This window comes from Raphanus sativus, chromosome 1, assembly GCF_000801105.2.
Source record: "Raphanus sativus cultivar WK10039 chromosome 1, ASM80110v3, whole genome shotgun sequence".
Lineage (NCBI taxonomy): Eukaryota > Viridiplantae > Streptophyta > Magnoliopsida > Brassicales > Brassicaceae > Raphanus > Raphanus sativus.
Window position 1 is genome coordinate 20662058 of NC_079511.1, and position 72089 is coordinate 20734146.

At 31.9% G+C, this 72089-nt stretch overlaps 4 protein-coding genes, 1 long non-coding RNA gene and 1 other non-coding gene across 6 annotated transcripts; 3 read left to right on the plus strand and 3 right to left on the minus strand.

Moving 5' to 3' along the window:
- Window positions 1-25487: 25487 nt before the first annotated feature.
- LOC130497551 (defensin-like protein 306) lies at window positions 25488-25870 on the minus strand. Its single transcript, XM_056990442.1, has 2 exons — window positions 25822-25870; window positions 25488-25735 (listed from the first exon to the last, which is right to left on the minus strand). Exons 1-2 carry the CDS (start codon window positions 25868-25870, stop codon window positions 25488-25490), a joined length of 297 nt encoding a protein of 98 aa, XP_056846422.1.
- LOC130497855 (small nucleolar RNA R20) lies at window positions 25782-25864 on the plus strand. The gene has a single exon (XR_008936876.1). It is a non-coding gene; the product is annotated as a small nucleolar RNA R20 (small nucleolar RNA).
- A 13073-nt stretch (window positions 25871-38943) lies between the features above and the next one.
- Window positions 38944-40534, minus strand: LOC108830367 (uncharacterized). Its single transcript, XM_018603996.2, has 6 exons — window positions 40359-40534; window positions 40138-40207; window positions 40012-40071; window positions 39793-39907; window positions 39507-39622; window positions 38944-39428 (listed from the first exon to the last, which is right to left on the minus strand). Exons 1-6 carry the CDS (start codon window positions 40433-40435, stop codon window positions 39180-39182), a joined length of 687 nt encoding a protein of 228 aa, XP_018459498.1. The 5' UTR covers window positions 40436-40534; the 3' UTR covers window positions 38944-39179.
- A 762-nt stretch (window positions 40535-41296) lies between these two features.
- On the plus strand, window positions 41297-42288 carry LOC108851833 (dof zinc finger protein DOF1.6). The gene has a single exon (XM_018625306.2). The coding sequence runs from the start codon at window positions 41368-41370 to the stop codon at window positions 42037-42039; it is 672 nt and encodes a 223-aa protein (XP_018480808.1). The 5' UTR covers window positions 41297-41367; the 3' UTR covers window positions 42040-42288.
- Window positions 42289-50955: 8667 nt separating this feature from the next.
- LOC108847743 (uncharacterized) lies at window positions 50956-52381 on the minus strand. The gene is made up of 2 exons (XR_008936929.1): window positions 52082-52381; window positions 50956-52004 (listed from the first exon to the last, which is right to left on the minus strand). It is a non-coding gene; the product is annotated as an uncharacterized LOC108847743 (long non-coding RNA).
- Window positions 52382-62665: 10284 nt separating this feature from the next.
- Window positions 62666-63971, plus strand: LOC108847753 (putative F-box protein At3g10240). The gene has a single exon (XM_018621084.2). The coding sequence runs from the start codon at window positions 62737-62739 to the stop codon at window positions 63865-63867; it is 1131 nt and encodes a 376-aa protein (XP_018476586.1). The 5' UTR covers window positions 62666-62736; the 3' UTR covers window positions 63868-63971.
- The last annotated feature ends 8118 nt before the right edge of the window (window positions 63972-72089 follow it).

Consider the following 72089-nt stretch of genomic DNA (forward strand, 5'->3'; position numbering starts at 1 on the left):
ATGGACACAAATGTATATCTGGACATTGCCATTTATTGTACACATGTACACAGCATGTATGTACATTGTCTACGTTGTGGTTATGGGGTGGGAATGAAGGCACTGAGCTAGTTTTGTGAAGTAGACAGATGTGTACACTTATAAAAGTACATGTACACGAACTATGAGAAAACTGTACACTGTGTGGTGTGAAAAATCTGGCTCATGGTCTGGTTTTGTGTGTAATAGATACATGTGTACAGTTTGGACAACAACAAATGTACGCATGTACGCTATGTAGCCAAACATGTTCATTGTACATTTTGGCTGCTGAGCCATTCTCGGGTCCAGTGTCCTCATCTTCGTCTAGCAGCCACAAATCTGGGATGTTGTTGGGGTCGTTTTTGAATATTTTTTCAAGCATCTCATCTCCGCTCGAAAGAGTCTCGTCTTGAAGTGAAACTCGATTGATTTTTTTTTTGCAGCAAAACGTCCCAGAAATATGATGTCTTTCTGATCTTTTGATTTTTTTGTTAGAATGAAGAAGATAACAAAAGTTGAACATGAGTGTGGGATAATGGAACCAATAAAATCTGGGCCGTCGGTTAGTGGGGTAGATGATGTAAGACATGATGTACTCGGATGGTTGAGAATTGGTAGATATAAGTTTTGTCAACAAATGCAGAAATGATCTGCACCGTTCAAAAAAAATAAAGATGAGGGGTGGAGAGAAGTTCCCGCTTATACACTTATAATTAGTTAGTAAAAAGTTAGCGTTTAGAATTAAATAGTGACCAGCTAGTTAAGCCTAAAAGGAAGCAGTTACAAAAAACTGCCTTGGTAGCAGTAAGTGCTCTATATTGTAATTAAAAACTTGAAACTGTCCCGTGGTGTAAATGTTTCGACCATAATTAGCATCATTAGCATCATGAGTTATTAACACTACAGGTCAGTTTCTATGTTTTTATTACACTTTAGAGCACATTGTGCTACCTAGACACTTTTGTGTGGTTGAAGACTCATTTATCCCTTAAAAAGCAAAATAAGATATGGATATTTCAGTAAAACAACATTATATCTGGTTAGGTTTGTTAGATGGTTTGAATTTTTCTCGTTTCTTTTGAATTTTGAATATTAAAAGTGATGGCCCACCATTTTCAGACATGTCCACCCATTACTTCCATTTTTCTCCATCATCTTCTTCCTCGTTCATTCTCTACGTTTTTTTTAAAAGTGAAATCTGATTTTTACATATTTTTTTTCAAGAAATTTTTTATGTAATCGTCTTTTCTGTTACTTGATCTATCTTTTAAGATCTGTGAAGGAGAGAGAACAGACGGCGGCGGAGGCGGTTATCTCACGATGGCGAGGACTCGTAGTAGCCGTGGCAAGGAGAGAGAAGAAGGTTAGTTTTCCGTCTCTGTTATTTAGCTTGAGGCCTCGCATCAGAGAAATTGGGTTAGTTTGTTTAATTTAAGGTTTCTTATGTGGCAGATGCGGCGGATTCAGGTGTCGAGAATGTGAAGGAATTGCTACTTGAGAGGCTATTTGCGACCGGCCGTTTCCCAAACAAGAGGACAAACATCTAATCGACGTCGGATTACTCGACGACATAATCCAAATGGACATTAAACTGCAGTGTACTTATCTGACTTGGACATCAAGAGTACACAAGGACTTGGACGTATAAACTACAGTGTACACAAGGACTGCAGATGTAGAACGGGAGTGTGAAGTGGAAACTATGTTGTCTTGGACACATGGATGCTTTATGTTGTCCACGTGAACGTAGGAGGAGGTTGAAGTGTACACTAGGTCGTTATGGAAATTGAAAATATAGTGTACAAATGGATTTCGACATTTTTTACCTCAAATTGCGTTAGAGGCATGTACATTGAATTAGAGTGTACACAGACTTCGACAATGAGTGTATATGCAGGGACTTCGAGATGGACTTCAACATCTGTATGCAAGTGTGTGGAAGGACTTATGGACGCCATAAGTTGTACACCTGGACTTGTGAGAAATGCGGAATGTACAGGGGTTAAAGATGTGAATGACAAAAACGAGTAGACATGGTTTGTTTAGTGAACACTTGCATATATGGACGTCATATATTGTCCATGCGAACATTAGAGGAACGTACACTAAGACTGCAGATGTAGAAGAGTTGTGTGAGGTGGACACTATGTGGTTTGGGACATGGTCTGTTTAGTGTACACTTGCGCATATGAACGCTATATTTTGTCCACGTGTACATTAGAGGAGTGTGAAGTGTACATTAGGTCGGTATGGACATTCAAATGGATTTGGAAATGGTGTATACAAATGTCCACACCTTATACATTAGGAGTGTGAAGTGTACATTAGGTCGCTATGTATGGGTCCATGTACATTGTGTACATTGTACATCGCCCTTAGTATACAAATGTCTACACCTTGTACATCCTCTAGTGTACACATGTACACTAAAATTGGGTAGACAATGAAAACTGTGTATGTGTCAATGTACATATTGTACACAGCCCTTAAGTGTATGCATGTAGGCCAAATGTATATTTACCTTTAGTGTACACATGTACAATACATGTACACAACACTTACATCGACAAATTATGTGATGCAGTAATTCTGGTTCATAGTCTTGCTTTGCGTGTAGTAGATAACAGTGGACACCTTACATGACAAGTGATGTACACATGTACTCTATGTATGTGTTTAGGTACATTGTATCCATTGTACATCACCCTTTAGTATTCAAATATCCACACCATGGACATCGTCATGTAGTGTACACATGTACATTAAATGGGTAGACAATGAACGCCTTGATGTCCATGGACACAAATGTATATCTGGACATTGCCACTAAGGTATACATGTAAATCACCGTTAAATGTACACATGTACAAATACGTGTACACAACAGGCACACCGAGACATTATGTGTTAACCTTGGTTTTGCTTGCGAGTAGTAGATTACAGTGGACACCTCACACAACAACTGACGTACACATGGACTCTATGTATGTGTCAATGTACACTGTGTACATTGTACATCACCCTTAGTATACAAATGTCCACACCTTGTACATCATTCTCTATTGTACACATGTACACTAAAATGGGTAGACAGTGGATGCCCTGATGTTCTTTGACACAAATGTAGATATGGACATTGCCACTAATGAATACATGTACATATGTACTCTATGTATGTGTCCATGTACATTGTGTACATTGTACATGGCCTTTTAGTATACAAATGTCCATACCATGTACATCGTCTTTTAGTGTACATGTGTACACTAAATTGACAGAAAATTAACGCTTTGATGTTCATGGACACAAATGTATACCTGGATATTGCTACTAATGTATACATGTAAATCAGCCTTGTGTACACATGTACACTACATGAGTAGACAATGAACGCCTTGATGTTCATGGAGAGAAATATATATATGGACATTGGTAACAATATATACATGTTAATCACCCTTTAGAGTACACATGTATTGATAAATGGATAGACAATGAAGGCTTTGATGTACATGGACATTTCTACTAATTGTACATGAACGTTTAAAAACATAAATTTTCATAACATTGTAGACTTCTAGCTATGGTTTGTGGACATGTTAGTTAGCAGACAATGTACACATGTGTAAATCGTTGTACACTATTTCTTTAGGTGTCGCGTGTATGCGGCTTCTCTCGATGTAGCCGTGGACGTTGACCCAGAGTGTACACGATCAAAAGATTCTCTTCAACTTGACTACTTTGTTGTTTGACTCCATTAGTCTCGAAAGTGGCAAAAAAGTTCACGATTTGGTGTGATGCTAGGTAATGAAAGACGAAAAAAACAGGCTCGTCGTTTTTCAGTATAAACTATGGTGTTGTGAGTCTGGTAGCAAAAAATTTGGTGTTAATTGACCAATAACTCCTTACAGGTGGTAATCTGATGGAGATGGAGGCAGCAATCTGATGAAGATGGACATAAGATGATTAAGGTTTGATTTTTTCTCAAATCCAAACAAGCGATGTAAAAGAAAATCCAAACAAGTAAAAATGTGAATATCGAAAGAAGAAAAAGAATCTTACAGCATAATATAATCTGGGTCGTTGGAATAAAAAATATAAAGTAAGTCCAAAGGGTGGAGAGAGAAACATATATCACTATTGTCAAAAATGTCAGATTTAAACTGGACCGTCGATTGGAAAGAAAGATGTGTGGTGTGTGTTTATTCCCGCTAAAATGCTGGTTTAGTTACACAGCTGTTTAGTTTCAATGTAACTAGATTATTTGGTAGAAAGGAAGCTGTTAGGATAAAGTGTGTTGGTAACATAAACTGCTCCATTCTGTAATAAATAACTAAAAACTGCCCTACAATGTAATAATTTTTGGCATGATACACATGATTTGATATTAATAATTATATGACGATTTTACTCCTCCTGCATGTCTATCCATAGACCATAGCTCTGTCAATTCCTCTGGAACCTATATGTACCTTTATGGCTCATTCTCCAAACACACAGATTATTCTCTAGCCTTCTCTCATCTTATCTTTTATGTCTATGTATTTTTTTCTTATTTTTTTCTGGTTCTCTCTCATCTTCTTCTCTAATCACCTTTCATTTTCTTTCCTATCTTTTTTTTGTTCTCATACTTTTCTTTCATCCACTCTCACTTATAAACAAATCAAATGCTATCCGAAGAAAAGAAAGAATCCCCTCAATGAAAAGCTACTACCGTGAAAGGTGCCTCATTTCAAAATCTGAGAAGTTGATATATGGAAGTTGCTACAGCCAAATATCAAGTCAGAAACCATAAAGGAGACATGTTTTTTTTTATATAGTTGCATTTTTTTTGCAAATATTTTACTTGTTACCCGATATTATTCATGTTTTAGTGGATCTTCACTTTTATGTCACCATTTGAGATAAATATTTTGTTAGATGTTACTTCAGTTTTGTGTCTCCATTTAAAATAATATGAGGTTTGATGTTGCTAAATAGGTGTCGCTAGTAAATATGGTTACATATATGATACATGATTTGTTAACTGATACATATTGTTTGATACATGATTTATTAGATGATATATTTTTTTGTTAACGATACATGGTTTGTTAACTGATACATATTGTTTGATTTATAATGTTTGTTCTCAGATCCTTCTTCATCAGTATTGATGTCAAGTCTAGGCAATGTTTGTTCTCATTATCAGACTCAAACTCAAAGTTTAAATTTTGTTTTCAGTCACAAAATCTGTTTTATTTGTTCTTTTACCTTTATCAGTTAAGTCCTTTGTTATTCATTAAGATTCTATAGTATAACCTCTTTAAATTAATAATCGATAGATTAATATCTCTATAAATTAATATAATTTCATAGTACCAAATTGAGTTTTTGGTTCAATTAATATCTCGATAAATTAATAATCTCTATAAATTAATAAAAAATATTGTTTTGGTGTAGTCCCAACATTATTAATTTATAGAGGTTTCACTGTATATGTTTTGTGTAGTATAAAATTTCCTTTAACTATAAATATGAAAATGATAAATATCCTGCAAATGTATCAATATGCATTACTGTATTAAGATACTACATGTTTTGATATATTGTTGTATCAAATCAGGTATCATAGGAGATCATATACTAAACAATATATTAGTTAACAAACAATCTATTTGAAAATGTATCAGTTAATAAATCATGTATCAGATAACAAATTGTGTATCAGATAACATGAACATTATCCATTAATTTTCTATTTTGTTGTTACGTTATTTATTAATAGTCCGATTATTCATGTATGTTAAGATTGTCATAAAATTATGTTTGCGATATAATAGTTTCAATTCTTGGTTGTAAGCTAAAGAAAACCGCTACCCCATACATTTACAGACAAATGATTTAGTACATGATTTGTGAGATAATATATTGATTGATAAATAGTTTATTATCTGCTAAATAATTTGTTATGTGGTACATGTATTGTTAGTTAAAGAGAGTTAAGAAGCTAAATATGTTCTTCTATCTCTAAATTTTAATGCACACTTAGAAGTTCACTAATCTACTATAAATATTTGCACATTATCTTTAAAGAGATTTTAATATCTCTGTGTGTGATCAGTGTTTAAAGAGATTTTAATATCTCTGTGTGTGATCTAAAAGTTTTATTATTTGTATCATTTATGTCTACTGTATAATTAAGTTATGTGAGTTTAGTTGTTTTGTGTGTTTATTATTGTGTTGTAATGAATTTTAAGTTTCTGTAAAAGAAAAATTATATAAGTTAAAAAATATATTTAATGATATTTATATTTTCTATTTTTGTTATTTGTAAGAATGTAATTAAAATATTTTTTTATTTTATAATATTTTAGTTAAACTAATTGAGAAATTTTAACAATTAAAAAATAGGATAGGGTGTTGAATTTTATTAAACAAAACTATTGTAAAGTACAAAAAATGAGTGGATGTTGAATTGTAAGGTGAAAAAAATAGACGATGATGTGGAGTGTAAAAAGTGGAAATTAGGGTATTAATCTTTTGAGACCAATGTTCATAGTCTAATAAGAAAAGAAAATCTAAGAATAGCCACGTAATGATTTGAAGTGGGAATGTGATAATTTGTTATAAAACCAGACGATATAAGTACTCCCTCTTCGTGTGTGATGATGCGACACATGCGACGTCCACAACATAGGTTTGAAGGTTTACGATTGTAGGTGTTATATTATATTTACCATGCTGTTCTGCTCTATTTATAATGTGTAGGGTATAATATATTGTACAACGTGTGATAACACAAGTTATGATTTGATAATTTTCCCAATTTTTTTAAATAGTCATTTAGTTTGTAATATGTTATAATTTGTCAATTCTTAATTCTGATCAATAAGTATAGACCGATCGATTTATGACAATGACAAAACCAAAACAATATAGAATCTATTCCTTTATTGCAAAGCCATATTTCATTATACGTTTTTCAAATAGGAAAAAAGATTTAAAAAACTGTACATGGAGAAAATAAGAAACTAACGCCATGGCAAAAACAAATTTGATAAAAAGGAAGCAGAGAAGATTGGAGTAGCATGCGGTGAAGGCAGTGCAGGTTCGTCAATCACACCAACAATTGTGGATCAGTGGAATATCATTGGAGAATGTAGATATCGACTGGAGGAAAATCTAAATTCTTTTGTCAATTAATGAAAGTTGTACAAAAGATGAATTTGGTAAAGAATTATGTTAGGAGGCATGAGAAAAATAAAAAGTTCTGCATATGATCAATTTTGTTTCTTTTTCTCATAAATATGTGATATATCATACCACTGTTGTGAATCGAGAGAGAAATAAGGAATTAGTTGTGTATTATTCATAACATAATGTGTCTTTTATATAGAGAATTACAAGATAGATAAACCGTCATAGATAAATGAAAATAGTACAAATCCTAAATCAATAAGGAAAAAAGTAAATCCGCCTAAGTAAAAAAAAAAAATTGTCTCTTTGGTTATTGCATTCACTAATTGGTTAATAACACTCCCCTTTGAATGTTATAACCATTAAGAGTTTGTAATACATTTTGGATGTTGCCTCATTAAAACCTTTGCAGGAAAATCCAATGGGACAAAACCATGGATAAGGAAAAAGAGTACAACACGTATTACTCCCCCTGATGTGTACCTCACCGAATTTCTTTCAGTCGATGCATCCTGATCTGATGCGTAAGCTTCTTGAATGTCGAGGTCGGAAGTGACTTGGTGAATAGGTCGGCTGAATTATCTTCTGACATGATGGTTGGTGCATCATGACAATCTAAATTATTAAATTATTAAATTGATCCAATGAAACCAATAATAAAAACTAAATTTATATGGTTGGACCATTAAAAAGACTTGGACTTTATTATCATACATGGTGTTTCTCCGATCTGGTTTCGAGGTTTCGTCAATCAAATTGCATGTAATCTGTTCGCGTTCCACCAATAAATTCACTTAATTTATCAGATATAAACGAAGATCTGAAAGCAAACAAAGTATGAGGGTGAGAGCCGTTGAAGGTAAAATGTCTAAACAACAATGAATCTGAAAGGAATAGAGCGGTTGAACGTAAAGTGTTGTCTTTTATTTCTTTTATTTTAATTTATATAAAACAAGTAATGACATTATTGTCGTAGAGAGGTTAAATGGTCATTTCAGAAAGAGTGTGAACCCTTTTAACAATTTTCCCTTAGAAGGGTATCAGTCTCACTTTAGTTTTTGAAAGGAGGACAATTCAACAAATGACCCAAATATAAATATAAAATTTAAGTTAAGAATAACAAAACTGAAAAAGTGTAAAAAAAACATATGGCAAATCTTAAAGTTAGTTTAAGAGAGATATTGAAATATTATAAAAAAGATAATAACAACTTTTCAAACTTTTTTTAAGAGAAGATCTTGAAATATATTGTCAACATCCCCTATATATTAATAGAGGAACATTTGAAAAGATGTAACCTCAAGTTTGTAAAAATTAAAATGTGTCTATCCTAGGTGTCAGTTAATTAGCATAGCAACTCAGTTAATCAGCTCCATATTTCAAATGAAAAATTGTTGGTCCAAAGGAAATTAAAGCAAATTCGCTAAGATTGATTAAATTTTATATGCATATCTCACCAACCTTATAGTTTTCATACCGAGCAAGATTTAATACGACCATTTAATAGCCCCTCTTCGATATTAATTTCAAGGTGGATTATTAAAAGAAACAACCGACGTTATGTAAGTTAAAGCAAAATGATTAAATGCACAAAAAATATTCTCGCACATTCTTTAAATAAAAGCTACGAAACTTCCTAAGATGAGTAACGTATATATGACAATTAATGGTCATGAATAATAAATATTTGATAACATTTTTTGTATCTTAGCTCTTTTTGTTTGATTTTATATATTAAATAATCACAAACAATCAAATTAACCATATAATAAAAAAATTAGATTTTTTTCTTATATGTTATATTTTGAATTTTTAAAACGACTATAAATTATTAGAAATTTTAAAATACCACTTTGAAAATTTTGTGATCAATGGTTAGTTTGTTTTGTTATAACAAGATACAAATGATCATAAAATTGTATTAATATTGATTTTTATTTAATACATATTCAAATTAAATAATATATATATATATATATATATATATATATATATATATATTCCCTTATATATTAATTAAGAAACATTACAACATTATTACGTAGCCACATGTCACCATGAGAATGAAATTCAGAATTCTTAGAAAAGTAGGTTGGTCTATTTTAATTTATATTATACTTTTTACTAAACTAACTATCAAATTCATAAATTGTGTACAAAATAATATTCTCACATTTTCCTTAAATAAAAGTTACAAGATTACCTAATATGATTAACGTATATATGAGAATTAATTATTATTAATAATAAATATTTGATAACATTTTTGTATTTTAGCTCTTTTTTGCTGGATTTTTATATTATTAAAAGATATTAAACCATCACATTAAACATATAATGAAAAATTTTAGATTTTTCTTATAGGCTATATTTTGAATTTTTTTTAAACGACTATAAATTATTAGAAATTTTAAAATACCACTTTGAAAATTGGGGAATTTTCAAAAATACCACTTTGAAGATACCATTATTCATCTTTACCACCACTAAAGACACATTTTCAAAAATAAATTATTTATTAAAAGGTTAAAGACTCTTATATCATTTTTTTTATATGTTTTTCAAACTTCTAACCTCAAACTCTAAATCTTAAACCCCTAATTCTAAACACTAAACCCTAAATCCTCACCTCTAAACCCTAAATTCAATACCCTAAAACCTCAACTATAAACCTTAAATCATCTAACTCTAAACTCTAAACTATATACCCTAAACCCTAAAACATCAAATCTAAACCCTAAATCCTAAACCTTCAAATCTAAATCCTTCATTAAAAGTGGTGGTAAAAGTGATTAGTGTAAACATGAAAAGTGGTACTATGAAAATGGTATTTTTGGATATTTTTCTTGAAAATTTTGTGATCAATGACTTAATTTGTTTTTTATAACAAGATGAAAATGATCATAAAATTCTATTAATATGGATTTTTATTTAATAAATATTCAATTAAATAATATATATATATATTCACCTAACTATTTAAAGTAAGAAAATGAGTTGCATCAATTTAGTCGTCCAGTTGAAACCCTTCGATTTTAGGAATAGAATGATAAAACCATTAAAATGGTTCTCTCTGATGCTAAAGTACAATATTAAAAAAATTGTAAAACCTGTTTTTTGTAATAAAAATTCAGTTGATGACCACATTACGGTTTTATTGGTATAAACAGGGTGATAAAAATTTTAACTTCTAATCGATCAGACTCATCATAAATTTAAATAGATTTCGGTCCACAATTACAATCACAAATGCTCAGCCCAATATATAGATGATTATATAAAAAACATGATTGTATGCATATTAAAAATATGAACACATATACATAATTAATTTGTCAATACTATATATTTTTAATTTTTATTATATAAGTTCATCATGCGCAAAGCGCATGTCTTATCCTAGTTAATATTTATTAAAAGAACATGTACTAAAATTTTTGGTAAGAAAAAAAATCTACTAATAAAGTATGATATAGTATTTATTACTTTAAAGGAAAAGATGTTCCACACAAAGAATTATAATACTACACAAAAGATGTGTTTGCAGATGGTAGTGGAAAAATCAATCAGACCCCTAATATGATTATTTTGTTATTATTTTAGGTTAAATTGTATTTTTCGTGGTTAGTATATATATGTATATATATTTGTAAATTTTTATTTTTTCTTATTATTTAAACATAAATAATTATTTTAGAAGTTTTTCTGTGTGTTTGAAGCCATTTTAATTGCAACATGGTTGTTCTTGAGGGCTGGGTTTTATACATTGTTTGCTGAGAAATGTTTATCTATAAAGCCAATATGAAACGAAGGATAACCTAACCTGTTTTCAAATCCTATGATTTTGTTCAAGAAAAATATTTTTAGTTTACATACTTTTGAGACACGATCATGTTCTTGATCAATACATAGTAGTCTTTAATGTGGTTATATGTTCATATATTTGAGATGATAAATTTGGAGTAATGGGTCTTTTTTTACTACAAGCAGGAGGTTTGTGGCAAGGAATCGAGTTTGAAAAGCCTCACGTGCATACAAGGACAAGACTTTGCATCAATGGGGTTATATTATATTTTGTTTCCACTTAGTAAAACTTGTTTAAGAGAAACTAGATACGAATCCGCGCTCTGTGCAGATATTATTTTATCAAATTTTTTATTTATACTTTGTGTTATATAATATATGTATATAATATTTATATATTTGTTGTGGTGTTAGTTTATAATGTATAGTGTTTCATATTATATGTTGTAATATGTGTTGTATACAATTCATATTATATGGTGTTATAGTTTGTGATGTGTAGTGATTCGTTTATACATTGTAATACGTGTTGTATGCTGGGAATTCGGGTACCGGATCGCGTTTGGATCGAGTATTTTGGATCTCAAATATTTTGGATATGTAAAAGTTAGTATTTATCGGTTATTTATAAAATCCGGATCGATTCGGTTCAATACTCGTTGTCCGATCCAGATAATTTTGGATATCCAAAGTAACCGTAGAAAATTGGTGTTCCGGTTCAGGTTTAGCCTTTTTATCTGAACAGATTCAAAATGGTTGTTTCTATCCGACTTATCTGAACACCCGAATCAATTATAAAAGAATAAACCTAATAATTTAATTATGCAACTAAATAAAAGCAGACTTAAATAATCTCAAAAGAAATTAAAACCAATTTTGAACAAACTAAAATCTACCTATATTTAATAAGTCGATGAAATAAGAACTAGATATTCCGAATAGTGTTCGGATCTCGGATAATACCTGATCCGACCCAGTACCCGAAACTCAATTTTTTGGATCGGTGCTGTTTCAGATCTTCAGATCCGGGAAATATGCCTAGACGTATCGTGTTGTACATGGTGTTAGTTTACAGAGTATAATACTTAATAAATTAGATAATAATTTTTTTTTTAACGCTGATTCATTATCATATTACAATTATGTTATGGGATTACATAGACGATTCGACAACTGACAATATTCCCTGCCTTATGAGATCTACGCCTAACTACATCACCTGAGCCGTCCTATGAAGATCTAGGTCTGACCAGATTAAGTTGCACCATGTTGTAGAAGCACCGTAGCCTAGTGGTTAAGGTTTAAAGGCTTCTACATCCAGTTCTAAGGTTTGAACCTCTCAGACTATGCAATTTCTTGCAGATAAATCCAGGTTTCAAGTCCCGAAGAGAGCGATTTATTACAAATTATGCCAGCTTACGGAAGAAAAGCTTACAAGAGATAATAATGTTTATATAGTTGATATATTAATTTCCTTAAGTTTAATTTTAGATTTTGTTTATATTTTAATATATTATATATAAAAAAAATTATTCTATTCACTTATAAATTTTTTTGTTTAAATGATTAAACACATTTGGCCCAGAAAATATTAATGTATAGTATTCTAATATTAAAAGTTTGGGCTAGTAATTTTGTTTATGGATTAGGCCCAACACATAATAATTTAGTAAAGAAACATCTAATCTAATTAATTTTCTATAATTAACGAAGCAGTTAAAAAGTTAGAAAATGAATGTAAAAAATAAAAAAGAAATATTGAAAATAATTAAGTTTTGTTTTGTAGTTCTGTAAGTAATAAATGATGTGAATTTATTTGGTAAAGATATTATATGAAGTGGTTAGAATCAATTAGATATATAATGAAAATCTTAAAAAATCACTTAAAATAGGTAAGTATTAATTTTTAATACTATTCATGTTTCCAAACAAATTTTATTAAGAATATTATTCAAGTTTCCAAACAATCTTAATGTGTACTTCAACTTTAATAATATAGATATTCTGTTGTATACAACACAATTTAATTAATCAACATAAATTAAGTAGCTTTCTAAAAAATCTGAAAGAGTCCTAAACTTAATGACAATTTTTATGGTGGATAAATTTAGGACTCTATTGTAATATAATAGATCTTGAAAATTTAGTTTTTTCTAAGGAAAACAAGACTTTAAAAGATACTTACCAACAATAAAGTTTGACCAACTAAAAATAGTATTTACCAACTTGTCAAACTTATTTTAAGAGAAAATCTTGAAACAAGACTAAAAAGATTTGATCAAGACATTTGTAAAGAAATTTACTAATAAGGTAAGATATTATTTAGTAGTTTAAATAAAAAGACCTTTCCTACAGTTTTCTTTTTATAAATACTACACAATAATGCTTTTGTATGCCACTCATAATCATTTAGATAAAAAATGAAACATCTCATACTTTTTATATTAATTATTGCATACTTTTGGCCACATGAAGCTTGCGTAAAAAATCGTGTTATACTTCATAACGAACTTGGTCCAGGCAGACTTCTCAAGTTCCATTGTTATTCCACCTACAATGATTTAGGTCTCAAGAGCTTAAACTTCAATGACACTCCATATGTCATCGAGTTCCATGACAGTTGGATTTTTTTAACAAAATGGGTTTGTTTGTTAATGCAAGGAGTTAACATGGAATATTTTTATAATATTCAAGTATACGAAGCAGGACATAGACTTATCCCTAAATGTGGCCAAATACGTGTATGGACGGCCAAACTTGATGGAATATACTTTTCAAGAAACCTTGATACACCACCCGTTTTAGCACTACTCTGGAATAAAGGATAATGTATTGATATTTTTCATGAAATATAAGCTATATCAAAATATTATAATAACATATGAGTTTATGTGATATATATGTTTGTCTGCTAAATCTCTGGTATTGTCTTATCCATTCCCGATGTTTTAGCAACCGTTATCTTATGGTTACATCCCCACATCGTCTATACATGAGTCTGATAGACCACCTTGTGTGTACTAGGTTCAGTGAAGAGCTGAATAATGATATGAGAAAGGTTATAATCAAAGGAATAACGGACCACTGGTTTGGTAAGCTTGACACTAATTCAAGTTTTTTTACTTCATTCTTTATTGATAAGATTGAAAGTATCGACCGCTGCCTGACCGGACCCTGGGGAATGACCCACGAAGTGGGGAACCCCAGAATTATCAAAAAAAAAAAAGATTGAAAGTATCATGCATTTGGAAACTTAGATTCCGATTAGTAACATTATATTCTTAGAATCATGGAAAATTAATTAAATTATGTAAAATTTTAAAATATGCTGAATGAAAAACATTCAAAATAGTTTTTACACTGATCGATAAACTTTGAAAAATAAACTATATAAAACAAAATTTAAAACCTGATACATTATTTACTCTATTCAAAAAATAATAAATATGAATAACTAAACTACCATTTAAAATAAATTAAAAATTAAATTAAAATTAAATATTATTTTATTGTAACTAATTATCTAATTTAATACATTAATAATAATATGAATTTTTTATAAATTAATATTATTTGATCAATAAATAATTATTATTTTCAATTAATTAATATTATTTATCCATAAATATTTATTATTTTAAATTAATTAATATTTTACCAAACAGTTTAAAATATAGTACCACCATTAGTGGACTGGCAAAATCGTTTGAGCCATTGTAGAAACTCCAAGTTGTCTACTGTTCAACCTTTGACAAGTTTGTTGACTCTCAGTGGCTGATATGTTTCATGTCAAGACTTTAACTTTGAAGTGATACACATATGTTGAAAGTTAATATTAGCGCACATGATCTATATCCCAAGCAAAAGTAATTACGAATAACTAAGCTAATTATTTTAATCAAATACAAACTTAATTTTATTTAAACATTATTTTTAGTATAATTATTTATGTAATTCTTCAATACATTAATATTTATAGATTAAAATAATTTATTTCATAAATGTGACCTTGATACACCACCCGTTTTACACATATATGTAATTTTAGGACTCCAGAGTTAGAACTCCCCCACTGGGGGTGCTCTTATCTTTCGATGTGGTCAGTTGCGTGTATGTCGGCTTTGAGATACTCAAAAAGTAGTAATACCCATATTCTATATATTATTTTCTAATTGGTTCAATTACATTTATATTTGAAATTCAAATATTTAACTTGATCATGTAAATTACTACTATTTTATTTATTGGATATTCATTTTGAGATGCTGATGAATGAGCATACTTTAAATGACCATTATACCTTTTCAATATCAGAAGTATAAAAGTATCAATCTAACAAATGTAGATTACATAAAATAAAATATAAACATAAAACTTAATTATGACTAACAAAACAGAAAAAAGTGTAATAAAACATATGGCAAATCTTAAAACTAGTTTAAGATAGATATTGAAATATTATAAAAAGATACATAACAACTTGTCAAACTTATTTAAATCTTGAAATATACGGTCAACATTGATATTATTAAAAGAACCTGTACTAATAAATTTTGGTCAAAATAAATTACTAATAAAGTATGATAGTATTTATTACTTTAAATGAAAAAGTGTTGCACTCAAACACAATTATAAATACTTACACAATTATACCTTTGTTAAAGCATCTCCAATGTAAAACTCCATTTTTTCTAGAATGAAGTAAAAGTGAATATGGAGTAAACATACTCCAATCCAACTCTTTTTCTTACTTCATAATGGAGTGATGAACAAACAAAAAGAAGATTACTCTATTTATGGAGTAAAATTTAAAATAGAATAGGGTTGGAGCATCTTCCACTTAACATTCACTTTTACTTTATTTTGAAGGAGAAAATGGAATAGATGGAGATGCCTTACACCAGTCGTAATCACTTAGATCAAAAGAACAAAAATGAAACACCTAATATTTTTATCTTGGTTACCATTACATACTTTAGGGGACAAGAAACTTGCGTTAAAAACCGAACTCGGTCTTGGTAAACTTCTCGAGTATCATTGTTATTCCAACAATGATGATTTAGGGATAAAAAACATGGTCTTCAACAACATGGAATTTGTTTTTAGGAAACGACCTAACAATAAGTTTGTTTATGACGTTCAAATGTACAAAGCAGGACCAATTGTTATCCCTCGATGTGGTCAGATACGTATATTGACAGCCAAATTTGATGGGATATACTTTGCAAGACAACTTGATATACCACCTGTTTTAGCACTACATTGGAGTAAAAAATAATGTATTTTCTGTCTTTTTTTCCTTTAACTATATGATATATCAAAATACCATAATAATGACATAAAAGTGTGATGTATATGTTTGCCTGCTAAACCAGTGATGAGATTCAAGAGCGTCTTACAGTTCTGGTCTTTGTCTCATCCATTCCTGATATTTTAGCAGAGGATCAATCATATGAGTATAGGCTAGTGACGAATTGATTTACTATCTACAATTTTCTTAAGAATATTTTACACATGTATATAGGACTCCTGAAATCTGTAAAAAAAATTATATAAATTCTTTATAAACTTATTATAGCCTCAAAATCTCAACACATAGTCTGTTCGGCCACCTTGTGTGTCACAACTTGGCGAGTCTGCACTGCTATGGTTTCCATCAGTTTCTAGTTGTTGTGGTGAGTTTTCTGGACTAAGATTTGACAATGCCAGGGTTATGGGAGGAACGTGGTGGTTCTTTGGGGCTTGGTTTTCTACGCAGTTTGCAGAAAAGTGTGTATCTATAATCAGCAGCGAGTCAAAGCCTAACCTTTCAACTATTCTGGACATGATCCTGATCTTGATCAATACATAGTTGTTGGCTACTCTGTTGTGATACGCTTCTTAAGCAGATGATAAAACCAGTATGAAGAGAGCTTGTTCCGATGCGAGGAAAATAGATTTGAGTTGAACATGATGTTGGAAGCTAGTTGAAAATCACTTCACGGCCCTGAATTTACTGTGTAATATTGATTGACTTTATGGTAGACATGGTTTTGACGTGATAGACATATTACATAAGAATCCATCCACTGAAATTCATGTAGTATCATTGACTCATTTGAAGCAGAAACAAGATAAACTGAAGAAATATTGATAAAGTTTGAGAGCAAAGTACAAGCTCTAGACAAGGTTGATGAATGAAACATGGAATTCGATCTCACTTAGCTTAGGTAATGGAAAAGAATGCAAAGAAAGCTTAACTCATATGTCCTTTTGCTGAAATAACAAGATCTTGGAATGGGATGTATTAGCTTGGAACGCAAAGTTCTGTGAGACGGTTTTTAGAAGCCTTGTGGTTCTAAAGAGAAGAATATAAGGTGTGTGAGTGTGAAACATGGTTTTCGTCTGGCTGGTTAAACAAAAATCTGACAAAATATCTAGGGTACATGTTTATGGTTTAAATTGAGTTGCAGGTTTTCTCTGAAATTCTGAAAGCAGTTAGGTTAGGGTGAAGCACTACTCCGAATACAGTAACTTCTAATGTGAATGATGGTAGCATCTATGTGTACCAGTAATATCAGATATGAAAGGTTTCACTAGAAGATTCACAGATTGTGATGAATTTTATAGAGAATCTCGGGAAAGAATCATACATGTGATTTATACTAAAATTTCAGAGGAGTCGGTTGAAGAAGTTGGAGATCTAGTCTCAATTATGAAAGATGCAAAGATGTTGAACTCAAAAAACATCTCTGATTGGTAGCATTCAGGAAGAGAAGTCAGGAGTTGACGAACTTATTTAAAACCCCATTAAAGAAGATGAAGTGAGAGATGGAGACAAATTGGTTTGGAAAGAAACATCGACTATGCTGAAATTCCGTTCTGATATTTTTCGAGAAGGAGAATAGAGCTGTGGTAAGAAAATCCAGTCTCAAGCTTAATCAGGCTCTGTTAGCAAACATTGAAAATGCGAAGAGGTGAAGAACTACCAGACAAAGGTTAATGGATCAGTTACGCCTGAACATGAACTAGCTCAGAGAAACATTTAGAAACGAAGGGACATTCTTTTTCAATAAACATGATCGTTCTGCAACAGAGAAACATAACTAACGACAGAGTTGATCTGGTTGAGCTTAATTATGCACTCAAGCAGGGAAATATAATTCTTGTTGAAGCGTTTCTTAAAGGAGAGTATATTGGATCTCTTTAGCCTTGTGTTCTGGACCAATATTATCTCATTGTACCTCCCAAGAACATAACCGTTAACGTTGTAAAACGTTTGATTGATTAGTGGATGCTTAGTAGGAGATGCTACTCCAAGACGTAGCGGTCGAAGTTGTGAACTTGTTATATCCGTGTGTGTTCATCTATTAGTTTGATTTGTTAACCAAATAATTCCAGAGATCAGGTCAGTCATCCGATCAATACATAGTTGTTGCTTCATGGAGCTATTCTTACGGATAATCATGAAAGGCACTGGCATGTAAAATAGTCATCATCAGAACACAAAATAATAAAACAATAAGAGCAGTCTCAACGGGTAGAAACCCAATACAAGCATTTCATTGGTCCAACCATCGAGGTCGGAAGCTATGCATGCTGCATTGTCCTCGTACATGATGGTTGGTGCATCCTTCCCTTCGGAAATCCCACTGTCAGCTCTGATATGTTGGGTCATGTCCCCTTATCAGATGATATAAGGTATTCTGAGACAGCTTGTACATGTCCCACGAAAACAGTCATATCTTGAGTTCAAAATGGAGACGAAAATAGACTCAAAGATCTTTCTCTGGACACCGAGTAATATTTTAATTCCATATGGAATGTGTCCATTCGATTCTGTCTTACGAATGGAATGTGTCCTGGATTCTTTTTCAAATATGATTGATATTGATCATTCTCTCCTGATTTTCTCAATCTCAAAAATACATTGGAAGATTAATAGATCTTTAACACTTAGGTATCTATCATTTGTGTGTTCTTTATTGCCTCTAAAAACCTTGACGTGGAAAAAATCTAATGGAATAAAAACCATGATAAGGAAAAAGAGTACAACCACTCACATCATCATATTCTTCCCCTGGAAGCATCATCTTTGGGAGATATATTTTCATCATACATATGATCCTTTTAAGAATTGATATAATCATATCCTTAGTGAATAAATTCGTTTGATTGTCAGATAATCTCTTAGACCATTGTACTTCTTGTCCATAGCATTACTTTCACACAAAATATCATATATTGGTCTATTTGGACTCAATGTCCAGATTTCTTTTATTGACAATCTTCTAAACCTTCACATTAAGCATACTTAACATATAAGTTATTCTCTTGCTTCTTGTAAAAGTTACAAGTTTGACTATCCTTCTTGTCATACAAAATCATTTTTCAATCATGAAAGAGATCAGTAAAATTCCAATATCATGGTACTTCATGACCAAGAATTATTTTCTTTATATACTCATGCGGTAAAGTTCTCGAGAACTAGCACTTACTGCTTCTAACAATTCAAATTCTTATGGAGTTTGCTGCTTCTTGTAGTGTATATCCTTTTGATCATTAACAAAATTGTCATTTACAGTGGCTTTCAATTCTTGCCAGACTAAAAAAACTTTGAAAGTTTATGCTTCCACCACATGATTATGTGTTTCTTATAATAACTTCAGGTTTTTCTGAGAACTATTGTGCAACTACTACTTTGCATCTCACAACGTTTCATCATCTAATTCATTCTTTCACATAAAGACTCATTTATGTGCCACTGGTTTACACCTTCAGGTGTATGGACTACTCGTCAAAATACTCTCTCTTTCCAAGAGTTCTGCATCTATTGTTTCTTTTCCTTTTCGGCCATTTATCATTTTGTGTACACTTTTCAATAGATGGTTTATGATCTTCATTCTCATCAACTGCTACATTGCATGCATAAGTATTCACGACTTGATATCGGTTCCATATTGTTTCAGACATGACAGCTATTTTGAGATTTCTTTATTCTCAGGTACCTGAATTTGTCATGTTTTCTATCTCTTCTTGAGATCCTTAATATTTTATTCCTCGATTCTGCCATTTTCATTCATGCTCCTTCTCTTTTTCGAGGATTGTTATATTTAGAACCGATAGGTCTATCACGCTTCAGGCGCTCTTTAGACTAATTAGCAGTTTGATATTGTCCTTCTAGGATATCTATTTTAACTGGAGCATTTACAGCTGGTACTTGTGATTTCATCACTTTCTTAGGGTCAATAAACGAGTCTAGCAACTCATATGTTAATCTTTGTAATAGAATTATCTCCATACATTCATTTTGGACTTATATTTGCGCTTTTTAGTCCGAGGATCAATGATAATCATTTCAACTCATTTTCATTTTCCAGCTGTTTATTTTCTCCCCCTAATGTTGGATATACTAACTTTGAGTCTTTACATAAATTTTATAAAATCTTCTAGATTTTATCGTCAGTGGAGGTCATATCCAACATATTCATAACCTCATTTGAGATCCCATCTTTTAGTTGTGTGGTGGAGCAACTACAACTTATCAAAAAAATTTAGATGGGATCTTTGGTTTCTGACCCAAAACCAATTTGATGGGAAGATTTCTTAATTACTCATTGGCATTATGCGAATCAATATTGCTACATCATATGTATGAATATTAGCTAAGGTTGTTCATCATGTATCCTCGCATGCATAAAATAATCATCAAAGGCTTGTGAATTCACCATTATTACTAGTTAGTCTCGCATACATCAGATTGCGGATCTATGACAAGGATACATACGAAATTCTTGTCGATGCATTATATATGGTAGATGATCAGTCCACCAGTGGGTGATCAAGACCACAAACATTTCCTTGCGTAAATAGCTTTCAAATCTATTTGACCGGTGAAAAATGTATTCTTATATTGCCTTGTAAGTAAGCAGCATATAGCAGATCATTCTTAAGAATCTTCTAGTTCTTCAACGAATGTTCATATGATTATCTTTCGCATCATTACTAAACCGGGGTGGCACAACCGGTTTGCCAAATATTACACTTTCAGTAAACATCTGGTTTACTATTACATTTATCTCCATTTTCTATGTAGTACAATATAAGAGTGCCTTGGGTAATACTCTTGATTGAAAGTATTCAACATTTCCTTTTACTTAATGTCTCAACATTATAGATGTAAAATCCCGTAGTTTTATTTTATAAATGACTCATTAAGTCTCTTTCCAGCATGAACATACTTCTGGATGTTCCACTTAATAGAGATGTGAGATTCTCTAATTCCCCCCACCCCTCGAGATGACAACACTACATTTTTGTCAATCTCGAATTGAATCTCAACTAAAATAAACAACATACCCCACTTAAGGTCATGTGTTATATCTTATATCCTTTTGATCTTTGAGACTTGGGAAAGTATAAGTTTTGTTCCCATATGTGTACATATATCTGCTCTTCTAGAGCTTCAAATTATTTAGATACCACAAGACATTGTACTCACATTAATTTTCTTTCATCTTTAGATGATTGACTCATATCATTTCTTTATTACCATCTTTATCCTTAACTTCAAATGAGAATATGAGTTTTAACAGAAACTCTTTGGTCTTGACCTTACATCAATAACTCATTGTTTTTCGAGTCTCAAGGAGACAAGATACAAGTACATACTTCTTTTATCTCTTTTGTCTGCTGGACAAAATTATTTGTTTGAATATGTATTCTCATTTTTGCATCATTAAATATTTTCCAAATTTTTTTACTTTGAACTTAACATCCAAATTAGTTGCATTATATTTACAGACTCCAGGTCTTGAGCTTTAGATTATCACATTAAGACGATCGTACGTCTCTTTGGATTGTTCTCCAAAACTTATGGATCTTTTATGGTCAAGCCTTAAATTTAAAACCCAACAGATGATGGTAATATAATAAATTTCAAGATATATAGAGATATATACTATTATAAATATTATAATATATCAAGAAATAAATAGTACTACTATAGTAATTATTATATGGACTAAATCTTTATTTTCATGCTATTTAACAAGGTTTTTATCCAATCAATTTACTAAACAAATTTTATATCATATGTAACAATTTTAATACGACCTAATCAAAAGTTGTTAAACTTTTATATAAAACATGAAAATAAAATACTTATCTTGACAAATAAAAGTGCAACGGAGATGCGAATATTAACTGCTCATATTCTGGTTGGTTATAATTTCACATGATCTCTTATTTTTAGAGAGAATAATCAATCCTTAAATGTTTAAAATGTTGCTCATAAAATATGGCCAGTGTGTTAGTAAACATCAATATATAATGCCAAAATAAAAACATATGATAACTAGATCATAGTTTAACAATAATTTTCTTATTTACTGAATTCCAAATCAACATCTAATAACATAAATAGAAACATGCAATATTCAATATTTATTAATTATTTAGGTCTTACGTAAAAATCCCATAAAAATATACTGAACTTAAATGCATTCAGAATAATTCAACTAAGAACTCCACTTCAAAATAATTAATTTATCAATCATAGTACACAGGTTTTATCAGATGATGCAATCATATTCAGTTTTCAGAGAAATCAGTTTCTAGCATTCGATTAAGACTAATTCAAAACAGGAACAGATTTTAAAACCTCAATATTCAAACAGAAAAAGATTTAATTCATACAATTAGGGTTTTTAATAATTATAGTTATATACATCGATTTTAATTAAGCTTTATGTGATCTGATTATATGTTAATAATTAATCTGATACTTTAGTTTAATTAGGGTTTTGATAAAAATAGATCATAACTTAGTTTTAAGTTTTCTCGATTTAGGTTTGAAGATTTATCATGTTTTGATAATTTTTGAATCATAAGTTTCAGGTTTTAATCATGTAAAGGCATGATTAGGGTTTTAAGGTTTTAGGGATTCAATTTAATCATTAGGGTTTCGATTATTACTTTAACCTCCTATCGGGTTGAATGGACCACCGATGAACAAGAGAAAGTCGCGAGCTAGTACTAGCTTAGATCGGGTCGCGAACAAGGATCAGGGTCGTCGATCGAACAAGGATCAAAGTTTCACGACGGGATGGAGGTTCACGATCAAGGGATTAAGGTTCTCGCCGTCAAGGGTTTCAACTGAGAGAGAGAGAGAGAGAGAGAGAGAGAGAGAGAGAGAGAGAGAGAGAGAGAGAGAGAGAGAGAGAGAGAGAGAGAGAGAGGGGGGTTTGTGGTCGGAACTTTTAGCTTAGAGTTTTAGAGAGTCGTACTGATAACGTGTTGTGAATCGAGAGAGAAATAAGGAACTGGTTGTGTATTATTCATAACATAATGTGCCCTTTATATAGGAAATTACAAGATAGATAAACCGTCATAGATAAATGGAAATATTACAAATCCTAAATCAACAAGGAAAAAGGTAAACCTCCTAAGTGAAAAAAGAAATTGCCTCTTTGGTTATTGTATTCACTAATTGGTTCATAACAACCATTTAAGTTTTGACCAAAAAAAAAACAACCATTTAAGTTACTATGGTAAATTAGTGAATTATAAATTCTTTAGGTCATACACTCAAATTCTCTAATAGTTTAACAAAAAACTTTTAATAAATACTAACAAGAGCATTTTTTGCATATGATCAGTTTTTTTTTAATTTAAGCACGGCACGGTTGAAATATCTGGGAGTTCTTTCACATTAAAAGACATAGACAAATCCATATTCTTGAGATTTGTAAGCGGCTGAATGTAAAACCACACAACAACAAAGCGAGAGAGAGAGAGAGAGAGAGAGAGAGAGAGTAACATCATATAACATGAAGAGAAAGTAATAGATTATAAACAAGTACAAGTGTACAATATTAATTGGGTTCCTTGCCAAAGATACTCTAGCTGGTTGTTCTGCATCTCAAGTTTAACAAGATACTAGATCATGACCCGCGCGTCTGCGCGGATTTATCTTTTGATTCACATATTTTATATACATGTTGTATATTATTTAAGATTTATAATATAAAAAAGTTAGAATGATCCGGAACCAAAAAAATCGACCCGGACAAAAAAATCAAATACATACTTAGATCCAAATGTTGAGAACTCGAAGAACTCATACCTAAAATGAACAGATTTATACCTGACTCAGTGAGCTAAATTTCAAACATAATATCTTTTGTTATTTTTAATTCATTTTTTTAGGTTGGTGAAATTTACTATTTATTCAGAAGATTTTTGGCTAACTTAATGGTATATATTCATAGGTTTCTTATTTCTGAACAGGAAAAAAAAAGATTTGGATCTTGATTAAATTTATCTTATATAACAAATTGCTGCTATAAATAATTTTTATATAAACTAATTTGTAACAGTAATATCATTTTTGTTATAAATTAGTATATCATGGTTTATAGGTTCAAAGTATAGAGTTAGTCGTCTTCATAGTATTGCTAATATTGATAGATGCAAGTTAATGAATACATATAATATATTGTATTATTAGTAATTTGTCGTATAGTATTATATGTTAGTAGATGTATTATTAATAATATATCTTATAGTATAATATGCTTGTGGATGTATCTACCTTATAGTAAAATATATGCAATATAAGGAAACATGCGTAGTGGATATAATAATAAGGTAAGAAGTGAAAAATTATGGTAATAGTTGATATTAATTATTTATAAAAATGTATGTCTAGTAATAAGTAGATTAATATAGCATTAATTACATAAGGTCCAACTTTAAAATCCACCTAGAAGAAGTTGTAATGTTTCTGTTTTAATAAGATAGATTCAATGATTAAAACTAGAAGGAAAACTAATATTACATGTTGTGGTTTCCAGTTCAAGTGACTGGTGGGACTAAACTAATATTACATGTTATGGTTTCGGGCCTAAGAAAGATTAGAACTTCGGCCCGAACTTTCCGGTAATTAAATTTAAAAAAAAAAACAGTAAGGGAAAACACTGGTATATCCATTCTAACATTCCCATCATTTCTGTATTTGTAAAAGCTGATGAAGAATGAACATTTTTAAAGCTCTCTTGCTGAAAATCACTTCACTGATTCCTGGTATATCAAATGAAATGCCGGACACAGTACTAGTACCGTAAACCAAATTGCAATAAACATAAATGATAAACCCAATAAAAACTTTTCCAAATGACCCATATATATCCGATAATAATCTGAATATGACATGAAAATCTGAATATACAAGATTGTGGTTTCAAGATTATGATTTCATGTGTACTCTTTTCTGTGTTGTTATGATTTAGTGGTATATTTTATTTTACTTTCTTTTTACAACATTTTCAGGTAGTATTTAAATTTAAATGTCACAGTTTAAAACTAATAGTTTATTATTTATATTAATAACAAAAATTTGAGATATATAATATATATCATCCAATTCTTGATAAAGGAGTAAAATAGAGGACAACATGTGATTTGCGGCAATAACAGAAGTTTAAGGTACTACTGGCTTGTTATTACATAGGAGGTTTGCGACAGTAACAATGGTCTAGAGCACAGAAATAAAACCCAACTTCTTCGCCTTTTGACTTGCATAAAGCAGCGCAAGCAGCAGGGTTACACCTTGTTTGAAGGGGTAAATCCACAATTTCATCTTTTACGCATTGACATGTGTTCTTCACACACTTGATATTGATTATACTTGGACACGTGATCTTTGTACAATCAGAATCGGTGTTGCAAGTTTTTGAAAGAATTTGAGTGCCTGTGAGAGGTGTTTTGATCATGCTTATGAAGAGGATGCTAGTAATGAATTTAGTAAACATAAGATGCAAGTAAAAGTAATCTTACATGATGAGAAAAGTAGAACACCGATGAATATCAAAGCTGTTTTCTCCATTTTTACTGAATATGAGCTTGTACTTTCTTCTGTTTGAGTTGTCAGTAGAACTATAGTGGAGAATTTGAAGATTATTTATAATTGTAACTTGTAAGAGAGAATTTGTTTTAAGCAAAATATTTTTGCAGGTTAATGTTTGCATTTCTTTCCGTGAATACATTTTTGCAACAATATATCATATCAAAACCTATAAAAACCATATATATTTTATACCTAAACATATAAGATATTACATATCTTATACCAAAATTGTAATTATATATTCTGCATTTTTGGAATAACATGATACGATATGACAAACAAATAATAACATGATATGATAAATTAAATCCTAAATAAGTGGTTTTAATTAGACTTTTAAGTACTATTAGTTAAACCCTCATTTTAGAATTTTGATGCAGTTTTACCAACATCCTCCAATTTATCTTTAGTTAAAAATAAAAACTATACAACATATATAGTTTCTATAGTGTCGTAATTAAATTAAAGACATTGTTAACGAAATTTGTAAATTCGTAATACAACATGCATTATGTATTATGGCTTCGAAGAACTGAAGACATGTTGTGGTTTCGGACCTGAAGGAGGGATTTGGCCAGAACTTTTGAGTACTTAAAAAAAAATAGTGAAGTAGTGCTTTCATTTTTTTATTTATAGATTAGGATTCTGACTTCTGTAAAATCGGGGGGAAATCAATATTATATTAAAGTGGTTACGTATCAATTTTTTTTTTTTAAATGAAAATATATGGTTATCTGAAAATAATATTATTAGAATTTTATTATAAATAGAATATATTAAAAACACTAAGTCATGCAACCCTTTAAAAGTATTTTGTTTATTCATCAGTATTATTTTTTAATATTATTTCAAATATGATTATATATTAAATTTTTATATATATAGCTGATATAGTTTCCCTTTTTAAAAAATATATATTTTAAACATTGCGTATAAATTTAAGATGAAAATAATATTATTCGAATTGAAGATGAAAATAAGATTATTAGAATGTTATTATAAATAAAAGATATTAAAACACTAATGCCAAAGTGATGCTATCCTTCATAATTTTTTATTCTTTTTTGTCAGCAACATTACAGACTCATATAGACTCTGTAGACCAAACTGGAGGATCAGCATCCATGTGAACGACATAAGACGATTGCTTCCTTGCATTGCGTGCTAGACTGTCCGCCTTTTTATTATCCGTTCTAGGTATATGGATCACCTCTGAAGTAGTGAAACTACTCCTCAAACTTCGTATGTCTTCTACATAATTAGCAAATGCTTAAATAATTATTAGGTTTAGTAATAAATATTAAATTTCTAATATTATATTAAATAATTATTTATGAAATGTTTAAAACAAAATTATAAGATAGAAATGATTTTTTGTTGAATATATATATATATATATATATATATAACTTATATAGTTAAGAAAGATTGAGGATAAAAATAGTAATGCCAAACTTATGCAATCCTTCAAAAGTATTAGGTTTACTAATCAATATTAAATTTTCAATATTATATTTAAAATGATTATATAGTAAACACTTAAAACAAAAAGGATAATATATAAATGTTTTTGCTAAGAAAAATATATAACTGATATAGTTAAAAAAGTTTGAGGATTACAAAAAAAAACTATTAGAAATTTATTATTAATAATATTATAAAAAGAATAATGCCAAAGTGATGCAATGCTTCAAAAGTATTACGTTTTATATTATATTATATAAGTAAAATATTGTAAGTAACCGAAGAAAGTGATATAACCTTTCAAATTGTTTTGGTAGTTTTGAAAGCAGTACTAGAAGATAACTTTTGTTGAAATATGCAATTTTCAAGAAAAAATAAAATAAAATAGAATTTAATAACATTTAAAATATTATAATGAAGGTATAAAATGATGATTTAATACATAATTTCCCATTTTTTCATAAAACTCTATGATTAATTTCTCAAACTCAGATATATTGAAATAAATATTTTCAAAGTTACTATAATAATAAAAACAATTAAAAGTGAAAAGGTTGTTACAAAAAATGATGATGAAAACGTTAAAATCTTAGTTATAGTTTCTAAGACAGTTATGTTCCATAAGTGAAAAATACAGATATATGAAAGACTCACCTTTTAAAATATTTTTAATTAATATTTTAAATAAATAATCAATTTGTTAGTTAAACATGATAACTTTTAACTAATGATAAAATATCCCAGATGTTAAAATATAGGTTTAGGGAAGCAAATGATGGTTATCTAGAAAACATAATATATATCTAATTTAAAAACCAAATATAAAGTATTTTCACAACCAAATAAGATTAAATATTTTACAAAAATATCAAATTCAAAAAATCAGAAATAATTATTCAAATTGAAATAAGATAAATAAAAGATAATTGAAAATATCTAAAATGGTTTGCAATTCTTAATTATTTTAGAATAAATTTAATAATAGAAAATGGTTCTCCTTATTATTTGTGTAAGGATGGAGTACCTGCCGGGGAGCCAGTCGTAGACGGCTGGTAGGTACGACTGAGTGGCTAGCCGGGATGCTTCTTCTGCGCATTACTCAAGATTCTTCCTCAATCAACGAGTAGCCATCAGGTGAGAAAGATTGATACCAAGTCGGAGCGTATCCCGTTCGAGGGTCCACCTATTCGGTGTCCAATACGAGAGTCAATTCTCGGGAAAGTTCAATAACTATATTTTAAAGTACAATTCAGACGATGCAAATGCAACGCTATACCTAGAGTTTGTATCTAAAGACAAACTACCATCCGATTTCAAATCGTGAGTACTCTGTTTCACCCGCATTCCGCCTTTGACTGAGCTTTCGGTTTCCTCTTTGCCCACGGAATGCCATTTAGATTATGCCATTTTTCCGGTCTTTCATGCCCGGGAAAATTAACAGTTGAACTTTTCTGTCATATCAGATATATTCAAAAACTCTCCTCTTTGTCCACGCTCATTCTTGCCTTATGTGAAGCTCCCCCTGTTCTGGTAAAAAGGGAATAGGAAGCAAATAGGACAGGCAAGAGTGGCATAGCTCGCCATAATTAACCATCCAGATAAACGAATATCACATAGAATAGCTAAGGTGCGAGTCTTCTATTCAATTTGGGTAGGTACTTTCCCACGGAAGAGCTCTGTTATCACCTAAAAAACTGCAATTAGCCTATCAGATAGAACTCTTCCTATTTCCCCATTTGAATGAGGGAAGTGAGCCCGTCTTGCATCCTAAGCTGTCACTATTTCTTCCTTGGAGAAAATCAAGTGATGGAAGTCCCGTGAATAAAGGCGCGTAGCGGGGTTGCTTCGTTTCCACCAGGAAAACTTTGAAGTGTGTTCCGCTGTTGTTGGAATAGAATACTGGCAGGGGTAGAAGCCATCTTCTTTATTTATTCAATTATCGCGTAGTAAAGACTATAAAAGTCATCAATCATGCCATTTGATCCTTTCTTCGGTATTTACAGTACAATACCTCTCTCGCAGCTAATTCAATAGCTTCTTTTTTTTTGCTAATGAACCCCAGAAGTCGAGCAAGAACTTGCATCTCATTCCATGAAGTGAGAAGCTCTCTTTATCTTCTCTGTCTTTATGCTTTAGTTTGTTTTAACACTGGTGGGAAAAGAAGGAAAAGACTGAGATTCATTTCCATATGGAGGTTACTAACATAATAACCCGCCTTATCCTTTCCTTTGAACATAATTATGGGGCGCGGATGCCCTTCCTGGCTAAAGAATGGCTGTATAATAGAAAATGAAAATCTGGGCTATCGCATTGAGTAATGACTACAAATTGACTGCGGAAAATACTACGGTTTTTCCTTTTCAGGTACTACTGATCTATCCGTCGAAATCGAAGCAGTTCTCGGGAGCTTGAAGCAAAGCAAGCAGCAAAGGAACGGCTGCTTTTCTTTCAATACTAGCTACTAGTGAACACTCTTCTTGTTCACCTTTCAGGTATAGTTAAAATCATGTAAGTTAGTTAGCTTAGCCTCTTTGTTCTCCTTACGAAGGGGATTAGAAAGCGCAGCAGCTTAAACAAAGCCGCACAGTCAAAGGTGAATTCCTCTCGTATATCAGAATAGGGTGACAATTCCATATTTGAAAAAGACCCCCACCAATATGAGTACCCTTTGACTATTGTTATCAGAACTTTACTTCCCGAGTAAAAGATTGAATTGCAAGGCACAACCTTTCCTCTTTACTCTGGCCTGCTTGCTTTCTTTACCCGGGGCCCTTTTCTCTTCTATTATATGGAACACATTTCAAGACTGACTGACCCACTAGAGGGAAGTATTCATCCTATTGACTGAAGGCTAAAGGACTCCTATTCTTTTTTCACAATCGCCAATCTGGTGTTAGGAATCAATTGCAGCGAGAAGCCTCTCTTGGCCAAGAAGCAAGAGTTCCGGTGCGGGAGTAATACAATCTGTCTATACTGGTGCTTTGTGTTGAATTAAGTAAAAAAAGATATGATGGTTGGCCAGGTTGACTCTCAAAAGTGAGAAATTGGATCAATAAAGCCCCGTACAAATAAAATTTCCATGAGTGGATCAGGTCCTTATAGGCGATCCCGTGAAGCAGGTCAACGGTGTCTAAGATCTTATCTGACTATTGAAAAAACTGATCTTCTAATCTTGATTGTGTTTTGCTTAACACAAGTACTCGAAGTTAGATCATCCAACTACGAGGGAAACTTTTTGCGGGCAAATGTTGTGAACAAAGGAATGAATCTTTGGAAAGAAGGCATAAAGGAGTGGATGTGTAGAGGAGGACCTGCGGAAGAATCTATTCACTTTTCCAAATATTAGCAATGAAAAGCTTATTCTGTGAGAGTGTATGAGTAACAAAAGGCCACTTTTAGTTTTTTACAATCAGTATATAATTATTAATTGATTTGTTGTTTCTTTGCAGGTTGCACCGGTTGTTCTTGTGAATTCGTTTTCTTTAAAAAAGGGAAATTAGGCTTTATGACGTTGAAATCAATTATAATTCACTAAATAGCCAATTGACTTACTTTTCGATGCATACATTCTATTTTATGTAATAATGCTGGTGTTTGACGTGCTACTCGTTCTAGGAATCCGATGCTGATAATGCTGCATCAGTCTTTACCTATTCAGGTCCCATATATTAATTCCTCCGAGTCTATTGGTGGAGGAATTCGGTAGACGACCCTCCTTCAGTCTTTTCCACATCCAAGACTTGGATTTCCTTAAATCCTACTCCACCTTGGTAGCTTGGCACAAGGCGGTGTGGTTCAGCCAAAAAATTCCAAAGCATTCTTTCATAGTTTGGCTTCTCCTAAAGGAGAGAATGCTGACTCGTGACAGATTAAGATCGTGGGATCTTGTGGTTCCTGAATAGTGTTGGAATAAGCTTGAAGATAATCAAGGATGATTGAGAGACTTGCGGAGGAAGCTAACAAGAAGCCTAATCTAGAGTTGTGGTTTAAGATAAAGATGAATATCTTTTAGGAGTTATCTATAATATTATGTCTTTATCTTTAAGATTAGGTTACTCTATTGTTAGCTATATATGTGTGTCTATCGAGTTATGATGAGATGCAGTGTGTGTTCCTAAAGCTTGAGGTTTTGAGTCAGTTTCCTCAAGAAGGATTAATAAGAGAGTTTGTCTTATAAGTCTGTTGCATACACGAAGTTTATATATTGCTGTGTTTCAACACGTGGTATCAGAGCGTGAATTGAAACAATGGGAGATCTTACGGTTGTTACTACAAAGCCGAAAGAACCAGGATCATCATCGATCAAATACCCTATTCTGAATGCTACTAACTACACGGTATGGGCAATCAAGATGAAGATCTTACTGAAGCTACACAAAGTCTGGGATATTATCGAAGTGGAAAAGGCTGATGATGAAAAGAACAACATGGCCATGGCGTTGCTTGTTCAGTCGATACCAGAAGCTTTGGTGTTGCAGGTCGGAGAGTTGGATACAGCAAAGAAGGTGTGGGATGCTGTTAAGACGCGACATATGGGGGCTGAGAGAGTCAAAGAGGCTCGACTTCAAACTCTTATGGCTGAGTTTGACCGTCTGAAGATGAAGGACAGTGAGACTATTGACGAGTTTAGTGGCAGGATTGCAGAGATTTCATCGAAGTCCTCCGCACTTGGAGAAGACATAGAGGAGTCAAAGCTCGTCAAGAAATTTTTGAAGAGCCTTCCACACAAGAAGTATATACATATTGTGGCAGCATTAGAGCAAGTCTTAGACCTTAAGACGACCGGTTTTGAAGATATAATTGGTCGTCTAAAGGTTTATGAGGAACGTATTAACGTAGAGGAAGAGGCTTCGGAGGAACAGAACAAGCTGATGTTTACTAACTCCGATCATCAATCTGGTCTAAATGATAACAGGAGCTCTAATGGTGGATACAATGCTGAAGGCAGAGGCCGTGGTCGTGGAGGACGTTTCTTTAACAGAGGAGGAAGAGGTCGCGGACGAAATACATACCGAGACTCTTACCACGATGCATCAAAGATCACTTGCTATCGATGTGATAAGTTGGGGCACTACGCCACTGATTGTCCTGACCGTTTGCTTAAACTACAAGAAGCACAAGAGACAAAGGAAGAAGATACACATATGGCAGACGAATTGATGCTTCATGAGCTAGTGTTTCTTAATGAAGAGAAGGTGAGGCCTAACGTCCTAGAGAGTAGCTTAGAACAGAGTAACTTGTGGTACTTGGATAATGGGGCCAGTAATCACATGACTGGAGATCGTTCCTATTTCACCACACTTGACGAAACCATAACAGGAAAAGTCAAATTTGGTGACGACTCCCGCATTGACATAAAAGGGAAGGGATCGATCAGTTTTATCTTCACAAATGGAGCGAAAAAGACAATGTCAAACGTCTATTACATCCCTGCTCTTAGAAGTAACATTATAAGCTTGGGACAAGCTACAGAGGCGGGGTGCGAGGTAAGAATGAAGGAGGATTTACTATATATACATGACCGAGATGGGAGACTACTGATAAGAAGCAGTAGAGGAAAGAACAGGCTCTATAAAGTGGCTCTTGAGGCTGAAAGTTCTTCATGTCTGCAAGTTATTACATCGAGCACTTCAAGTAGGTGGCATGCGAGGCTTGGTCACATCAACTTCGATAATATGAGGATGATGGTTGATAAGGAATTGATTTCAGGAGTTCCAAACTTTGTGATAGAGAAGAAAACATGTGTTTCGTGTTTGCTTGGCAAGCAAGCAAGGAAAACTTTTCCTCAAGCTACGAAGTTTCGAGCATCAAGAAGGCTTGAACTGTTACATGGTGATCTCTGTGGTCCCATTACACCTCCAACAATAGGAAGAAACAGATACGTATTTGTGATAATCGATGATCACACGAGGTACATGTGGACTATGCTTTTAAGAGAAAAGAGTGAGGCGTTTGGAAGGTTTAAACGATTCAAAGCATTGGTAGAACAAGAAGCAGGGGTCAGAATCAAAACTTTTCGGACAGATAGGGGAGGAGAATTTACTTCTCATGAGTTCAATGCTTTTTGTCAGGAGAACGGCATACAGAGGCATTTGACTGCACCTTATTCTCCACAGCAAAATGGTGTGGTGGAGAGACGTAACAGAACGATGTTGGAGATGACAAGGAGTTTGTTAAAGCACATGAACGTGCCTAATTACATGTGGGGTGAGGCTGTAAGACATGCGTGTTATCTCATTAACCGAGCAGCAACACGAAGTTTGTCAGAAGGAACTCCATACGAACTCTTCAAGGGAAACAAGCCTAATGTTGCACACCTACGTGTATTTGGATGCATCGGTTATGCAAGGGTTGAAGCTCCAGGACGTAAGAAGCTTGATGATAGATCAAAAGCTCTAGTTCACCTTGGGACTGAGCCAGGAACCAAAGCTTACCGTCTCTTTGATCCAGTGAGTAAGAAAATCGTTATCAGCCGAGACGTAATCTTTATGGAAGATGAGAGCTGGAGTTGGGATACCAAAGACAACGGCACTGATGTTGGTCAGATCAGTATAGGTCTTGGTGAGTTTGGAAACAGAGGACTCAAGGAAACAGAGTCTCTGGCTGAAACAGAGGAAGAGACGAGGGTAACAAAGGAGGAATCAAAAGCTGACACTACGAATGATGTGATTGAGATCACTGATGATGAAGAAGAATCTCAGGAACAACCACAACTAAGACGCTCTACCAGAGAAACAAAGACACCGGAGTACTTATCTGATTATATTCTGTTGGCAGAAACAGAGAGTGAGTTGCTTCTTAGCTCTATCAATGATGAACCGTGGGATTTCTCAGAAGCAAAAGGATTTAAAGTGTGGCTAACGGCCTGTGAAGATGAGATAAACTCGATAGAGAAGAATCAAACATGGATCTTGGTTGATTTACCTGCAGGTGTGAAACCCATTGGACTAAAATGGGTGTTTAAGATCAAAAGGAATCCAGATGGGAGTGTGAACAAGTACAAAGCTAGGCTCGTGGCAAAGGGATACGTACAGAGACATGGGATCGATTACGACGAAGTGTTTGCACCGGTTGCTAGGATTGAAACAATAAGACTTATCATTGCGTTGGCTGCGTCTTATGGCTGGGAGGTACATCATTTGGACGTAAAGACAGCCTTTCTCCATGGTGATCTTAAGGAGGAGGTGTATGTTTGTCAGCCTGAAGGTTTTGAGGTTAAGGGAAGTGAAGGAAAAGTGTATAAGCTGTCTAAGGCTCTTTATGGTTTGAAGCAGGCCCCTCGGGCTTGGAATGACAAGCTAAACTTTATCCTCAAGGAGTTACAGTTTACGAGATGTTCGAAAGAAGCTTCCCTGTACCAAAGAAAGAGGAGTGGTCATATTCTCATAGTTGCAGTATACGTAGATGATCTACTAGTGACAGGCTCGAGTTTGTCAATGATATTGGAGTTCAAGAAAGAAATGTCAGCAAGGTTCGAGATGAGTGACTTGGGAAGATTGACTTATTACTTGGGCATCGAGGTATTGCAGCATGACTACGGTATTACCTTGAGACAAGAGAGATACGCAAGGAAGATACTAACTGAGACAGGAATGGAAGGATGCAACTCTGCTCACGTTCCAATGGATGGGAGTCTAAAGCTATCAAAATCAGCAGAAGAGAAGACAGTTGATGAAAAGAAGTATAGGCGTAGTATCGGTTGCCTAAGGTACCTAATTCATACAAGACCAGACCTCTCTTACAGCATTGGAGTCTTGAGCAGATACATGATGGAGCCTAAGGAGTCTCACGATGCAGCATTGAAACATGTTTTGAGATACCTGAGCGGAACCTTGGCTTATGGTCTGACCTATAAGCGTGCAGAGAGGCCAGAGTTGCTTGGTTACAGTGATAGTTCTCTTACCGTGGACGTCGATGATGCAAGGAGTATTACAGGACATATATTTTATCTTGGAGAGAGCCCTATCACATGGTGCTCACAGAAGCAGGAGAGTGTAGCATTATCATCCTGTGAAGCTGAGTTTATGGCAGCCACAGAGGCAGCTAAGCAGGCGATATGGCTTCAAGAACTTTTGAGTGAAGTTACAGGCGACGAATGCAGGAAGGTGACCATCAGAGTAGACAATAAATCGGCTATATCATTGACTAAGAACCCAGTCTTCCACGGACGCAGCAAGCACATACATAGGAGGTTTCATTACATCCGTGAGTGTGTCGAGAAGGGACTGGTAGATGTTGAGCATGTCTCAGGAGATAGACAGAAGGCTGATATATTGACAAAGGGACTCGGACGAATGAAGTTTAAAGAAATGAGGGAGTTCATTGGTGTTCATGATTCAGCAGAGATTAACTTCAAGCTTAAGGAGGAGTATGTTGGAATAAGCTTGAAGATAATCAAGGATGATTGAGAGACTTGCGGAGGAAGCTAACAAGAAGCCTAATCTAGAGTTGTGGTTTAAGATAAAGATGAATATCTTTTAGGAGTTATCTATAATATTATGTCTTTATCTTTAAGATTAGGTTACTCTATTGTTAGCTATATATATGTGTCTATCGAGTTATGATGAGATGCAGTGTGTGTTCCTAAAGCTTGAGGTTTTGAGTCAGTTTCCTCAAGAAGGATTAATAAGAGAGTTTGTCTTATAAGTCTGTTGCATACACGAAGTTTATATATTGCTGTGTTTCAACAAATAGTGTCTTCTCTGTGGTCATCCGGCAGAGACGTCTCTACATATTTTTTTGAGTGTCATTTCTCTATCACTGTGTGGAAAGTTCTGTTATCTAAACTCAGACTCACCTTCCCTACCGGTTTGGAAGAGATGGTCCCTTGGCTCATTACATCTCCCATGTGTACGTAAGAAGATAAAAACTATCTTGAAGTTAGTGTCCAAGCTGCTGTTTATTTCATTTGGAGAGAAAGGAACTCTCGTTTACACTATGGCTTAATAAACCACCTGGTTTGATCGTTAAAGAGGTACAACTTCAGGTACGGGCAAAGCTTCTTGGTCTTGGCAAGGAGAGAACTCTCACTATTACTTCACAGCGACGATATGAAGAGTTATATTTGTCTACATGGCAGATTCCAAGCTTGAGAGGGTTTCATCACCTCTGCTTCACAAAAGTTTCATATTATATTATAAAGCGTTTCCGATATTGATGTCTTTGTAATTGTAGCATTTCCTTGTACGAGTTACAAGTGTTGTAAACTTTCACCCCGGGGGGGGGGGGGTAAGAAGAGTTTTTTATTTCTAATTCAAAAACATATATCTATAAAAAGGGTAAGAAGAGTTTTTTATTTCTTTAATGACTTTTTGGTCATTTTTGTTCTTGTGGATTATTTTTTCTTACTTTGAATACTGGATACAATTTCCAAATAAACTATCCTAACGTATTTCTCATTACTTAAGGAATGAGTATAAGTGTCTATTCACCTCTTTGATGAAACATTTTAGTTGTCTTGACTCTTTTATACTATATTTATGAGAAAACAAATTAGTGTTATATTCTTAGGGAATCACTCTTTCCAAGATTATAATTTCAGCTAGATAGTTTTGGTTTGTTTAGCTTGAATATGAAACCATCAATGCTAAAACATATTCTTTCCGTTTCAGAATAATGTATGTTCTAAAATTTTCACACATTAAAAAATACCTATAAATGTATTATTTTCCATGATAGACTATTTTCCATATTTTTTAACCATTCAAAATTCAAAAAAAATAATATCTTTGATGTTTACAGTTTATCATTATTATATATATTAAAAATATAAAATATATATCTTTCAGACATTTGAATATGCTGCAAGATCAGACATTTGAAAATATAAAATATATATCTTTCAGACATTTGAATATGCAGAAAGATCAGAGGTCTTTACATTGATGTTTGAATCAGATACGTTATAGGCGCTAAAGCTAGAGGTAGCCAGGGGCGGATGTACATAGGTGACTACGGGGGCACGTGCCCCCTACTACTTAAAACAATTAAATGTATATTAGTTAAATATAATTATGTAATTGGTCAGGAAACAAAGCTTTATATTTTCAACTTAAACAATCTATAACACATTATTATATGACATAAATCTGTTGTAGCCCAAAATAATATAAGTTCATTTTTTAAAAGCCCAATCAAATTAAAACTGAAGGAAATAATAATGAAAGTTTAAATTTACCTAATTAAACTTTACCCACGTTTTTCATTGTCTTCTTCCTAATCACAAAAATCTAAATGCCGCAGACAAAAGGATTATGCCTAACAAGTTTAAGAGAGAAACTAAAAGGTAAAAGTTTTACGGTAAAACTAAATGAAATTTTGATTTATGTACCAAATATTTTCTCATAGAAAATTTTAATGGAAAATATTTCAAGCTTAGAAAAAATTTTGCATTTACGTCTGATAAATGGATATCCAAAATATGGAATATCCTAAGATAATTTACTAAGGAACTTTTAGCAATGAAACCTTTTTTATTTAAATGAGTTGATTAGAATTTTGTGCCCCGATTAATAATTGTTCTACATCCGCCACTGGAGGTAGCATCCCCTCTCAGAGATGAGACATGAAGTAGTTGAGTTCATCTATAGTGACGCCTCAAAGCAAGCTATTATCAAAAAAGAAGAGTAAATTAGCTGAAAACCCTTAGAAAAAATAGATACCATAGGAGAGGGAGGGGAGGGAAAATGGTAGTGATGGGAAAAGAAAATTGGGGGGAATTTAGTGTGTGAAATGCAAATATGGTGAGTTTGGTGTGTAGGAAATGCAATTATCTAAAAAAGAAATCAAACGCTTGGCTAATTTTTATGGGAGGCTCATAAACATAAGATCATCCGTTCATGGAGCTCATAGACCAAGACAATTGGTTACTCTTTACCGAGCTTATATGCTCTCTAGTATGGATGGACATTTTAACCGATACATGAATCCGTATCCGAACTCGATTCGAAAAATCCAAACCAAAATTCGAATCGAAATAGCAAAATACCCAAACGAATATTGATCTAGGAGAAATTTAATATCTGAACCCCAACATGTAATATCCGAATCACAATAGATAACCAAAATTAATCGAACATATATATACTTACCCTCGTATTTCTATGTTACATCTTTTATTTTAATTAAAATATTTATATTGATGTATAAGATCATATATATATATATATATATATATATATATAAATGAAATGATGTGATACTCATTTAAAATGCACGTTGACCTTTTTGTTTTATATATTAACAAAAAATATCCAAACTTTAAAAATAATAGCCAAATTAATATCTATTTATTGTTGAAATGTTATATCTAAACATATTAATCATTCAATCTGTTAAAAATAAAATATCAATCAAGTGAAATCAATATTTTTAAATATAAGAAACTTAAAAAATATAAAAAAAATATAAAAAAAAATTCTTTTAAAATCTAAATATCCGAACCCAAAATATCTGGTCCGGATTGAAATACCTAACCTGATCCGAAATATCCAAATGGATTCTATACCTATTCCAAATACTCAAAAATTCAAAATACCCAATCTGAACCGGAACAAATATCCAAACACCCATCCCTACTATAGTATAGATTAGATGAATGCTCTTGACGTTTATAAGCTCTTGTTGATCCCTTACAAGAGAGACCTCAAGTGTAAGGATCTCTTGAATATGTGGTTCAATATTCTTCTACAATGTAAAGATCAAAAGTTTCAAGGAACCGAAAAACAAGGCAAGTACGTACGTCTCAAGAGTTACCCATAAACATAAAGCTCTCTTCTGCCAAAAGAGCAGTTCAAGTGAGTTTAGTCTCCCGATAGGAGTGGAATCACAAAGACGGTCTCTGACAAAGAATGAAGAGTTGACAGCTGATGAAAGCCATAACCAGAGAAGTCATCAGCTCAAACCCAACAACTTTGGGGAAATGCCATCCCATGACTCTCCTTAGATAGCTCGTGATTGAAGGCATTGTAGCGATGATCACTGCACACGTGTATATGATGGGGATCAGAGTCTTTGGCTTGTTCTTGCGTAGCCACATCAATGAACCTAGCGCAGCTAAAGATATCGTAAACACCTGAAATTTGAAACGAACATTTGAGGGTTAGTAAGAAACAGTTACATATACAGAAAGATATCTCTAGAAGTTACATACCAGATTTGCATTGGCTTCAAGCCCTTGCAAAACATAATCCCAGGTGAACTCAAGTCCTCGAGCACCAACCCAAAGAGGAGCCAACCTATGCAAAACAGAATCCGCAAATGCCCATCCTGACCCAAAAGAAGGCAGTTGATTAATACTCCGTGAAGTAACAAATCTAGAAATGGAAAGGAACGCTTTTTCTATGATCCACTTTACACCATATCATATCATCGATTTATAACATGTTTTTTTCAAAACGTCAAAGCCATATCTAACAATCTTTTCTTTTTCCACTTACCAAGGCCAACAGCTTGAAACTTATGGTTCTGAGAGATGTTCCTGTGTGTCAGCTGAGCCAGAGCAAAGTACAGACCAGCGACGTCAATGAAGCCAATCATTGCTTTCAGTGCTTCCTGAGATGGGAATCCATACTTAATTGTTACCATAACAAAACAAGCTAACCAATAACAGTAGCTGATAGCAGAAAATAAAGTCAACATTGTGGATTCAAAAGTACCTGGTAAGGATCAAATACTTCAGTTTCAGAGACTTGCAGAAAAGTTGCCAAGCAAACAAGCTGCCATGAAAATGAAGATTCAGATACCAAATCAAGATTTGCGCAAGATGTTAATGATTGACTAACCTTAACCAGTGCTGTAGCGAGGTAAACAACAGCAGCCTTCACGGAGGTTCCAAGAGTGTCATATTCAGATCTGCAGATTTAAGAAAACATAAAAAAATTATAATTCTCAACGACTAGTGGCGCATAAGCCGCCGGAGATTATAGATCGCGAAGTCGTTGATCTATTCAGAAGATCTACAATTTGAAATCACAGATCGAGAAGAGTGGGGTTTTTTACATACAATGGAGTGGCGGAGTAGTAGACGGCGTGGGGACCGAAGGTGAGAATCGCACAGTTGAAAAAGTGAAATAGCGTCATCTTCCACCAAAACAAGCTACAAGTCCGGCGACGACGTGCGGCTATGCGATTGAAGAAGAAGCTTTGGTTTACTTCCGAAATCTGAAACTCGATTGGATTTAACAAATATTGTTGCTAAATTAAAAATGGAATCTAAATGGGTTATTAAGTTATGGGCTGTATAACCACTAAGGCCCAATTAGATCTATCTATATCAAAATTTTAGCCTTAATATTGTTTTTTTTTTGTTGGCTCATGTTTGCTTTTTCCTTGGGCCCACGTTTGCTTAAATTAACTTCATTTAGAATATCATTTTTTCTTTGGTCAAAAGTTTCATTTATAAACTCTTTTTTTTTTTAAATACTTTTTACACCACTAAGGTTTTATTAGATATGTTTTATTTTATGTAATGTAACAAAAGCCTTAAACCGCTTATTAGTCTTTTGCAAAACACTTTCTTAAATACTGATGCTCAATAGTGTTTCTTTTTTCTGAACAAACTCAATAGTGAGCAAAACCAATCCAGGGAAAAAAATGTGACTACCAAGGCTTAAACCGCTTTACAACGTGTCCTCATTCCGATTAGATGTTCGTTCTACAAGGCAAGCTGTATCGTTTCCCACGTGTTAATCTAAAAAAAAACTTTCTTGAAATTTGATGCTCAAATAGTGTTTTGCAAAACCAATCCAGGGAAAAAATGTGACTAATTTTATTTGTATTTTCAGTATCCACTCTATCAATTCATTTAAAAGAAATTAGAAAAAAAACATTCTAAACGACACCGCCAACATTTCTTTAACTCAAATTCATTTATTTTATTTTTGAAACTAAACCGAAACTGCATAATAAAAATCTAGCCTATATAACCCACATCGCCACTCTCACAACATCTCCTTCACTTTCGCTTTTCTCTCACTCTCTCTCTGTCCTTTTCCTCATTATCTCCTTAACTCATGCCGTCTGAATCAAACCAAACCCGACCCGCCCGAGTTCAGGGCTCAACGGCGGCTTACCCACCTCCGAATCTGGCGGAGCCACTGCCTTGTCCTCGTTGCAACTCCATCATCACCAAGTTCTGTTACTACAACAACTACAACCTCTTACAGCCTCGCTACTTCTGCAAATCTTGCCGCCGTTACTGGACTCAAGGTGGTACACTCCGCGACGTCCCCGTCGGAGGTGGAACCCGCCGGAGCTCTTCCAAACGCAACCGCTCTTTCTCCTCCAACGCCACTACTGCATCCTCCTCTTCCTGCTCTTCTTCCATCATTACAACGGCCAACGGTTCAGAACCAATGAACCAAGGAACCGTCACAAACGAAGCAAAGGGTAGTAATGAGATCTCAGGCTACGGAAGCTTTGCGTCTCTGTTAAGTGGACAGAGCGACGGAGCAGGGTTTCTGGCGTTGGGAAACGGAAGTGGAACCGGTGGGTTAGATTATGGGTTCGGGTACGGATACGGGTTGGAGGAGATGAGTATTGGGTATCTTGGAGGAGGCTCTGGAGGAGAGATACCGGTGGTGGGTGGTAGTGACACGTGGCAGATTGGGGTGATGGAAGGTAAAAGTGGGGACAGTTTATGGCCTGGTCTCGAGATCTCCATGCAAAGCAACGGTGCTAAGTGAAAAAAACCGTTTATGACTCTTGTCTTCTTCTTCCTCTGTTTCTGTCTTTTGTTTGTTTCCTTTTGGAAATTTCTGTTTGTGTTTTTTATTATTTCCTAGTGTGATAGAGAGAGAGACCAAAGAAGCAAATTAAACAGGAATGAAAAAAAAATAGGAGGAAGGTTTAATGTCTTTTTTCTTCTTTGAGGTCTAACAATGGCGGTTTGTAAATCCTCTGTTGATGAACATATTGGAATGCATTTCAAGTAGTAAATGGACAACTAAAAGAAAAAAAAATTTCTTTCATGTTATAATTTGGTTTGTAATTCTTGAGAATTAAGAGAAAACAAAAACAAGTTGGATTCAATGTTTTCGAAACCGTGTGAGTTAACAGTAGAGGGCATATAGGTCCAAAGAGGAAAAAGTACAGAAAGTACTGTTGGTACATCTTTGAAATGAGATATTTGCGTTGAACATAGTTTTGTTTTATTATAGATAAACATCAATAACGCTATTGTTCGTTCGCAGTGAAAAAGATTTGGGATGTCAAATCACGTGAGTCTACAGAGTTATCAAGTATACGAGACAATGAATAAAAATGCTAACGTTAATACTTAATATGATCGATGTAGACACATGGAGTACATGTTTCACATTCAAAACAATATGTTAGTAAGGAAGCAAACCAGTTTAACTTTTGAAACTCTTTATATATTTGAGTTTGTCATTCTCATAGATCATGCTGTACAATTATCATTGCTTCAACGTTAGTGTTCTCACAAAACAACTCAACTAACTTAGGTGTGCTTAAACGTGAAAAGATTAGAGAATGAATTGAAAGTGTATGGATCATAGGTACTGTCGCATAGTATCCTACTGTAGTCAAAAGCCAGAAAACACGTTGTGCTGAACATAATAACAGCATTTGACCCAAGGACAGAGACAATGATGCTCATCAGCTCTTGTTTTTTTTTTGCTAAAATAATGCTCATGTTTGTTACCAGCAAACATAACCTTTGCCCACATGAATAATTCAACTAAGTTCGGACAAAGCGTAATCAGCTCCATTTGATTGTATATCATATGCTTTGGTAATTTGATTCGAGTTATTCACTTTTTTTGTCTTGGTATTTATTTTTATTTTTTCTTTTTGAAAGAGTGAATGCCTTGAACAATTCAACGCACATTTCAGTAACATATTGATTGGTGCTAAAGCTTAAATCAACTTATATATACTATTTTTTACTCGTTTTTTTTTCGTTTATTTGTTACTCATTCAACAAAAAAGGTTTTTTTTTTTTTCAACAAAAATGTTTATTTGTTACTCATTCAACAAAACGAACCTTGCGTTTATAAAGATTTACATAATTAAATAAGCATAACAATATAACAAAACTGTCAACAAATGCATGATGTGGGTTTGATGTGTAACGTCCAAACCTTGCTTGTAGTTTCACCTCTCCCCGACCGTTATTGGTGTTCACGTTTTTCTTTATATGGCAACAGTTAGCTTATGATCTAAAAATGTTAGGAAAGCTTCTTATTTTATATAGTATATGTTTTACTGTGATTCTTATGAGTAATTCTTGGGTTCACTCCATAAGATGAACCTCTAGGTTCACCAACCAATAGTGTTCGAGTATTTGATATTTGATATCTTTTAAAAAAGGAAACAAAATTTAATTTCCAAACTATAATACATTTTGAAAATAAAAAAATAAAAATACATAAAAATAGTAATAGTTACAAAAAATAAATAAATTAATATAGTTAAGCTGTCAACAAAATACTAAACCCTATACCCTAAATCCTAAACCCTAAATCCTAAAATCTTAGGTAAATCTTAAACTGTAAATTTTTAGGTATACCCTAAACCTTTTAATAAATCTTAAACCCTAAATCATAAGTATTAAAAATTAAATTTTAGTAACACTAAACCCTTGGAAAAATTCTGAACCTTTGGATAAATCATAAACTCAAACAATATATATTGGTCGGTGAACTTACAGGTTTATGATTTATCCAAGGGTTCGGGGTTTACCCAAGGGTTCGGGGTTCACCCAAAGGTTTAGGGTTTAGTGATTAGGATTTAGGGTTTAGTGTTATTATGATTTAGTTTTTAATATTTATGATTTAGGGTTTAAGATTTATCAAAAAGTTTAGGGTTTACTTAAATTTTTTGGGTTTAGGATTTAGGGTATAGGGTTTAGTATTTTAGTGAAAACTTAATAATATTAATTTATTTATTTTTTAGTAACTATTACTATTTTTATGTATTTATATTTTTATTTTAATCTAATTAGAAATTCAATTAAGTTTCCCTTTTTAAAAGATATCAAATATCAAATACTCAAACACTATTGGTTGGTGAACCTAGAGGTTCACCTTAGGGAGTGAACCCAAGAATAACTCGATTCTTATTATTTTTAATTAGGCCATTCATACCAAAACTGGTGTAGAATAAACCAGCCCAACCGCAAAGTAACCGCTAGAAGTACTATATATTGGTGACATAAATATTCAAAAATAAAAAGAGATCATTTTCTTTTCGAAAAATATCATTTAAATCATCAACTTTCAAATTTAGTTGAAATAAAACATCATTTTTCATAAACTGAAAAACATAGAACTTTTATTTACAAGTTATTTTAATCGTAAATTTTCATTGACCATATCATTTTAATCTTATTGTTAATCAATTATTGTTAGTCAACAATTATAATTTTTTCGTGACAAAAAAGTCAAAAATTATAATTAACTAACATTATGTCTAAACTGATTTTTAAAGTTGATGATTTTTTTTTGGAAAAATAGAAATCAACAGTTTTTCCGAAAATTGGAAGTTAACTTTAAAAATAAATTATTTAGTGGAAAATAATTGGATAAATTGTCAAATATGACTTAAAATTTGATTTTAAATATAAATGTATACCCCCAACTTGAATCAAATGTAAAACTAACCCAAAAACTAGTGAAATTACAAATAGTCACTTACGACCAAACAAAAAACAGAAATTATTTTTACGAATATAACCTCTAAAGAGTAAGTTACTACTGGAAATAGGGAACCAGAAACCGAAGGCATAGAAAGAGAAACGTAAAAGATAGTTGTTGGTCTTTGTTGGCTCACGGAGAGAAATAATCCAAACCATTGTGGAGTAAGTTATTGCAGTGACTGCTCCAATTAAGGAGAGTCCGGCAATCGAATTGAGGTTTAGAAGTTGAAGTCCCATCCAAACCATTGTGGAGTAAGTTATTGCAGTGACTGCTCCAATTAAGGAGAGCCCGGCAATCGAATTGAGGTTTAGAAGTTGAAGTCCCGTAGTAAATAAAAAATATATGTAAATTACGAACTAGAAAGTTTCTCTTTTATTTTCTTTGAAACTTTGATATGAATGAGAAAGTTTCCAAAAAATTTGAAAGATATATCTACAAGATATCTGTTTTCGTAATATAATTTGAAATTAAAATAATTTTAATATAGCTACTATTTTTGACATTTCATATTTTTATTTGCATTTTGAAATATTTTGTCGTTTATTGTTTTAATTCTTTAAAAGATTATCTCACAAATATTTCAAAATTATTTTTATAAATTTAAAATTTACACATAAAATTTTTAAAACATTAAAAAGATTAAAATATTTTAAAACTTGCACTATATACAAATAATTAAGGGGAAATTACCAAATATGACCCAAACTTAATTTTAAACACAAAGGTATACCCCAATTTAAATCAAATAAAAAACTAACCTAAAAGGCTAGTGAAATTAAAAATAGCTTATTATGAACAAACGAAAAAATCAGAAATCATTTTAACGAATATAACTCCATAAAGTTTTCTAAGGTTTTGTAAGCCTTCTGAGATTCCGTAAGTTTTCTGGAAGACTTCGAGGAAGTGTTCTTGTATAGTACTTCTTAAAAGTAACTTATAAATTTATGAAAAATATTTTGCTGAGGAAAAAATTAAAATCATGTAATTATAAACATTTGGAAATGATATAAAATAAGATATAATAAAATTGAATTGTTTTCAGAATAGATGAAATAATGTAGTGAGTCATAGTATTCTTTGGTTTCGAGTTTGGTAACATATGTTTGTAGTATTGTATGTTTTTTTAGGGTTAAATTTTGGAAACTTAGCATTTTTTTGAAAAATATGTGTTTAGTTCTATGTGTATCAAACACTTTTTAAGTTGAATTTAAGTTTAATGAAGGGTTTAGTTAGTTAGTTAAGTTTACGGTTTATATTCAGGGTCTGGACGACTTCCAGGAAATCTTCTTATGAATAGTATTAACGGGATAGAAGATTTCCCGTAAAGTCTTCTGAATCAAAATATTTGACCTAAATTGAAATTTTTGTCTTCATACACATTCTCTCTCTTCCTCTCAAATGGTTGCAACAAAAATGTAATATTTTTCACTCCAAAACTCTCTAACCTCTCTTTAATCTCTATGAACTTGAAAACACTAAACTTTATATTAATTTCTCATTTTTGTCTCATGTCTTTCTCAATAATTTATGTTGTTTTGTAGGTTTTTAATCACATGGTTCTCATATTCCACTCTTTTAATAGTATATCTATAAATTTTAGATATGTATTTTGTGTGTTCTACAAAGGTAGATCTATCTAATCTTTCACTCATTTTTTTTCTGTTTTAAGCCATTTTGAACGTTTTTCAGATTTTGGAAGTATTCTGACGGAGTCTTCTCCCATGTCTCATCTTTCATAACAGAACATGGCGATTTTGTAAGGTTTTATGTCTAATTTGTCTTTATTTGGTAACCTCTTGTTGCATAAAGTTCTTACTTTTTTCTCAAACTAAAACTCTCCAATCCCTCTCTAATCTCTTTGAACTTGAAAACACCAAATTTTATATGAGTTTTTTCATTTTTTGTCTCATGTCTTTCTCTTCAAACTATTTTTTTTCTTTTTGCAGGTTTTTAATCAGATGGTTCTCATCTTCCACTTATATATGTATTTTTTGTGTGTAATGTAAAGGTGACCTATCTAATCTTCCATTCATTTTTTCTGTTTTTAAGCCGTTTGAACGTTTTTTGATATGCATGGTTTTCAGATCTGGATTTGGAGATGTATGTTTTTCAGATCTAGATCAGACTTTGGAAGATTTCTGGGAAGTCATCTAAAATATAATGTGCTAGAAGAAGTCTTCTGACGTAGTATTCTCTCATGTCTCATCTTTCATAACATATCTAAGTGTTTCGGTAAGTCACAATATCATATTTTTCTTCATTTTGTAACCTCGGCTCTTACATTTTTCCCCAACTAAAATTTTCCATCCTCTCTTTAATCTCTTTAAACTTGAAAACACCAAACTTTACATCAATTTCTCATTTTTTTTTGTTTCATGTCTTTCTTACCATTCTATCTTATTTTTGTAGGTTTTTAATCACATGGTTTTCATCTTCCACTCTTTTAAAGGTAGATTTATTTTTTTAGATATGTATTTTGTGTGTGTGTTTTAAGGTAAATCTATCCCATCTTCCACTTATTTTCTGTTTTTGAAGTCATTTGAATATTTTTGGATTGCAGGTTTTTCAGATCTAATTCAGACTTTGTAAAATTTTTGAGTTTGAATAATTTTTAGATTATCTGAATTCTTATTTTATTCAATACTATATTTTGTTGACATATACAAGACTGAAATCATTAGAATTTTAAAATAGGATGAATTACGTATGTTTTAAATAAAAAAGAAACACTTATAAAAAAAAAAAAGAAGAACCGCTTGAAACACTTCAAAATTGCTAAATGATTACTGTAGCTAGTGGTTCGTCAATTTTGTTAAGAAAACTGAACCACATGCGGTTCACTACGAAATAAAGTGGATCGATCTATAACTGGTTAAAAATGTTGATTGGCAAACTAACATGCGGTAGGCACACTTGTTCCTCCATCTTTCTAACCTTCCATTCGAACACTAAGGACAATAAGTGTGACGGTCCGGGGTTTAATTTCGTATTCTAATAACTTAAGAAATCTAATTTTATCCATATATATGTACCAAAAAAGAAATTAAAGAGGTTCTAAATTTTTTTTTTGTATTTATTTTTGTTTCCATTACAAATCTAAAAATTATTATAAACTTTTAAAATATTAAATTAAAATCAGAATACATTTCTAAAGATGTAAATTTTTGTTGATTAGGTTATTTCTGCTTAATTAATTTTATATTTGGATCCATGTTATCCCTGTATATTAATCCTGGAGCATTACAACATTTTCTTGTAGTCATGTGTCATCACGAAAATCATTCTTAGAATTCTTAGAAAAATAGATTGGTCCATCTAAATATATAATATAAATTTTATTAAACTAATTAATTGATTATTAGTGTATAAAAAATATTCTTAATTCTTTCCTTACATAAAATCTACGGAATTACCTAATATGATTAACATATATATGACAATTAATGTTTATGAATAATAAAGATTTGATAACAATTTTTGTATCCTCTATTATTTTTGTTTAATTTTATATTATTAAAAATATTAAACAATCACACCAACTATATAATAAAAAATTAGATTTTTCTTATATTCTATATTTTGAAATTTAAAAAATGACTATAAATTACTAAAAATGTTAAAAATACCAGTTTGAAAATTTTGTGACCAATGAATGAATTTGTTTTGTTATAACAAGACATAAATGATCATACAAATTCTAGAATTTTTTTCTGCAAATTCTAGAAATTTGTTATTATTATAATCTCATATATATTAATTAAGAAAAATTGATTACTTCAGTAAGTGTAAGATCCATGACTACACAATAATTTTTTTCTTCATCACAACATTGACAAAGAATAATTTAAAATTTGACAATCTGAAATAATAACCATTTTTAGTCGAGTCCATCATTTACTTAAATGGACCTAGAATATTTTTAATGATTAAATAAAAGGATCACGTACATAGTAGAATGTATTTTGATTTAAGAAATGTTGCATACCCAAAATAAATATGAATCATCATCACTTTCATTTAGAATTTTGTTACAATAAAAGATATAGGGTTGGACAACATCTGAATCCAAAATGAACCAAATTCAATCTGAAAATATTACTTAACTTTAACCAAAATTGGTTAGATATCCGAACAGGTTCAAAATTTTAGTATTTAGAGAAGCGGAACCGAATCCAATCCGAACCAAAATATTTCAAGTGTCTAAGTATATTTGAACCAGATTTACATACTTAAATATATTAATTATTTTTAAATCTAATATCTAAAAGAATAAACAAAATATATAAGTTAAGTTGTCCAAAATACTTGAAAATATATAAAAATAAAGTACATGTTTAAAATAGGTAAACAATATTCAAAATACTTAAAATGTCTATTGATTTTTATCCAAATATTTAAGCTAAATCAATTTGGATTTTAAGTTTATGTATTTTGGCAAAAATTATTTAGATTTATATGTTATATATTATTTTTATTTTAGATTTTTAGAAACTAAAAGTATATATGAACATTAATTTAAAGATAAATAAATGAGTTATTAGAATCTAAACTGAACCCGCAAAGATTCGAAACGAACTGAATCCGCAAAGATCCAAACTGAACTGAGCCCATCTTTAATCAAGTCTAAAAAAGTTATTGATAAAAATGAATATTGTTTATAATAGTTAAATACATCATATTTGAAAAAAAAAAATCGCCTTGCGCAAGGCGCGGATTATCATCTAGTATATTGTTAAATAAGTAAAAGTTCCAGTTATATGTGTATGTATCTGTGGGTTAAGTTATGATTCTATAAATAAATTTCTTGACGAATTAAAGGAAAAACACATAAGATCGTTATATATTACTCTCTTAAGCTCATGTCAATTGTCTTATCAATTTACCAGTATTCTCTATCCTTTAATTATCACTTTTTTGTCCTCTCATTTCTTCTCATACCTTTAGCGTCTTTAATTCGTAATAATTGTGTTTGAAAACATATATTAAGGATCTGGTGGCATGCTGCCATAAGATCATTAGAAATACTAAAATGTTAAGAATAAATAATAAAATGTCAAGCATGTTAAGTATTCTATAGTTTCCCATGAATTTATTCTAAAGAGATAATATCATATGTTTAATAAACTTAAAAGTAGGCGTCATTGACCTTCAAGTGTCAAATTAAACTAGCATCATCATGAGATTTGAATCATTTGCAAAGACAAAAAGAGACTTAAATCCTCGAAAAAATGTCTATCTTGATCCAAAGGTTGTCTATATATAATGATCAACCTGATTCAGCAACCCAACATTTGTTTAAGTATGTCCATTATTACACAACTATGATGACGTTTCCTAAATTTGTGTTTTCTCACATTATTGCCTCGCAGCATGTGTGTTGTGATCCTCCCGGCTTATCCCTACATCAATCATTATTATGCTCCTCTACTTTTACTCCCAACTAAAATCAAAACACGAAAAGTTAATCTTCCAGATTTTATAGTACAATTTTTAATTACTGTATATCTCTCAGAAAATTTATATATTGTACATATAGAGAACACATATCTTTCAAAAACTTGTATGTAAAAAATAAACCTTTTTAAGATGTAGCTCTTATATAAAATGAAACGTCGCTCAAATGTTTCATAACAAGAGATTCATGTCCTTTTCTGTGAGTAGCATCAACAACGTTTCTAATTAATTCTACATTTCTACTAAATAAATATTAAGCTGAGTTAAATGCTTAGTTCATATGTTATCTTAGAAATTCAAAATGTTGGTGTATATTAATACGTACACCTAAGTAAAAGGTGGTATCGAAGGAAAAAAAATGGTGGTATCGGATGAGATTTAATTTTCACTGATAAATATGGATATATGTGATTACAAGTATTTGTGAAACAAGGTGAAGAATAGAAAACTACATTAGAAAAATCTTAACTAAGAATTGTTATCAAAGGCACTAAAAACTTACTGAATATTAGAATATATCACACATACATTTCTTTCAATTCAAAACTAAACACTCCTAGACAAAATACAGACAAATACAAGAAAAAACCTTTTAAAAACTTCATAACAAGAAGAAATTACCGACTTTGAACATCAGCTTTCTAACTTAGTTATGACTTATGACTATAGAACTTAAGCTTAAGTCCTTGAATAACCATACTCCATATATCACCTATGGAGAAGGCCAAGCTGAATGCAACCCCGAACAAACCCAATCCCCAATGGAAATACCAACTGAAACTGTACTTGGCAGGTTTCTTGATCAAGACCCACATGAAACAAGTATAAGCAAACGTGACCGGAGTCTAAGTCCACCGAGCAAACTGGCAAGGCTAGACAGGAACAGGGGCTGATCTAGAAACAAATATAATTGGGGGGGACAAAAATTTCCTTGACTACATTTTCTTTTAGTTTCGGGTTGAGGGCACTTCTAAAGACCTTATAGTATTTCTTAAAGAATATTAGAAATTAGACGGGGCACGTGAACCCGAACCCGTACGTTACTCTCCGTCCACCGCTGGACAGGAAAGGGAGAGCAACGCCAATGAAAAAACAAAACAAAACTGAAAAGACTCTGAAACTTGATTTGACCCAGATTGAACACAGCTTTTCGGTTCTGCTTGTGTAGCCAGCCGCAAACCTGTCAAAGGCAGGCATGAAGTATATCTAAAAGCTGCTCAAGCAGTGAAGACTACTAGGAGAAATGCCGTCGCTAATAAAAATGTCGTGAATGTGGAATGCATATAGAGCAGCCAGCATACCTCCTGAAGGCATAAGACCAAGAAAATTATAATCAAGTCTATATCACATAGACCAAAATGATAGCTAACCAACTGAATATTAGAGTAAATGGAACTTATAAGGTTCCCATAAGCCCAAAAGCCTTTGATGGATATGGGAAAGATACAAAGAGCAATGAAGAAGTAAGCAACTTTAGCTCCTCTCCACATTGGTACATGAGCTGGATGTTTAAACGTTGATGGAATCGTCGTCCACTACAAAAAGATTAAATACTCAACACAAATTCAATAATATATATATAAACAAAAAAAAAACTGTATAAATTCTTCACCTGAATTTCAAGAACTAAGTTATGACCTCTGAAGGGAAAAGCTATAATGCCAAGAGCATTCAATACAGAAAATAGGGAGCCAGAAATCGAAGGCATAGAAAGGGGCACGTAAAAGATAGTTGTTGGTCTTTGTTGGCTGCTCACAGAGAGAAAGAACCCAAACCATTGTGAAGTAAGTTATTGCAGTGACTGCTCTGCTCCAATTAAGGAGAGTCCGGCGATCGAATTGAGGTAGTTGAAGTCCCGTAGTAAATAAAAAACATGTAAATTACGAATTAGAAAGTTTCTCTTTTATTTTCTTTGAAACTTTGATATGAATGAGAAAGTTTCCAGAAAATTTGGAAGATATATCTACAAGATATCTGTTTTCGTAAATATAGTTTGAAATTAAAATAATTTTAATATAGCTAATATTTTTGACATTTCATATTTTTATTTGCATTTTGAAGTATTTTGTCATTTATCGTTTTAATTTTTAAAATTTTTTATCTCATAAATATTTCAATTTTTTTAGTTTAAAATTTACACATAATGTTTTTAAAAATTAAAAATATTAAAATATTTTAAAACTTGCACTAGATACAAATAATTAAGGGGAGATTGCTAAATATGACCAAAAAATTAATTCTAAACAAAAAAATATACCTTAACTTAAATCAAATACAAAATTAACCCAAAAGATTAGTGAAATTACAAATAGCCTCTTATGATCAAACAAAAAACCAGAAATTATTTTTACGAAATAACCCCATAAAGTCTTCTGAGTTTTTGTAAGTCTTCTGAGATTCCGTAAGTATTGTGGAAGACTCCAAAGAAGTCTTCTCGTAAAGTAGATATTAAAAATAATTTATAAATTTTATAAAAAAAAAGATTTTGCTGAGGAAAAAATTGAAATCACGTAACTATAAACATTTGGAAGTGATATAAATTAAAATATAGTAAAACTGAATTGTTTTCAGTATACCTCTTTTTAATCTCTTTGAACTTGAAAACACTAAACTTTATATCAATTTCTCATTTTTGTCTCATGTTTTTTAGTAATTTATCTTGTTTTGGAGGTTTTAGTCACATGGTTATCATCTTCCACTTCTTTAATAGTATATCTATAAATTTTAGATATGTATTTATGTGTGTTCGACAAAGGTAAATCTATCTAATTTTCCACTCATTTTTTCTCTGTTTTAAGCCATTTGAACATTTTGGATATGTTGGTTTTTTAGATCTGGATTTGGATATGCATGTTTTGCAGATCTGGATCAGACTTTGGAAGATTTCTGGGAAATCTTCTCTGAAATCTTCTAAAATACAATGCGTTAGAAGATATGAGCGTTTTGGTAAGTTTTTATATCTAATTTTCTTCATTTGGTAAACTCGTGTTGCTTAAAGTTCTTACGTTTTCCCAAAGAACAAAACTTAGGTTTACCCCCTAGGATGAATCTCTAAATTCACCCACCAATAATAAGAATTTAGTGAAATAAAATGATATTTTTAGATAAATAAAAAATAGTAACAATCATCAAAAAATATTTTTTTTAATATTGATAAATTTGTCGGCAAATACTAAATCCTAAATTCTAAACCCTAAACCTTTGGAGAAAGCCTGAACCCTTGGACATATCCTATACCCTAAACCGTTATTCCTAAACCCTAAAAAAACCCTAAATCCTTAATCATAAACCATAATATCTATACTATTAAAGCAGGATCCTATTGTGCTTTTTACCTAAACCTACCATTTTTTTAACTAACATTGCATATTTCATTAAGGGCAATCAAGTAATATTAATAACAAATCTATATTGGATCATTTTTTTGGATCCAGTCCACTGCCCACATCAGATTTCTCTTGGGCCATTTGGACCGATTAAGAAATCAGATCCAATTCTTATTTTTTTTTGCAAGTTCAAATAATTTATTTTCAACCATTCTTAATATTTTGTGTAGTGAACAAAAATTAATCACTTAATTATTATATTTTTTCTTTTTAATATAATTTAAGCATTCATAAAAAAATTTGATTTTTTTTCATTGGAATTCTTTCATTAAAAAATATAAATCTTTATTAAAAGTTTATAATTTTTTTATTTAAAAAATTAACCACATAATAAAATTAATTTATCAGAGTTATACCAACTAAATTCATTAAAAGATAAAATTTAATTTTCTAAACATAAATACTCATTAGACCTGGACGTTTGTGTACTCATTCGGGTACGGATCGGTTCTTCTGAGTATCGGGTTTTTCGGGTTTTGAAATTAAACCCCATTCGGGTATTATAAAATTTCGGATTGGGTTCGAATCGGGTCTTTCCGGATCCGGGTGAGTTCGGTTCTCATGCATAAGAACCAGAAAAGTAACCAAATAATCAAAGTATCTAAAACGGGTTCGGTTATTTGTACTCAAAGTAACCAAAATATCCGATTCGGTTCAAATTCAAAAGTAACCAAAAGTAACCAAAAATATCCATTATATACAGTTTTTGGGTAAACTTTTATCCAAACTATCATATTTTATCCAAAAATATGAAAAAGTACCGAAAATAACTACTATAGTTAACTTATAATATTAATTTAAAATTATTATAAATATAATTATAACATATATTTTTAGATATATTCACATTTCGGATATCTTCGGGTACTCATTCAGTTCTCGGTTCGGGTCGGGTTCAGGATCGGTTCTTCGTATATAGCAATTTAGAATTCATTCGGATATTTACCCCGGGTCTGATCGGTTCGGAACCCTGATTTTCGGATCGGTTTTGGATTGGTTCTTCGGGTCCGGATATTATGCTCATGCCTATACTCATTTAAAATGAAACACGATAAAGAAAGATAAAAAGTTTAAGTCTTTTATAAAAAAACAAATATATGAAAATATGACATTTACTAAATATTTGTCAATTTTAAAAAAATAAAGGAAAATAAACCCGCGTTTTGAAAGCGCGGGTCAAAATCTAGTTAAACCTTAAATTCTAAACACAAACCCTAAACCTTAAACTCCTGGACAAATATTAAATCCTAAATCCTTAATCCTAAACCATAAACCATTTTGGAATTTAGGATTTAGGGTTTGGTATTAAGGGTCATGATTTTGGGTTTAAGGCTTAGGATTTTGTTTATGATTTAGGGTTTGGTTTAAATTTAAGAGTTTAGGATATATGATTTGCCCAAGGGTTCAGACTTTCCCCAAAGGTTTATGGTTTAGTATTTTCCGACGGATTTATCAATATTAAAAAAAAATATTTTTTGATAATTAGTATTATTTTTTTATCTAAAACATAATTTTGTTTCGCTAAATTTTTATTATTTGATTTCCTTTTTTAAATGATATCAAATCTTAAATAATTAAATCATATTGGTGGTTGAATTTAGAGGTTCACCCTAAGGTGAACCTAAGTTTTGTTCTTTCCCAAACTAAATCTCTTCAAGCCTTCTCTAATTTTTTAAACTTAAAAGCACCAAACTTTATATGAATTTTTCATTTTTTGTTTCATGTCTTTCTCACCAAAGTTATAAATTTCATTCAGTAGCCCAATATTAACTAATATACACATGAACTAACAAGAAAATATTTTAAAAAATCTTTTTTAGTTTTTGAAAAAATGAAAGGTTACTAAACGTTGACGCAGAAGACTCAGGCCTCAATTGGTATAATTGATGAAGAAGCAATACCATTATGCTATAGAAACAGTATGCTACAGAAGCAATATGTTTTCATTAAATTTTTTTATAAAAGTGATTAGTAAAGCTGTAGCAGTATACAATTTTAAATTATCATAAAAATTAGTATATAATATATTTTTTAAAATAATATATATTAGATTATAATATATATAAATAATACTCTTTCTGTGTCTATATATAAGTAGTTTTAGCAAAAAAAAATTGTTTAATAGTATAAGGTTTTCTCAAAACCCAAAGCAATAAAATAGTTTAAATAAACAATATTCCACTAAAAATTTAAAAGCCTTGTCGTTAGTCTTCTATGTTCTTAACACAATTTATAATGTTGGCCAACTAACATTTATTAGTTACCAAAAAAATATATTTATCAATTCACTATAAAAACCCAAACGTGAGATTGTTTATATTACTTTCAAATTTTTATTAATTTTATTACTAACAACAATCTCTCTCTAGTTAAATGTTGCAGACAAAATGACTGTGTGAAATAAACAAAAAAAGTTTTTGTTGCTGCTTAAAAAAAAAGATTTTTCTTTTTAATATTTGTGCTTTTAGACAAAACTACTTACATACCGAAACAGATGGTGTATATATTTTATTAAAATTATTGCGTCTTATTTAATTATATAAATTAAAGTAATTTGTAAATGTGAAATATTATCATTAAAAATAACTGTAAGATTTTAAAATATAATATTTATGTTGAGATATAAAATAATTTTTGGTATTATTAAATAAAATAAATTCAATATATATAATTAATAGATAAATTATCATTTTTAGCACTAAATGATTCATATATAATATTATAATAAAAATTAATTTATGACATAACTGATTTATTACTAAATAATATATATATGTTTATTTTATAATATATAATATATAAACACATATTATTCTATTTTTTAAATAATGAATGATATGTGTAATTATATAAATTATACTACATTTAATTTAAATGTGAAATATTTTTATTTTAAAATATTTAATCACAACTTTTATTTATTAAAAATACAAATTTATTTTTGATAATGAAGTCTATACTCTACAGAAGAATTCTATTGAAGTCTTCCTCTTTAAATATTGGCTTACATTTTTTTTTTGAAAAAATCTCGAAAATACCATAGAAAATACTTCCAAAGAAGTCTTCTAGGATAAACACTAAACATGTTAGTTTTGTAATTGACTAAATTGTGTCAGAAATTTGATTTTTTCTAGAAAACTTACTTAGAAGTCTTCGAGAAGAAAAATAAAAGTTAAGCATACATTTTTCTAGAAAACTGACATGTAAGTCATCTTTACTTTTGAATTGAAAAATAAACTTAAATATTAACTAGACCACTTTCATGTAAGTTTTATGGAAGATGAATTACATGAAAGTATTTTGGGAAAACCAAGGTTTGATCATAATTTCGGAATAAAATTTTGGAAGACTTCAGTGTAAGCCGTCTGCCGGAAGATTTACATGGAAGTCATTTAGATAAAATTAAATATTATTTTTTTTTCAATTGCAAAAATAATCTGAGACGACTTTCACCGACATTTAGAAGACTTCCACCGACAAATGAAAAGACTTTCAGGGAAGTTTTCCGCAGGAAGATTTCTGGGTAAGTCTTCAGCCGGAAGATTTCTGGGTTACTCTTCTAGAGAAAGTCAAATTTCTGACATAATTCGGTCAATTTCAAAACTAAGATGTTTATCCATAAGACTTCCCGGGAAGTCTTCTAGATTTTATTTTTTACTAACAAAGAAAACTCGGAAGATTTCCAAAAAAGTCGTCTAACTAAAAGGCAGAGAAAGTCAATTGCAAAATTAACATATGCATTGACCAGAAGACTTCCATATAAGTCTTCAAAGTCGATAAAACTTATACGGAAGTCTACTGACGAACAGATCTGGAAAAAGAAATCAATTTCATATTTTCAACCAGTGAAATAACTTGATTATCTTCTCCTAACACACATAACTTTACCACGAAACATACCAACTTGTTAATGATCAAGAATCATGAGCTTCAACCTTACAAAATTTAGATAACTTATATTGTCTAATAAATTTCAGAGTTGATTTCGTTTATTTCTGATTCATGTAAGTTTTTCGATTTAGGGTTTTGATTTTTGTGTTTTGATTTTGCAGATAAATTCATCTTCTTCTCGCGATCTAGAAAGATATATAATATTTTGATAGACTAAATCTTTATTATTGTTTGATTGTTGCCCAATTTTTATTTTTTTAATTTTCATTTGATTTGGCCCACGTCTTTATTGGACTTTCATTTGATCTGGCCCAGTCATTCAATTGCAGTAGTCAAGTTAAACCAATATGACCATAATGTTTGGTTCGTTCGGCATCAAATTGTAAAACCCGAACTAACCGCTTCTGAACAGAACCGCTATTTAATTTGGGTCATTTCGGCATAATTTTTCTAATCCGAACCCGAAAAACGTTAAGAAGTGAACCGGCGGGCCTATTTAACAATAGACTAACATAGATATTGTGTTCCATAAAAAATAAGAATACTTCAAATAAAAATATATGCATAATAAAAAGGTAATGATCAGACATTCATTTCTAAGTATTTGCTAAATACAAAGTAAAGTCGAATAGAGAGAGTTTGTTTACATTTATAAGGTATAACAAAAATATTCATAATAATATTATAGCAGTTTATATCTTTGAAAATTCTAAATAGTATAAAAATTTAGAATTTTATATTTTATGAACAATATAAATATATGAATATTATAAATACATAAAAATAAAATTTAATGTAATTTTTAAAAATACAATTCCATAAAGAACATTAATAGAAAAAACTAAAAAAATACATATTAGTTAAAAGAAATTTATGTAAATAATTATTACTTAGTCAATTTTAAATGTGCAAATCTCCTAAATAGTACATCAAGTAAAAGTAAGCAAAATAGGTTAACTAACGGGTTAAATGACAAATCTGTTATCATTTATGATTATTCTCTTTTTTTTTTAATTACTTTTTCAAAAAATATGTTAATGAGAGGGAATGAGGTTTTGATTAAAACGGTGGCCTCGGCAATGCCAACAGATGTTATGTCATGTTTTAGACTTTCCAAAGGAATAACAAAAAAAATAATAAGCACAGTTGCACAGTTTTGGTGGGGTGGTAGTGGAAATAAAAAAAAAGCATTCATTGGTTTTTGTGGGATAAGGTTTGCTGAAGCGGAGGAATGGTTCTCTGCTCAACAGTTGGATGCTACAATGGAGGCTCAGCAATCGGTTCAGTCATTGGCAACAAGAGATCGGTTCATCGCACCCCCAAAAGGTTGGGTAATTTGTGAGTTTCAGATGGAGTGGGCCAGAGAAAATGAAGTTGTGGGTGCAGCATGGATGGTGAAAAATGACAGCGGAAGAGTTTTGTTGCACAGTCGACGTGCTTTTCCGATGGTCCCGACGGAGATGGAGGCTAAAGTGATGGTTTTTTTTTGGGCTCTGGAGAGTATGCATAGCCTGAAATTTGAGAACGTCGTCTTTCTCTCCTCTTTTGCTGACCTAAGTGATGCCATAGTGAAGCCAAGTGCGTGGCCGTCTCTGCAATTTGAAGCTTCAGAGCTAAGGAAAGAATTGCAGGCTTTTGTTAAATGGGAAGTGAAGTGGCAGCCGGTAGGTTCGGGTAGATGTGTCTCTTTCATTGCTCAGAGTGTGGTTAACTTAGGTTTGTCACAGTCTTATGTCGCTACAGGTCATCCTATTTGGCTTGATAGTTTCTTTGTAAATGAAAGAAGTGCATCTCATCAGTAGGCTGATGTTGGGTTTTTTTTTTTTTGGGGGTTGTGTAGCCCGGTTGTTTGGAGGTTAGTGCTCTTGCTGTTTCGGAGAGGCTAATGGTCTTTTTTGGGTTAATCAAGTTGGTCTGTCTTTGTGTGCTGGCTTGTTTGTAATTATAACTTTGACGTGCGGTAATATATTAATTTGGGAAAAAAAAAAAAAAAGGTTTGCATTCATAAGAATGAGAGAGGACTGAGTTTTAGAGATCTTCAAGATTTCAACACAGCATTGCTAGCTAAACAGTTCTGGCGGTTAATAGATATACAAAATTGTTTGTTTCTCCAAGATTTTTAAAGGTAGATATTTCCGGAATACCGATCCTTTGGAGAATCACAGATCTTATTCATCCTCTTCTGGATGGAGAAGTATTTCCTCAACTAGATCTCTGGTTAAAAAATGGCCAATCGAAAGAGTGAGAACATGGAAGTCTATTTCTGTACGAACGGATCCTTGGATCCTCGCTCCTCGCCCGAGGTCAACAAAACCAAAAAAAATTACTCAATTTCTTAATCAATCGCTTATGGTGGAACATCTTATCAATCCGGTTGATCACTCCTGGAATGTAGATTTGCTTAACGCATATATACATCCTGATGATCTTAAAATTTTTAGAGGGTTGGTGGTAAACATGTATCATAGGTCTGATTCATATGGGTGGAGCTACACAGAATCATGTAAATATTCAGTAAAGTCAGGTTTCAGAACATAATCTTTATACCCAGACATGGCTATCAGACCTATCTTCTTTGGACCAAATATTAAACTTTTATTGGATTTTTCGCGGAAAATTAAGTGTTAACGTCTCCGAAGTTGAGATATTTTGTATGGCAAGTATTATCGGGTACGCTACCAGTCTCGATAAATCTAAGGACTCGTGGGATCGATTGTGACACACATTGTAGTATTTGTGGGGCAGAGGAGGAATCTACTAACCATGTACTTTTTGAATGTCCACCAACACTTCAAACATGGGCTTTGTCCAAGATTCCATCACCTCCTGGAATTTTCCATCTTCTCTGATGTAGTTTTCTCGGCGAATTGTTTTCAATTGGTGAAGATGGTGTCAACACCTGAAGAATGGCCAGCTTTCTCTACACATATGGAAGAATTCAGACGGAGTAAAACTTTATTACCTACCTTTCGGATCAGACATATTCCAAAAGCACAAAATACTATGGCGGATAAGCTTGCACGAGGTGCAAGAAGTTCTCCTTTAACTATGCTATATGTCGATTCAACACGTCTAGTTTGGCTATCCGAACCGGTAGTGTCAGTTACTTAGTGTCGTTTTTGTTGTCAAAAAAATGTGTTAATATTTTAAATCATTTCTGTTTACTTTTGTTTTGTAAATGATTTTCTTATAAAAAGAGTCTAGGGAAGACCTTCCTGATCAATGTATATGATACCTTCCTTAATTTGTAAACTTTTTTTCTCGAATTCAGAAATGTCTCTATAAAGAGTTATTCTTGGGTTCATCCCTAGGGTGAACCTTCAACCAAAGGAATCAAGTATTTCATAATTAATATATTTTAAAAAAGGAAACAAAATATTGTCAAGTTATATTATGTTTTTAAAATAAATAAAATAAAAACAAATAAAAATAATAGTAGTTACAAAAAATGATTTCAAAAAAAATATATTTTTAATATCGTCAGAAAAATAAATCCTAAACCCTAAATCATAAACCCTAAACCATTGAGTATACCCTAAACCCTTGGGTATAGGCTAAACCCTTAGATAATCTTAAATTGTAAACCCTAAACTCTAGTATATACAAAAAAATTTGATATTTTAACACCGTCATCAAAATACTAAACCCTAAATCCTAAACTCTAAACCCTAAACCCTTGGGTAAACCTAAACTCTTTTTAGGATTAAGGATTTGGAATTTTTAAGATTTAGTGTTTAATGTTTTTAATTTAGAGTTTAGAGTTTAGTGTTTTGATGACGGAGTTAAAATATTTTTAAATTTTTTTGTATATATTACTATTTCTATTTATTTTTTATTTTAAAAACATAATATAACTTGATAATATTTAGTTTTCTTTTTTAAAAGATATCAATTGTGAAATGAGTGGTTCCTATTGGTTGGGTGAACCTCTAGGTTCACTCTAGGGGTGAACCTAAGAATAAGTCCTCTATAAATATGTAAGTACACTTCTTAAATGTAACTTCTACATATATTTAATATGGTATTCCTAAATGCGTATGTCATCTTTACGAATTTGATTTATATTTATATTTATATTTAAGAAAATATTACTCAGAATATAACATACTTCAAAATTTTACGAAGATGCTTTTAAATATGTATATTATCTTTATAAAATTTAGATATCAAACTTATTAAGGTTTTTCGAAAAATTTAGAAAATTGTTATACATATTTAAGAATATCTTATTAAATATAGATATAATTCAATTTTAGTAAGATATTCATAAATATATATTCATGTAAATACTCATTTGTGAAAATTTTATTAAATGTTATGAAGATATTATACATATTTATCGGTATTTTTCTAAAATTTTGGAAGATTTATACCTTTTTTGTCACAAGGAAAATTTATCCATATTTATCAATATCTTTATAAATTTAGAAATATATTATAATATTGGGAAAAGTATTTCTAAACTCAAGTTCATGAATATAGCACAATATTCAAGAAGGTATTGCCGAACTCAAAATTCAGAAAATATATATTCATGAAAGTTCTCCTATAATTTTTATAAGAAAATCATTTTCTAAAAAAAGTCAGATTTTTTTTTTGAAAAAAACTTTGAAACAAAACTTTGGATTTTTTTCTAATTTAAATGATTATTAATATATCTATATAGTAAGATTATATTTGGCATTTACCTCTTTAGTGAAATTTATCTTGGTATTTTGATTTTTTGTACTATTTTGTGATAAAAGAATCTAGTGCTATCCTAGATTTTTCATCATTTTAAATTATTAAGATTGAAAGAAAATTATTATAACATTAAATTATTAATGTAGATCTATGTGTAAAAAGATGGCAAAAAATCTAGTAATAATACATTAAAAAAAAGTAAAATCCTAGACCTAGAGCATATGGCGTATATAAATAAACGATAAGAAAAGGTCGTGAAGAAACCCAGCCTGAACAAATCAGGCTTTGGAGTCCTGACCAAATAAAGATGGAGCAACAACCGACATCAGGTTCTTCAATTCCTAGCGATCTAATCTCAGACATACTCTTACGTTTGCCTGCCAAATCTGTTGGGAGGTTTCGTTGCGTTTCGAAGCTTTGGTTATCAATCACCACCGATCCATGTTTCATCAAGACGTTTGGAACTACACGGCCAAGTCTTCTACTCTGTTCAATGAAAGGTCAGAATTTGTTTGTTACCTCTACTCCACAGCATTTTCATCAGAGTTCGATCAGGTCATACTCTTCTTCTCAGCCTATTCATCGTTATCCTATGAAACTTCCGGGAGAACAGAGTTACTTCTCTTGTATGCATTCTGTCCACGGTCTCATCTGCATGGAAGATTTAAAATCCAGGAAGCCTTTTGTTTGGAACCCTAGCATGGAGAAATTATTACAGTTACCCAAACCCAAGATGAGCTCGAGAAATATAAACGTGTTTTTTGGATATGATTCAGTAGAAGGTAAACACAAAGTATTGTGCCTGCCCTATAGAGAAATTTGCTACGTCGGCAGAGTTTTTACTTTGGGATCAGAGCAAGAATCATGGAGGACGGTTAGAACAAACTTAAAGCATATGTGTTGTGGCTATGCTTATGGTCGATGTATCAAAGGGGCGATATATTATCTAGCCTATATTCAGCCAGAGAATAGTATGGTTGTAATGAGCTTTGATGTCAGATCTGAAATATTCCATATGATAGAACTACCCTTGGGAATTGATTATATTGACTACGATGTGCTGATATCTTATGATGGGAGATTAGCATGTATTGGTGGAGATGATGATACAAGATTGTGGATTTTGGAGGATGCAGATAAACACAACTGGTCGTTTCAAGACTTTCTCTTACCTTTAATTGAGTGGGAATTGAATGTTTGCTGGAATCAGGATGTATCATTTGAATATAAGTGCGACCGTTTCGAACTAAAAGGTTGCACTCATGCAGGTGAGTTTATTTATGTACCTTCCATTGTTCATGAATCGTCTTATATTATATTCTACGATCCGGTGAGAAACAGTTGTAGAAGACTCAAATTTGAAGGAATCGTGGACGGAGAATTTGGGAACACTATGCATGTCTTCCCGGATCACATTGAAAGTCTTATGTCTTTTTAACAATTTATTGTTGCTCTTTTTCTTGGTTTTATTTTTAAAACTTTTTATAAAGCATGAATTGCACATGCTAGGAACATTACAAACTGTGTCTCAGATAAAATAGCATTTATCGTAATTTTTTCGATTGTCGACAAATGCTGTGTACATCACATTCGAAAGGATGGATATGTTTGCATACAGAAACAAAAGTGACTTTACTATCAAATTACGAATTATTTTATTTTTATTCGGAGAGGAGAGGAGAGTTTTACGGAAGAGCCAGTGAACATGGTATTGAACACAAACATAGAACAAATACTTTTTGTCACATCGTTTGTTTGTCGCAAGAACATATATATGGAATGGAACAAAAGGAAAGAAATGCCTTTCATCTAAATTTTGTAGTGATTCAAAGTGAATGGATGATGAATCTTGACGCTGCCAAGGTATGAGTGATTGCATGAAAGAGGGAAGAAGAAACAGAAGTAATATATACCCATAAAGTAATAGAGCAAAGGAATATATGAGCCACAACGTCAAACTATGAGAGATGACAATTTTAAGAAAATCTGTCATGAGATTACATATTCAAGGCAACAGTTAGATATCTAAAAGGAATCCGATTGAGCTGATATTCTGCTAAGATCTAAATGATGCTACTGTCTTGAAATACAACTGTTGGTTTCTGTTTTATTCGAGCTTCTTCAACCTGCTCCAGTTATAGCTCATCTGAATTTTCAGATGTGATTAGCTCTGGTGGAGACATCAAACGGGTGATGAAGGAAGCTTAAGGGAGAACTACACTTGAAAAAGCTCAAGGGTAATGGTACCTTTCACTTCTTATTCTCTAAGTAATTACAAGTATTTCAGATGTGCTGTAAAAGAACGAATAGTTTTTGTGCTTAAGTTGAATAATATCAAATTTTGGACTCGGTTATGGTCTCGCCACAGGGTGCGTTAGTGAGTAATGGTGATAGGAGATCTCGATAGATCATTCATGCACTTTTCGTAAGCAACTTGAAACTTGGAGACCACAACCATTCTAAGAGAAGATAAGTCTGATCATGAGGCTGTTGATTAAACAGAGTACATGGGAAAATCTATTCAAGAACTTGATCTACAAGTGTTGCATTCCTAGCTACCGTCTGATGCCCCTTCAGTACCAACTGTCGATCCAGGAGCTGAGGTCTTATAAATGGTCAATGGGTGTCTGTCAGTTCATTATTCTCTTAAGCAGATGAGTATAAACCAGTATGAAGAGAGCTTGTTCAGATGCGAGGAAAACAGATTTGAGTTGAACATGATGTTGGAATCTAGTCAAAAACCACTTCACGGCCCTGAATTTACAGTGTATTGATTGAATTTATGGTAGACATGGTTTTGACGTGATAGACATATTACATAAGAATCCAGCCACTGAAATTCATTTAGTATCTTAATTCATTTGAAGCAGAAAAAAGATAAAGTGAAGAAATATTGATAAGGTTTGAGAGCAAAGTATGAGTTGCAGGTTTCTGGATTCTGAAAGAAGTGAGGTTTCAAATATATATATATATATTTTACAAGCTCTAGACAAGGTTGATGAATGAAACATGGAATTTAATCTTACTCAGCTTAGGTAATGGAAAGGAATGCAAAGAAAGCTTAATTCATATGATCTTGGAATGTGAAGTTCTGTGAGACGTTTTAGAAGCCTTGTGGTTCTAAAGAAAAGAATATCAGGTGTGTGAGTGTGAAACATGGTTTTCGTCTGGCTGGTTAAACAAAAATCTGACAGAACATCGAGGGTTGCAGGTTTATGGTTTAAATTGAGTTGCAGGTTTTCTCTGAAATTCTGAAAGCAGTTAGGTTAGGGTGAAGCACTACTCCGAATACAGTAACTTCTAATGTGAATGATGGTAGCATCTATGTGTGCCAGTAATATCAGATACGAAAGGTTTCACTAGAAGATTCACAGATTGTGATGAATTTTATAGAGAATCTCGGGAAAGAATCATACATGTGATTTATACTAAAATTTTCAGAGGAGTCGGTTGAAGAAGCTGGAGATCTTAGTCTCAGTTATGAAAGATGCAAAGATGTTGAACTCAAACGACATCTCTGATTGGTAGCATTCAGGAAGAGAAGTCAGGAGTTGACGAACTTGTTTAAAAACCCATTAAAGAAGATGAAGTGAGAGATGGAGACAAATTGGTCTGGAAAGAAACATCGATTATGCTGAAATTCCGTTCTGATATTTTTTCGAGAAGGAGAATAGAGCTGTGGTAAGAAAATCCAGTCTCAAGCTTGATCAGGCTCTGTTAGCAAAACATTGAAAATGCTGATTTCGACAATGATGGGCAAAGGTTAATGAATGGTACTGATGGTACCAAGTCTTGGGAATTGTTGCAATACGATCAGTTACGCCTGAACATGAACTAGCTCAGAGAAACATTTAGAAACGAAGGGACATTCTTTTTTTCAATAAACATGATCGTTCTGCAACAGAGAAACATAACTAACGACAGAGTTGATCTGGTTGAGCTTAATTATGCACTCAAGCAGGGAAATATAATTCTTGTTGAAGCGTTTCTTAAAGGAGAGTATATTGATTTTTTTTTTTTGAAACTTTATATTGGATCTTTTTAGCCTTGTGATCTTGAAGAAGATTATCTCATTGTACCTCCCAAGAACATAACCGTTAACGTTGTAAAACGTTTGATTGATTAGTGGATGTTTAGAAGGAGATGCTACTCCAAGACGTAGCGGTGGAAGTTGTGAACTTGTTATATCCGTGTGTGTTCATATATTAGTTTGATTTGTTAACCAAATAATTCCAGAGATCAGGTCAGTCATCCGATCAAAATAAGAGCTGTCTAGTCTCCACAGATTCGAAACCATATCATGTAATACTAATTTTCTTACCAGTCATCCAAAGATCTCTGACACAAAAGTCAAAATCTTTTCTAGCTAATCTAACAACATCTAGTAAACCCAAAACTTTGATAAAGAAAACTCAGTTCCCTAGTTGAATACACTAAATCAACAAAAAGATTTCAAATCGAATTGGTAAAAGAGGACTCTTTGAACAAATTTCTATTAATTGGAAAAAAGCTTTTCGGTGATTAAAATAAAGCCAATTAAATATTTCAAGTTATTGTATTAGTGGATTTCTCAAAGTAATAGGAATTTTTTTTTTAAAGAGAGAAAGTAAGAGAGAGTCAGAAAAAAAGCTGCATGAACTTCTGAAAACACAACTCCGGTGAGAACCTTTGGAACTTCATATGTAGTCAATTATCCAGATGTGAATGGTTTTGTTTTTTCCAAATTATTAAATTTAGTTTTTTAATTAAAGATCTATTAAAATAATAATATATAACCAATGAAATGCTTGTATTGGGTTCGGTCTCAAACTTCTTGATATTCATGCGTTAATCTTTAGTGGGGCATTTAACATCTATGTATTGTCATCACTAAAGAGAGGACCATGATTCTCTAGAAGTTAAAAAAGATAAAAAAATGTTTCAGATCAATAAATTGGGTCATAACATTTTTACAAAGAAAAAAAAAATTGGGTCATAACACTTTGGGTCATGGACGGATCTACATGTATCAGGGAGGAGGCAACTGCCCCCACTAAAATTAGTAAATTATTTAAGTTTCTAATTAATGTGCCCATTCTAATTTAAAGTTTTGATCCCATTCGTTTTTTCATGTATGTATTTTTTCTTTTTGTGAACTATTTGTTTTAAACTTTAATAAATACTAGATTTTGATCCGCGCTTCGAAAGCGCAGGTATTATTTTTCACTTTTATAAAATATATTATTTGTTTGTAATTATTGAATTTATTTATTTTAATAAAATTTTCTTTATAATAAATTCGACACATAGAGTATCTCTGATAAACTATGTATTACTCTAGTTTTGTTTTATTCGCTCTTCAATCAACATATTTATTTGGCTTGTTGTTAAAATAAATGATTATAGACTTTGATCTCCGCACCTCTGCGGATGTATATTTTAAAAAATATGATGATATTTTTTTTTCATGTAATTATTAGGGTTTGGCAAAATGAATCCGAAGAACATAACTGATACCAATCCGTAAATATAGTACCAAACCTGAACATAAATTGATTAAATATTCGAATTATTCAAAATTTTGTTAGTTAGAGAACCGAATCGGATCCGAACCGAAGTATTCGTGTACCTGAATTTATCTAAAAATATATTTATATACTTATATATTAATTATTTTTATATTTAACGTATATAAAACATCAAGAATGATACTTTTAAATTGGTTTAAAATACTTGAAAATATATATAGATAGTCAAAAACAAATATCTGAAATAGTTAAAGTATACTCAAATCACCAAAAATACTTAAAATAATTATTGATTTCGTATCCAAATTTTTAAATCAAATCAATTGATATGTTAAGCTTAGGTATTCTGACATATATTATTTAAATTTATAGGTAATATATTACTTTATTTATATATTTTGAGAAATTTTAAATATATAGTGATTTAAAACTTTAAAAATAATTTAAATAGGTTATCCAAACCCAAACCAAACCCGCAAAGATCCGAATCAAACTCAAACAAAAATTTAGAAACATCCTAGTAGAACTGAAACTTTGACCTCGAAAACCCGAAACGCAAACCGATCAGAACCAAACCCGTATGGATGTCTGAAAACCCATCCTTAGTCATTATTATATATCATATAATTTCATCATATAATTAATTGTATTTTATATGTACCATCATATAAGTTATCATATAATTAATAGTATTTAATACGTATTATCATATAAATAATTACATATATTATATTTTAAAAACTTAATATGAAATATAAAAACCATAATTTGAGTTGGTATTTCAAATTGGGCTTTGTATTGTATTTTTCATATATATATTGAAAACATTTTTTTATAATGGACTTAATAAGTTAAGTCCATTACTTTTTCTATTTAATACTACTATCTTTGTTTCCAAACAATTTTTTTTAAAAGACTACAACCAATGTTTCCAAACACAACAAATTTTTTCAATACTCTTATCCAAGTATCCAAACACACCGAAATTGTACTTCAGCTTTAATAAGATAGATACAAATTCAGTTGAATTTTTTCTTTTTGGATCGAGTGTGGTCTTCGGTTCGTGGTTTCTTTGGTTTGTGGCTTTGATAAGACGGATGAGATCTCGTTTGGAACGATGATGCTCTCCGAGTTAAAGACAAAGCGTTGAAGAGATGTGTTGGTTTCGAAGGAGGCTCTGCGGAAATTTGAGCTCCGATGAAACGTGGTTGCGGTGGTGATGCTCCGGTGAAGTCTCGAGATGATGAGGGTCAAGTTGAAGCGGAAGTGGCACGTGTCGTCCTAAATGGTGTTGATCTTTACACGTGTCCGGCATCCTTGATCGTGGGCCTATCGATGTAGTCCGGTTCCTTTTGTTTGGGCCGCTGGTCCTTTTAGTTTCTCTGGTTTGGCCTGTGGTCTTGGGCGTTTGTTGTTTATGTTGGTGGGCTTCGGCCATATATCTGGACTTAGTCTCTTTTTAATATTAAAAACTTGATGGCAAAAAAAAATAAAATAGAAGCTATTAGTACAGGTGTCTATCATGGCAGATGAAGAACGCTTGTTTTCAGTATGTATATAATTTTATGATGTATTTAACGTAGGACTTTACTATTACTCTCTTTTTATTATTGTTCTTTGGCAAAGGATACAATAATGATAAATACAAAACATACTAATTACTATCTATCTATCTATAGGGAAAACGGCCAATTCCACCATGAACTTTACCTCCCCATTGTTTTCATACACGAACTATCGGATTAAGCCAAAACCACCACGAAGTAATTTTTTTTTTGAATTTCAACCATAAACTTTGACAATTTGGTTAATTGCTACATAACCGAATATGATTTCGGTTTACCTAGCTTCCGGTGATGGTGTGGCACACCCGAGCCTGTAATAGGTTTGGTCGGTTTAATGTCAAACCAATTTAAGAAAAAAAAAATTAAAACAACGTAGTTTTGTTCTTAACTTAACACACATACTTTAAAAAAAATTAGGGTTTGTCGTGAATCACAGAAACAAAACGAAGAAGAAGGAGGAAAAGAGAAGCGACATGGGAGACTGAAATCGAAAAGCAGAGGAGTAATTGTAGGAGAGTTCGAGTTAGAGTTGGCTTAAAGAACCGAGGAGTATTTTCTGTGACTAGCGAGTCTGTTGACAAAGCCAATTTGTTCTCAAACCAAACCAAGTGCTCCAACGATTATGATCACATCAGTGAGGCAAACTGAGTTGGTGAAACAGGAAAAGAAAGTCTAGAATTTCTTGTATGTGATAAAAGTATGGGTTAGTGGGAGTTGGTATGAAGTTGACAAAAGTGTCGATGGGTTTTGTGCAATATAAGATGTAAAAAGCTTTTGTACTATGAAGTTATGCTTTCAATGAAAAAAAACTTTGTGCTACTAACTAAAACAAACACCTTTAAATCTGTGAGCTATGAGTGAGTTTCTTGATCAAAAACAGTCATTTACAGCACTGATCAAAAACAGAGTCTGAAGCTTTTCATGTTTTTTCTGTCAAAAGCTTGTCTTGTGTTTTCTGTAGGAGAGTTCGATAACTTATCGTAGGAGAGTTAGAGTTATGAAGCTTGTCTTGAGTTTTCTGTCAAAAGCTTGTAAAGTATTGTTCCATATTTTATGTAGTAAGAAGATGATCTTGTAATGTATGAAACCTGTTTGCTTCTATTTTAAACACTAAAAACAGTGGTTTTGCATAAATAAAACAAGTACCATTACCCAAAAAAAAGTCTTGGAGATGACATAAATGAGTTTCAAAACACATCAAACATAACCATAGTCTAGCAAACACAATAGAGACTAGAAAAAGACAGCAAAAAAAAAACATAAAATAAAGATTTTAGTCAATCACTTGGCTAAGAATTGGTTGGGAGCTTGTCTTGTTTTTCTTGGGTGGACGTTGAATCTCAACACCCACAGTAGTGCAGCCTCGTGTGTGGTGTCCAGCCGTTCCACATCTTCCACAGTGAATGGTTCTTTTTGCTCTAGAAACTTTTGTTGGAGACTCTTATGTAACCTTTGATTTCTTCTTGCTCGGTGACTCGTTCTTCCCCTTTATCCTCTTAGGAATCTTCTTTCTTCCTAATGCTGAATCTGTATCTCCTGTCGTTGGAGGCACAATCACAGCCTCATCAGTCTTGTTCCAAAAATTCACACCATGAACAGCTTCAATCGGCGTTTGGTATTGCATTCTCCACTTCGAAGTGAGATAGCAAGCACCAATGTAATCCTCTTTCTTCCGCTTCTTCTCTACAATAACTTTCAGTGCATGACGACAAGGCAACCCAGACATATCCCATTTTCTACACGTACACCTACGCTCCAACATATTTACTTTGTATGCTGAGTTTTTCTCCTTCACTTCAAAGCTTTCATGACCACAAGGATATACCTGACACGGCCTGATCTTTGTCTGCTCCAGTTCTACTTTCTCCACTGCTTTAATACTAAACTTTCCTTTGTGTTTCATTGATATAATCTTTCTTGCCTCTATCCGGAGCATAGCTCTTCGGCGTATTGTCTCTAACATCTCCACAAATGGCATATATCTTGCAGGGTCTACGGAATGGTTAAAGGATTCAGATATATTGTTACTTACATCATCACATGAAGATGTTGGAGAAATATGGTGATTTTGGTGCCTTTTGGAGTCTTTCGCAGTGCAAAACTGCACAGACGCTTCAGATGTTTAGCTCTCGATGGAGACCTTTCCACCGTTTGATTTAGCCCATCTTTTGACACAAGCTATAGATTTGAGTTAGCTTTCCAATGCCACCGGTCTAAGGTCAATCCGCATCCTGTAGCAGAAGTTATGCCCGTTTTACTGAAGAGTGATCAGTCTGCCTTGCGAGAGGAAGCTGTCGAGAAAAGAATTGTATGTCGATCGATGCAACAGAGTGCATGTCGATCGACAGGGACATCAGAATGTGGGCTGAGTATATTTTATGACCAACTGAAGCCCAGGAGTCACCAAAAAGTTACCAAAATACCCTTGACGACCAGAAACCCTATTTATGTTATTTCTAAGCCACTGTTGACGGCTACGCTTTCTACGCTATCTTATTTTCATTGTTTTTAGTTTAGGAGAGAAGAGAGGAACTCCTTCAGAGTCCTCTTGGAACTCCTTTGGTTTTTATATCTATTATATTGCAATT

Bases quoted from the DNA above. Each gene is read 5' to 3' on its own strand.
- LOC130497551 (XM_056990442.1), bottom strand. From the start codon at position 25,870: ATGGAGAAAACAGCTTTGATATTCATCGGTGTTCTACTTTTCTCATCA. The intron at 25,736-25,821 runs GTAAGATTACTT...CACCTCTCACAG, and splicing joins TGTTCTACTTTTCTCATCAT to GCACTCAAATTCTTTCAAAA.
- LOC108830367 (XM_018603996.2), bottom strand. From the start codon at position 40,435: ATGACGCTATTTCACTTTTTCAACTGTGCGATTCTCACCTTCGGTCCC. The intron at 40,208-40,358 runs GTATGTAAAAAA...TTAAATCTGCAG, and splicing joins TACTACTCCGCCACTCCATT to ATCTGAATATGACACTCTTG. The intron at 39,908-40,011 runs GTACTTTTGAAT...TTCCCATCTCAG, and splicing joins AAGTATTTGATCCTTACCAG to GAAGCACTGAAAGCAATGAT.
- LOC108851833 (XM_018625306.2), top strand. From the start codon at position 41,368: ATGCCGTCTGAATCAAACCAAACCCGACCCGCCCGAGTTCAGGGCTCA.
- LOC108847753 (XM_018621084.2), top strand. From the start codon at position 62,737: ATGGAGCAACAACCGACATCAGGTTCTTCAATTCCTAGCGATCTAATC.